A 66,097-nucleotide genomic window follows, 5' to 3' on the forward strand; every position below is an offset into this window, starting at 1 on the left:
AAAATGTTTTTATTTTTTTTAAATATTTTTAATTTTTTTAAATTTTTTTTAACTTTTTTTTTTAAATTTTACCCTAACCCTAACCCTAACCCTTATCTTAACCCTAACCCTAACCCTAATCTTAACCCTAATCCTAACCCTAACCCTAACCTTAACCCTAACCCTAACCCTAACCCTAACCCTCTAACCCTAACCCTAACCCTAACCCTAACCCTAACCCATATTTTACAGTCAAGCGAAACGTTACAAAAATGCAACAAACACAACAAAATATGAACGTGAAGGGTAAAAAAAAAACTCCACCTACAATCTGATACATCTGATGTATCACTAAGCTTTAGAACTATGTTCTGTCCCTGACACCCATGCTGGCCGCTCTGGAAACACTCTGTGGAAACGCTCCCTACCCACACTGCTTGGTACCTTGTCTGAGATGCTGTGACTTAGATGACCACAGTAACTAATGAGATGACCTTAGTAACTAATTAGATGACCATAGTAACTAATGAGATTACCATAGTAACTAGTATATCATGCACAAGCGCAGATTCCAACCATTGAAATACTTTGAACAGTTCAAGACTTATCAAACATGACTGCACATCATAATGGCAGCTACACTTTCCATCTTAAAGATCTAAAAAAAATGATTTGGGAATGTCAGATTGAAAAGCTTAATCTGCCCAGGTCTGCCATAAATGGTAGTGGTTTACCCAAAGAGCTTTGCGCGAGTCTGACATTTTGTCAAAAAGTTTCCTATTTTTCCTCTATCCTCGCACACATATCCCCATTGTTGCCATTTCTAATACAAATTAGCGTATAGGTTGAACTTAATATCTGTTAGTAGACTCTGTGTGGAAGCGCTAAAAACTACAACATGGCAGACGGAGAGAAGATGCAGTGGAAGTGGAAGCCCGCAGAGAATACCGCCCATAAAATGGCGCATCCTTAATGTTGTGGATCGGTGGAGGGAATACTTCGAAGACCTCCTCAATCCCACCAACACGTCTACGTATGAGGAAGCAGTTCCTGGGGAATCTGTGGTGGGCTCTCCTATTTCTGGGGCTGGGGTTGCTGAGGTAGTTAAAAAGCTCATCGTGGCAAGGCCCCGGTGGGTAGATGAGATCTGCCCGGAGTTCCTCAAGGCTCTGGACGCTGTGGGGCTGTCTTGGTTGACAAGACTCAGCAACATCGCGTGGACATCGGGGGCAGTACCTCTGGATTGGCAGACCGGGGTGGTGGTTCATCTCTTTAAGAAGGGGAACCGGAGGGTGTGTTCCAACTATCATGGGATCACACTCCTCAGCATTCCCGGTAAGGTCTATTCAGGTGTACTGGAGAGGAGGCTACGCCGGATAGTCCAACCTCGGATTCAGGAGGAACAGTGCGGTTTTGGGAAGAACCAGCTCTATACTCTGGGCAGGGTCCTTGAGGGTGCATGGGAGTTTGCCCAACCAATCCACATGTGCTTTGTGGACTTGGAGAAGGCATTGGACCGTGTCCCTCGGGAAGTCCTGTGGGGAGTGCTCAGAGAGTATGGGGTATCGGACTGTCTGATTGTGGCGGTCCGCTCCCTGTATGATCAGTGCCAGAGCTTGGTCCGCATTGCCGGCAGTAAGTTGGACCCGTTTCCAGTGAGGGTTGGACTCCGCCAAGGCTGCTCTTAGTCACCCATTCTGTTCATAACTTTTATGGACATAATTTCTAGGCGCAGTCAGGGCGTTGAGGGGATCCGGTTTGGTAAAGATGATATGTAAAACATGATTTATACAAAATTTTGACAAAGAAACACTATATGTTATGTAGACTGGAAGGAAGTATTTTAAATGTTGAAAAAAATCATGACCTTTTTAAAGGGATGCTGTCATTCCGCATGTGCCTGAATGTTATTGAGATTTGAATTCAGTGCACCAAATTTGGTACAATTTGGAGTTTTAACATTTTAACATCGTTTTGCATCAGCTTAGTCCAGAGTTGGGCAAATATTTTGACCCAGAGGCCACATTGAGAGAAAAAAATGTGTCTGGGGGCCAACGTGTGTGTGTTTTTAAATGATATGTACACATTTAGCTGTAAAAATCTTCTGTGTATTATGTATGTTTGGGTACCAATACCAAAAGTCACAATGTCCGATAGAACAATAAACAATATTATGGTCCACCGTATCAAATGCTGCTTTAGTAAAACTAAAATCACATGATCACCTAAATCTGTTGCTCGAAGGATGTCATTAAAAACCCTTAATAAAGCTGACTCGGTACTATGGAGGGGTTTAAACCCAGACTGAAAGACTTCTAAAACATTACAGTCCTCTAAAAAAGTGTTTAACTGGGTAAAAACAATCTTCTCCATTACCTTGAAAATCATTTTTTACCTTGAAATTTTTTTTTTACCTTGAAAATCATTTTTTACCTTGAAAATCATTTTTAACCTTGAAAGTCATTTTTAACCTTGAAAAAAAAAAATTACCTTGAAATTTTTTTTTTACCTTGAAAATAATTTTTTACTTTGAAAATCATGTTTTAACTTAAATTTTTCAAATTTTTGTAATTTTTTTAAAATTTTTGTAACATTTTTTAAATGTTTTTTTTTAATTTTTTATTAATTGTTTTATTTTTTTAAAATGTTTAAAAAAATTTTTAAATTTTTTTTAAATTTTTTTTAATTTTTTTTTAAATATTTTTTAATTTTTGTAAATTTTTTTAATTTTTTAATTTTTTAAATTTTTTTTTAATTTAATGTATTTATTTATTTTTTCTTTAATTTTTTTTTAATTTTTTTTTAATTTTTTAAATTTTTTTTAATTTTTTGAATATTTTTTAATTTTTAAATTTTTTTTTTTAATTTTTTGTAAATTTTTTTAAATGTTTTAATTTTTTTTAAATGTTTTAATTTTTTTTTAAATTTTTTTTAATTTTTTTAAATTTTTTTAAATTTTTTTAAATTTTTTTTAATTTTTTTTAATTTTTTTTTAAATTGTTTTAAATTGTTTTAAACATTTTTAAATTTTAAATTTTTTTTTAAAATTTTTTCATTTTTTTTTAAATTTTTTAATTTAAAAATTGTTTTTTTTTAATTTTTAAAATTTTGTTAAATATATATATATATATTTTTTTTTTAAAACTTTTTTAAACTTTTTAAAAAATGTTTTACCCTAACCCTAACCCTAATCTTAACCCTAACCCTAACCCTAACCCTAACCCTAACCCTAACCCTAACCCTAACCCTACCCTAACCCTAACCCTAACTTGGGGTGGCATGGCGAAGTGGGTAGAGCAACCGTGCCAGAAACCTGAGGGTTGCAGGTTCGCTCCCCGCCTCTTACCATCCAAAAAAATCGCTGCCGTTGTGTCCTTGGGCGGGACACTTCACCCTTTGCCCCCGGTGCCACTCACACCGGTGAATTGAATGATGAATGATAGGTGGTGGTCGGAGGGGCCGTTGGCGCAAATTGCAGCCACGCTTCCGTCAGTCTACCCCAGGGCAGCTGTGGCTATGAAAGTAGCTTACCACCACCAAGTGTGAATGATTGATGGGTTCTACATGTAAAGCGACTTTGGGTACTTAGAAAAGCGCTATATAAATCCCAGTTATTATTATTATTATTAACTCTAATCTTAACCCTATCCCTAACCCTAACCCTAACCCTAATCTTAACCCTAACCCTAACCCTAACCCTAACCCTAACCCTAATCTTAACCCTAACCCTAATCCTAACACTAACCCTAACCCTAATCTTAACCCTAACCCTAACCCTAACCCTAACCCTTATCTTAACCCTAACCCTAACCCTAATCATAATCGTAATCCTAAACCTAATCCTAACCCTAACCCTAATCTTAACCCTAACCCTAACCCTAACCCTAATCTTAACCCTAACCCTAACCTTAACCCTAAACCTAACCCTAACCCTAAACCTTATCTTAACCCTAACCCTAACCCTAATCATAATCATAACCCTAACCCTAACCCTAATCTTAACCCTAACCCTAACCCTAACCTTAACCCTAACCCTAACCCTAACCCTAACCCTTATCTTAACCCTAACCCTAACCCTAATCCTAATCATAATCCTAACCCTAACCCTAACCCTAACCCTAACCCTAACCCTAATCTTAACCCTAACCCTAACCCTAATCTTAACCCTAACCCTAACCCTAACCCTAACCCTAATCTTAACCCTAACCCTAACCCTAACCCTAATCTTAACCCTAACCCTAACCCTAACCCTTATTTTAACCCTAACCCTAATCATAGTCCTAATCCTAACCCTAACCCTAAAAAAAATGTTAATTGTTAAAATTGTTTAAAAAAAATTAAATTTTTTAAAATTGTTTTAAATTGTTTAAAAAAAATAAAAAATAAAGTTAAAACAAATTTTAAAAATTAAAAAAAATTTAAAAATTAAAAAATATTTTTAGAAAATTAAAACAATTTGAAAATCATTTTTTTACCCTGAAAATCATTTTTTACCTTGAAAACATTTTTTTACCTTGAAAATCATTTTTTTTACCTTGAAAATCATTTTTAACCTTGAAAAAAAAAATTTACCTTGAAAAATTTTTTTTACCTTGAAAATCATTTTTTACCTTAAAAATAATTTTTAACCTTGAACATTTTTTTTTACCTTGAAAATCATTTTTTACCTTGAAAATCATTTTTAACCTTGAAATTTTTTTTTTACCTTGAAACATTTTTTTAACCTTCTACATGTAAAGCGACTTTGGGTACTTAGAAAAGCGCTATATAAATCCCAGTTATTATTATTATTATTAACTCTAATCTTAACCCTATCCCTAACCCTAACCCTAACCCTAATCTTAACCCTAACCCTAACCCTAACCTTTTTTACCTTGAAAAAAATGTTTTACATTGAAAATTTTTTTTTACCTTGAAACATTTTTTTTTACCTTGAAACATTTTTTTTACCTTGAAAATCATTTTATACCTTGAAAATCATGTTTTAACTTAAATTTTTTTATTTATTTTTTAAATTTGTTAAACTTTTAAAAAAAATGTTTTAATTTTTGTAAATTTTTTACATTTTTGTACATTTTTGTAAATTTTTGTACATTTTTGTACATTTTTGTACATTTTTGTACATTTTTGTACATTTTTGTACATTTTCGTAAATTTTTTAAATTTTTTAAATTTTTTAAATTTAAAAATAATTTTTTTTTAATTTTTTTAAATTTTGTTAATTTTTTTTAAATTTGTTAATTTTTTTTTAAATTTTGAAAAAAATTTAAAATTGTTTTAAAATGTTTTTTAATTATTTTAAAAATTTTAATTTATTTTTAAAAATGTAATTTTTTTTTTTAATTTTTAATTTTTAAAATTTTTGTAAGTTTTTTAAAAATATTTTGAATTTTTTTTAAATATTTTTAAATTTTTTAAACTTTTTTTAAACTTTTAAAAAAATTTTTTACCCTAACCCTAACCCTAACCCTAACCCTTAACAATAACAATAAAACACTGAATATTAACAACATATGAACGTCGCTCCTCTTTGACGTCTCAGACCAGCGCCTCCATAGTTGTGTGTATTTTACAATCAGGCAAAAGACAACAAAAAAATATAAAAAAAACAGGAAATTATGAAGGCAAAGTGTAATAAACACCTACAATATTGTCATAATAATTGTATCTAAGTTATCACAAATCTTTGTGTTGCCATGAGTTCCTGGCGAGAGGGCAAAAGCTGTCTTTGATCTTACCATTCAAAAGGCTTGTAAAACTCCACTGTGTAGGATGGGAAGCGACTTGAAGGTGTCGGTTTCTTTGATCTATTGTAATCCACAGGAAGATTTTGTCTTGACCCGAGATCTACATGGCGGAGAGGAAGCAGGACCTGACGCAAGCTCCAGGCATCTTTTCTTTGAACCGTTTTGTGACTGAGGGCAATGGCTGTTTACGACCCCCTCTCCCCTTAGAAACAGCTGTTGCCATGTAATCAGGGAAAGTCCAAATAAAAGAGGAGGCGTGCAACCTTTCGTCAGAGCGTGGTGGAAGACTGTACAAGACTACAGCCCAGACGTTTCTCCTCAATGAGCTAAATTGAATTCTGTCTCTGTTTAATTCCTTACTTCTTGTCTGTTTAATAGATGTCATTGTTGTTTGAACCTGACAAATATGATATATTATCACGTGAAAATCTGATTCCACATCTGTTTCTGACACACGCGTTTCGGTCTTGGTTCCTGGTCTGAGCTGCTGTGACGTAGATTACCGTAATAACTCCTATAACACCCAAAAGTGCAGATTTCGACTGTCAGGTTCAAGCACCGAACTATCTTTTAAACAGAACAAGAAGCAAGGAATCAGGCAAAGACAGAGTTCAATTTTGCTCATGAGGAGAACGCATGGAGCTGCACACTCAGTTACAGTCTCACCCTACGCTCTGAGGAACAGTCTCCGTGCTCCTCTATTTATTCAGTTTAGGACGTTCCCCTAGTTACATCGCTATATCTTACGGTCTTTTAAAAACAGCACATCAAAATATGATGTAGAAAGTCCGGCAAACCAGATTGAAAATCATAACGGGCCGCATTTTACCCAAGTCTGGCTTAGTCCTATTCATTTAGGTCCCTTGATTGCATTACCTCTGCCCAATGGAGGTACAAAATGCATAACGAGCTTGTCCAGGTGTGACACGCATGTTTGCCGCTCGCTGGAAAAAAACGTCCTCACGTGTTTTATCAAATATTCATGCTCATCTGCTATTCATGCTCGCATTGAGCTGATTAAATATGAATAAAAGGCAACGTTCGCCCGTTTAGTTGTGTGGCAAACATTTATTCCCCCATTGGATGCTCTTGCATTTGATCTAGACCGTGCGGATGCAGGAATATCATGACAGGTCGCAGTGAAGGTATCAGTCTGTCTGTTTGATCACACTCACGGCCCGTGGGCCAAATTGAAAGACATCAGTCCGAGACCAGCTCAAAAAGGGGGAGTGATTAACATTTGTTCAGCACATTCTTAAAAAACAGCAGAGCAGTCTGATGATAGAGAGAATCTTTGACTAGTGCACATGTTTTATGTACAGTCAAGGTCAAAGGTTTACATGCACTTGTAAAGAACACAATGTCAGGGCTAGAGATGTCCGATAATGGCTTTTTTGCCGATATCCGATATTCCGATATTGTCCAACTCTTAATTACCGACTCCGATATTATGTTAGATCCACTATGGACTGGACTCTCACACTATTATGTTAGCTCCACTATGGACTGGACTCTCACACTTTTATGTTAGATCCACTATGGACTGGACTCTCACACTATTATGTTAGATCCACTATGGACTGGACTCTCACTATTATGTTAGATCCACTATGGACTGGACTCTCACTATTATGTTAGATCCACTATGGACGGGACTGTCACTATTATGTTAGATCCACTATGGACTGGACTCTCACACTATTATGTTAGATCCACTATGGACTGGACTCTCACTATTATGTTAGATCCACTATGGACTGGACTCTCACTATTATGTTAGATCCACTATGGACTGGACTCTCACACTATTATGTTAGATCCACTATGGACTGGACTCTCACTATTATGTTAGATCCACTATGGACTGGACTCTCACACTATTATGTTAAATCCACTATGGACTGAACTCTCACACTATTATGTTAGATCCACTATGGACTGGACTCTCACACTATTATGTTAGATCCACTATGGACTGGACTCTCACACTATTATGTTAGATCCACTATGGACTGGACTCTCACACTATTATGTCAGATCCACTATGGACTGGACTCTCACACTATTTTGTTAGATCCACTATGGACTGGACTCTCACTATTATGCTAGATCCACTATGGACTGGACTCTCACACTATTATGTTTACATCCACTATGGACTGGACTTTCACACTAGTTTGTTAGATCCACTATGGACTGGACTCTCACTATTATGTTAGATCCACTATGGACTGGACTCTCACTATTATGTTAGATCCACTATGGACTGAACTCTCACACTATTATGTTAGATCCACTATGGACTGGACTCTCACACTATTATGTTAGATCCACTATGGACTGAACTCTCACACTATTATGTTAGATCCACTATGGACTGGACTCTCACACTATTATGTTAGATCCACTATGGACTGGACTCTCACACTATTATGCTAGATCCACTATGGACTGTACTCTCACACTATTATGTTAGATCCACCATGGACTGGATTCTCACACTATTATGTTAGATCCACTATGGACTGGACTCTCACACTATTATGTTAGATCCACTATGGACTGGACTCTCACAATATTATGTTAGATCCACTATGGACTGGACTCTCACACTATTATGTTAGATCCACTATGAACTGGACTCTCACTATTATGTTAGATCCACTATGGACTGGATTCTCACTATTATGTTAGATCTACTATGGACTGGACTCTCACAATATTATGTTAGATCCACTATGGACTGGACTCTCACAATATTATGCTAGATCGACTATAGACTGGACTCTCACACTATTATGTTAGATCCACTAAGATCTGGACTATCACACTATTATGTTAGATCCACTATGGACTGGACTCTCACACTATTATGTTAGATCCACTATGGACTGGACTCTCACTATTATGTTAGATCCACTATGGACTGAATTCTCACTATTATGTTAGATCTACTATGGACTGGCCTCTCACAATATTATGTTAGATCCACTATGGACTGGACTCTCACAATATTATGCTAGATCGACTATAGACTGGACTCTCACACTATTATGTTAGATCCACTAAGATCTGGACTATCACACTATTATGTTAGATCCACTATGGACTGGACTCTCACTATTATGTTAGATCCACTATGGACTGGATTCTCACAATATTATGTTAGATCCACTATGGACTGGACTCTCACTATTATGTTAGATCCACTATGGACTCTCACACTATTATGTTAGATCCACTATGGACTGGACTCTCACTATTATGTTAGATCCACTATGGACTGGACTGTCACTATTATGTTAGATCCACTATGGACTGGACTCTCACACTATTATGTTAGATCCACTATGGACTGGACTCTCACAATATTATGTTAGATCCACTATGGACTGGACTCTCACACTATTATGTTAGCTCCACTATGGACTGGACTCTCACACTTTTATGTTAGATCCACTATGGACTGGACTCTCACACTATTATGTTAGATCCACTATGGACTGGACTCTCACAATATTATGTTAGATCCACTATGGACTGGACTCTCACACTATTATGTTAGATCCACTATGGACTGGACTCTCACACTATTTTGTTAGATCCACTATGGACTGGACTCTCACTATTATGCTAGATCCACTATGAACTGGACTCTCACTATTATGTTAGATCCACTATGGACTGGACTCTCACACTATTATGTTAGATCCACTATGGACTGGACTCTCACACTATTATGTTAGCTCCACTATGGACTGGACTCTCACACTATTATGTTAGATCCACTATGGACTGGACTCTCACACTATTATGTTAGATCCACTATGGACTGGACTCTCACACTATTATGTTAGATCCACTATGGACTGGAGTCTCACTATTATGTTAGATCCACTATGGACTGGACTCTCACACTATTATGTTAGATCCACTATGGACTGGACTCTCACACTATTATGTTAGATCCACTATGGACTGGACTCTCACACTATTATGTTAGATCCACTATGGACTTGACCCTCACTATTATATTAGATCCACTATGGACTGGATTCTCACACTATTATGTTAGATCCACTATGGACTGGACTCTCTCACTATTATGTTAGATCCACTATGGACTGGACTCTCACACTATTATGTTAGATCCACTATGGACTGGACTCTCACACTATTATGTTAGATCCACTAGGGACTGGACTCTCACTATTATGTTAGATCCACTATGGACTGGACTCTCGCACTTTTATGTTAGATCCACTATGGACTGGACTCTCACACTATTATGTTAGATCCACTATGGACTGGACTCTCACAATATTATGTTAGATCCACTATGGACTGGACTCTCACACTATTTTGTTAGATCCACTATGGACTGGACTCTCACTATTATGTTAGATCCACTATGGACTGGACTCTCACACTATTATGTTAGATCCACTATGGACTGGACTCTCACACTATTATGTTAGATCCACTACGGACTGGAATCTCACACTATTATGTTAGATCCACTATGGACTGGACTCTCACACTATTATGTTAGCTCCACTATGGACTGGACTCTCACACTTTTATGTTAGATCCACTATGGACTGGACTGTCACACTATGATGTTAGATCCACTCGACGTCTATTGCACCGGTCGCCCACATCTGCGGTCCCCTCCAAGGTTTCTCATCTTCATCCCATGATTTAGGGCTATGTAAGTAAACTTTGATTGATCGATTGATTGATTGAAGTGATCACCTTCAACTGCATGCAGTCTGTCAATTTATTTGACATTTTTTCAATGAAAATGACAGTGGAATTGATCAAAAACAATAAATAATATATTACACATACTATCTATACTTTATAGGTCAGTGTGTTTATATCCTCAAACATTGCATCTTCACTTACACTCAACGCATGATTACTCCCCATTAATGATTTCCAAATTACATCACAGACAAAACAAAGCAAACATCCCAGTTTTATAGACCAGAACGCAAATATCGGAGGAAATCATTCTTGTAGCTCCTCATATAAACTTGACACGCTTCAGCTGATCAGCACTAATGACATATGTGCTCATGGGCTTAGTTTGTTGTGTGTTTACCATTTGAGAGCAAATAAAGAAAACAATAATTGTCCATGTTGCCGGGATGCACTTGGAATCGGGAGTGTTTAAAGTTCATTTCAGTGGAACAATAAAACTTATCAGACCGGAAGTTACCTGCTGTCAAGGTAGAACCATATATAGTACCTGCTTTTATTTTGTTTGTTTTTCTCGGCCGTCTTCAGCCTTTCAATTATGATTCTTGATTTTTACTGAACATATAATTTTATATTCTGACATCCAAACAGATCATTGAAACACTTTGATCACTTCATCATTTTTTTTCTTCTACCCAAAGTATAAAATAGGTTTTGAAGAATTGAAGTCTACTGGACTTTTTCTGGTAAACATTTCATCTGGAAAGCTTCACTTTTTCCATATTTTGTTATGTTACAGCCTTGTTCCAAAACGGAATAAATTCATTTGTGTGTTTTAAAATTCTACAGTCAATGACAATGTAAAAAGTATACTTATTATTATTAAAAATACAAAAATCACATGCACTTAAGTATTCACAGCCTTTGCTCAATGCTTTGTTGATGCACCTTTAGCAGCAGTTACAGCCTCGAGTTTTTTTGAATGCGATGCCACAAGCTTGGCACACCTGTCTTTGGGCAGTTTTGCTCAGTCCTCTTTGCAACACCTCTCAAGCTCCATCAGGATAGATAGGAAGTGTTGGTTTTCATCCAGGATCTCTTTGTACACATCTTTGTCTTATGTTAGATCCACTATGGACTGGACTCTCACACTATTATGTTAGATCCACTATGGACTGGACTCTCACAATTATGTTAGATCCACTATGGACTGGACTCTCACTATTATGTTAGATCCACTATGGACTGGACTCTCACACTATTATGTTAGATCCACTATGGACTGGACTCTAACACTATTATGTTAGATCCACTATGGACTGGACTCTAACACTATTATGTTAGATCCACTATGGACTGGACTCTCACTATTATGTTAGATCCACTATGGACTGGACTCACAATATTATGTTAGATCCACTATGGACTGGACTCTCACTATTATGTTTGATCCACTATGGACTGGACTCTCACACTATTATGTTAGATCCACTATGGACTGGACTGTCACACTATTATGTTAGATCCACTATGGACTGGACTCTCACTATTATGTTAGATCCAGTATGGACTGGACTCTCACACTATTATGTTAGATCCACTATGGACTGGACTCTCACACTATTATGTTAGATCCACAATGGACTGGACTCTCACACTATTATGTTAGATCCACTATGGACTGGACTCTCACTATTATGTTAGATCCACTATGGACTGGACTCTCACACTATTATGTTAGATCCACAATGGACTGGACTCTCACACTATTATGTTAGATACACTATGGACTGGACACTCACTATTATGTTAGATCCAGTATGGACTGGACTCTCACACTATTATGTTAGATCCACTATGGACTGGACTCTCACACTATTATGTTAGATCCACTATGGACTGGACTGTCACACTATTATGTTAGATCCACTATGGACTGGACTGTCACACTATTATGTTAGATCCACTATGGACTGGTCTCTCACTATTATGTTAGATCCACTATGGACTGGACTGTCACACTATTATGTTAGATCCACTATGGACTGGACTCTCACTATTATGTTAGATCCACTATGGACTGGACTCTCACTATTATGTTAGATCCACTATGGACTGGACTGTCACACTATTATGTTAGATCCACTACGGACTGAACTCTCACTATTATGTTAGATCCACTATGGACTGGACTGTCACACTATTATGTTAGATCCACTACGGACTGAACTCTCACTATTATGTTAGATCCACTATGGACTGGACTCTCACTATTATGTTAGATCCACTATGGACTGGACTCTCACACTATTATGTTAGATCCACTATGGACGGAACTCTCACTATTATGTTAGATCCACTATGGACTGGACTGTCACACTATTATGTTAGATCCACTATGGACTGGACTCTCACTATTATGTTAGATCCACTATGGACTGGACTCTCACACTATTATGTTAGATCCACTATGGACTGGACTCTCACTATTATGTTAGATCCACTATGGACTGGACTCTCACACTATTATGTTAGATCCACTATGGACTGGACTCTCACTATTATGTTAGATCCACTATGGACTGGACTCTCACACTATTATGTTAGATCCACTATGGACTGGACTCTCACACTATTATGTTAGATCCACTATGGACTGGACTTTCACACTTTTATGTTAGATCCACTATGGACTGGACTCTCACTATTATGTTTGATCCACTATGGACTGGTCTCTCACTATTATGTTAGATCCACTATGGACTGGACTCTCACACTATTATGTTAGATCCACTATGGACTGGACTGTCACACTATTATGTTAGATCCACTATGGACTGGACTCTCACTATTATGTTAGATCCAGTATGGACTGGACTCTCACACTATTATGTTAGATCCACTATGGACTGGACTCTCACTATTATGTTAGATCCACTATGGACTGGACTCTCACTATTATGTTAGATCCACTATGGACTGGACTCTCACACTATTATGTTAGATCCACTATGGACTGGACTCTAACACTATTATGTTAGATCCACTATGGACTGGACTCTCACTATTATGTTAGATCCACAATGGACTGGACTCGCTCACTATTATGTTAGATCCACTATGGACTGGACTCTCACTATTATGTTAGATCCACTATGGACTGAACTCTCACACTATTATGTTAGATCCACTATGGACTGGACTCTCACACTATTATGTTAGATCCACTATGGACTGGTCTCTCACTATTATGTTAGATCCACTATGGACTGGACTGTCACTATTATGTTAGATCCACTATGGACTGAACTCTCACACTATTATGTTAGATCCACTATGGACTGGACTCTCACTATTATGTTAGATCCACTATGGACTGAACGCTCACACTATTATGTTAGATCCACTATGAACTGAACTCTCACTATTATGTTAGATCCACGATGGACTGGACTCGCTCACTATTATGTTAGATCCACTATGGACTGGACTCTCACTATTATGTTAGATCCACTATAGACTGGACTCTCACACTATTATATTAGATCCACTATGGACTGGACTCTCACACTATTATGTTAGATCCACAATGGACTGGACTTTCACACTATTATGTTAGATCCACTATGGACTGGACTCTCACTATTATGTTAGATCCACTATGGACTGGACTCTCACTATTATGTTAGATCCACTATGGACTGGACTGTCACACTATTATGTTAGATCCACTATGGACTGGTCTCTCACTATTATGTTAGATCCACTATTGACTGAACTCTCACACTATTATGTTAGATCCACTATGGACTGGACTCTCACTATTATGTTAGATCCACTATGGACTGGACTCTCACACTATTATGTTAGATCCACTATGGACTGGACTCTCACTATTATGTTAGATCCACTATGGACTGGACTCTCACACTATTATGTTAGATCCACTATGGACTGGACTGTCACACTATTATGTTAGATCCACTATGGACTGGACTCTCACTATTATGTTAGATCCACTATGGACTGGACTCTCACTATTATGTTAGATCCACTATGGACTGGACTGTCACACTATTATGTTAGATCCACTATGGACTGAACTCTCACTATTATGTTAGATCCACTATGGACTGGACTCTCACTATTATGTTAGATCCACTATGGACTGGACTCTCACACTATTATGTTAGATCCACTATGGACGGAACTCTCACTATTATGTTAGATCCACTATGGACTGGACTGTCACACTATTATGTTAGATCCACTATGGACTGGACTCTCACTATTATGTTAGATCCACTATGGACTGGACTCTCACACTATTATTTTAGATCCACTATGGACTGGACTCTCACTATTATGTTAGATCCACTATGGACTGGACTCTCACACTATTATGTTAGATCCACTATGGACTGGACTCTCACTATTATGTTAGATCCACTATGGACTGGACTCTCACACTATTATGTTAGATCCACTATGGACTGGACTCTCACACTATTATGTTAGATCCACTATGGACTGGACTTTCACACTTTTATGTTAGATCCACTATGGACTGGACTCTCACTATTATGTTTGATCCACTATGGACTGGTCTCCCACTATTATGTTAGATCCACTATGGACTGGACTCTCACACTATTATGTTAGATCCACTATGGACTGGACTGTCACACTATTATGTTAGATCCACTATGGACTGGACTCTCACTATTATGTTAGATCCAGTATGGACTGGACTCTCACACTATTATGTTAGATCCACTATGGACTGGACTCTCACTATTATGTTAGATCCACTATGGACTGGACTCTCACTATTATGTTAGATCCACTATGGACTGGACTCTCACACTATTATGTTAGATCCACTATGGACTGGACTCTAACACTATTATGTTAGATCCACTATGGACTGGACTCTCACTATTATGTTAGATCCACAATGGACTGGACTCGCTCACTATTATGTTAGATCCACTATGGACTGGTCTCTCACTATTATGTTAGATCCACTATGGACTGGACTGTCACTATTATGTTAGATCCACTATGGACTGAACTCTCACACTATTATGTTAGATCCACTATGGACTGGACTCTCACTATTATGTTAGATCCACTATGGACTGAACTCTCACACTATTATGTTAGATCCACTATGAACTGAACTCTCACTATTATGTTAGATCCACGATGGACTGGACTCGCTCACTATTATGTTAGATCCACTATGGACTGGACTCTCACTATTATGTTAGATCCACTATAGACTGGACTCTCACACTATTATATTAGATCCACTATGGACTGGACTCTCACTATTATGTTAGATCCACTATGGACTGGACTCTCACACTATTATGTTAGATCCACTATGGACTGGACTCTCACTATTATGTTAGATCCACTATGGACTGGACTCTCACACTATTATGTTAGATCCACTATGGACTGGACTCTCACACTATTATGTCAGATCCACTATGGACTGAACTCTCACTATTATGTTAGATCCACTATGGACTGGACTTTCACACTATTATGTTAGATCCACTATGGACTGGACTCTCACTATTATGTTTGATCCACTATGGACTGGTCTCTCACTATTATGTTAGATCCACAATGGACTGGACTCTCACACTATTATGTTAGATCCACTATGGACTGGACTGTCACACTATTATGTTAGATCCACTATGGACTGGACTCTCACTATTATGTTAGATTCAGTATGGACTGGACTCTCACACTATTATGTTAGATCCACTATGGACTGGACTCTCAAACTATTATGTTAGATCCACTATGGACTGGACACTCACACTATTATGTTAGATCCACTATGGACTGGACTGTCACACTATTATGTTAGATCCACTATGGACTGGACTCTCACTATTATGTTTGATCCACTATGGACTGGTCTCTCACTATTATGCTAGATCCACTATGGACTGGACTCTCACACTATTATGTTAGATCCACTATGGACTGGACTCTCACACTATTATGTTAGATCCACAATGGACTGGACTCTCACACTATTATGTTAGATCCACTATGGACTGGACTCTCACTATTATGTTAGATCCAGTATGGACTGGACTCTCACACTATTATGTTAGATCCACTATGGACTGGACTCTCACACTATTATGTTAGATCCACTATGGACTGAACTCTCACACTATTATGTTAGATCCACTATGGACTGGACTCTCACACTATTATGTTAGATCCACTATGGACTGGACTCTCACACTATTATGTCTACCAGTTTCTGCCGATGAAAAACAACCCCACATCATGATGCTGCCACCATCATGCTTCAATGTAAGGATGGCATTGATTTGGTGATGAGCGGTGCCTGGTTTACTCCAAACATCACACCAAAGAATTTAAACTTTGTTCAATCTGACCAGATACTTTTGTTTCTCATGGTCTCAGAGTCTTTAGGGCGCATTTTGGCAAACTTTTACCAATAAATGGCTTCTGTCTAGCCACTATGCCATACAGGCCTGATTGGTGGATTGCTGCAGAGACGGTTGACCTTCTGGAAGGTTCTCCGCTCTCCACGGAGGAATGCTGTATCCCTGACAGAGTGACCTTCGGGTTCTTGGTCACCTCCCTGACTAGACTAAGACGAATGCAGCAATGTACAGAGACATCCTGGATGGAAGCCAACGCTTTCCATCCAACCTGAGGTTGAGAGGTGCTGCAAAGATTGATGTGCCAAGCTTGTGGCATCGTATTCAAAAAAGACTTGAGGCTGTAATTGCGGCCAAAGGTGCATCACCAAAGTATTGAGCAAAGGCTGTGACATCACATGGACAAAGATAAGACTTTCTGGAGGAAAGTTCTGTGGTCAGATGTAACAAAAATGGAGCTGTTTGGCCACAATACCCAGCAACATGTTTGGAGGAGTAAAGGTGAGGCCGTTAATCCCAGGAACACCACTCCTACTGTCAAGCATGGTGGTGGTAGTATTATGCTATGGGCCTGTTTTGTTGCCAATGGAACTGCTGCTTTAAATGGGACAATAAATAAGGAGGATTACCTCCAAATTCTTCAGGACAAGCTAAAATCATCAGCCCAGACGTTGGGTCTTGGGCGGAGTTGGGTGTTCCAACAGGACAATGACGTCAAAAGTGGTAAAAGAATGGCTAAATCAGGCTAGACTGAAGGTTTTAGAATGGCCTTCCCAAAGTCCTGACATAAACGTGTGGACAATGCTGAAGAAACAAGTCCATGTCAGAAAAGCAACACATTTAGCTGAACTGCACCAATTTAGTCAATCTGCTCACATTTTCAGTAGACCCATAATAAATTCATAAAAGAAGCAAAGTTCATGAATGTTTTTTGTGAGCAACAAGTATGTGCTCCAATCACTACATCACAAAAAAACAAGAGTTTGTCATGATCGTTACCCAGATCATGGCATGAATTATGTTGGTTATGTTTCTGGTTTTAGTCGGTTTCCTGGGTGCACCCTCTTTCCCTGTTTACTGCTGGTTTCCATGGGCACTGATTCTCCTCACCTGTCTTAGTTTTGGCAATTAGTGTTTCCACCAGGTGTTTTGGCCAATCACTCCCCTTTATAGTTTCCTGTCACCCAGCAGTAAGTGCTGGGTCAAAGTTTGTTTTTATGCAACAGTTGACGACTTCTGGCTCTGTACCTGTTAGCTTCCACGCTAAACTCCTTTTTTACCTTCTAGCTCCCATGCTAGCTCTTTTAGTTTTTGCCTTATGTGCTATGAGCACCCTTTTCTTTGTTCCAGTATAATTTATTCCGGTAAATAAATCATTTATTTTACCTTCACGCTGTGTCCGAAGTCCGTTGCATCCTGGGAGAACGAAACCCCGCATCACCATGCGTCCCGGTCGTCACAGTACGAAGCAAGCAAAAGGTTCTTTCGCATCGGACATGACGGAGATGGATGAAGAAGGTGCGTGGATGGTCCTCCGAGCGATGGAGGCAGAGACGCTCCGCTGTTCTCCAGATGAGGAGATGATATGGGGACCTGGAGGTGTTCTGGTCCCGATCGACTCCATCTGGCCCGGGGAGGTCCGCTCTCAGCCCGCTCGCACGCGTCAGCGAAGGCGGAAGTCGCACAAAACACCTGGTGGAAACACTAATTGCCAAAACTAAGACAGGTGAGGAGAATCAGTGCCCATGGAAACCAGCAGTAAACAGGGAAAGAGGGTGCACCCAGGAAACCGACTAAAACCAGAAACATAACCAACATAATTCATGCCATGATCCGGGTAACGATCATGACAGAGTTGTAGAAATGATTGGAAACTCAAGACAGCCATGACATGATGTTCTTTATAAGTGTATGTAAACTTTTGACCACAATTATAGCTCTTGCACCCATTTACCATTAAATTCTTCATTTTCTTCTTTTATTTTTTTTTATTTTTTATTTTATTTATTTATTTTTTTAACACAGTTGCAAAATTATCGTTTACATTATGGAGTATTGCCTTTAGAATGTTAAGGACAAAATTAAATTGATTTTGGAATAAGTCTGTAACATAGGATGTGCAGGAAAAAGTGAAGCGCTATGAATACTTTCCGGACGGGCTGTAGATGTCGCTTATTTGCCTGCCTTGCAATCACATTAAAGCAGGAAATAATAAATACAAATAACATGAATACATTGTTTGAGGTTCTCAGCTTGCAAATCTTCATTTGTGTCAAACTTTACTTACATATATAAAAATATCTTTGCTACAAACAAAAGTGCATTAATTGTTACCTAAGCAGTATCGCTACGAATCTGTCACTTTTTAAAAACAACTCATTGGATGGCCAGGTAATGGAAAAGCACAAATTAAGTCAGATTACTCCTGTATTTGTAACCCCCAACCTTTGAGAAATATTCCATCGTCCGATCCGTTGTCCTCGATGTCTTTAGGCTGAGTCCCAGCAGAGTTTCTTATTTTGCAGTCCTGCAATGAAGGCAGCCCGTTCTGTGTGTAGCCTGACTGATGCACACCACTGGATGCTACCTTCTTGCTCGGTAAGAAACACAGCGGTGTTCTCCGAGGGTAAGACGAGTGTGCAGGGTGGCTGTATGGCAGGTCGGCCGTGTTTAAAGTACCATCTTCACAGCCAGAGTCTGTTGACTCTGAGCGCTGCAAGAACGTTGACAATGATCCGTCCGTGGAGACCAGGAGGTCAGACAAAAGGGGTTTTCTGTCAGGTTCAGGGTGTTCTGCTGTGTTGCTCTCCAACTGTAGCGCGAGCGAAGGCAACTGGAGTCGTCCGTTGGCGTCACGCACTGTTTGCAACAGCAGCGGCCCGTCTCCACGGTCATCGCAAACCTCCACGTCAGCTGGGCTTTGGAAGTCCCGGGGAAGCAATGGGTTTGCACCGTCCTCCAGGACCACGCTCGCTAGCTCCTTGTCTTCTGTCAGAACAGCCCGGGCCACTGAACTGTAGATGACCGAACACTGGGAGCTCAAGTCCTGACGATTTGGCCTCTCCGCTAAAGAGGTAACGCTGCTTGGCCAAGCTTGGCTCGGGACTTCCTGTGGGGAATAACCTCCAGGTCCGACGAAAGGCCCATCCGGCCCTGGCCTGATGCCAGCGCACTTATCCAAGTCTATTTGTTCAATTTGGGTGCAGACCATCGCTTTTGAAATGAAGTCATTCATCCCTGCAGGATGCCCGACGTTTGACAACGTGGTGGGAGTATATCTCTCCTGTATGAAGGACAAAGAAAACAGATGTTTATGACAATGATAACCTCATTCCCAAGTCCACAACACAGTCATGTGTTTTCCTGTCTCGACAGTTAAAACTGTATCGCGAAGCCATCAGTGCATACTTGCCAACCCTCCCGATTTTCCCGGGAGCGTCCCGAATTTCAGTGCCCCTCCAGAAAATCTCCCCGGAGGCCACCATTCTCACGAATTTCTCCCGATTTCCACCCGGACAACAATATTGCTACACCATCCTTCACTGGGCGACATTTCCGGCCGGACAATAATGACGGTTACACCTCAAAGTCAAGCGCGGCAATCAGAACAGAAGGAGAAGAAGACGAAGCAGAAGAAGAGACAAGGCGACGACGAGTAAGAAGAAGAAGTATGCTTGCAAGTTCCAAAATGTATCCATCCATTCATCTTCTTCCGCTTATTCGAGGTCGGGTCGTCGGGGCAGCAGCCTAAGCAGGGAAGCCCAGACTTCCCTCTCACCAACCACTTTGTCCAGCCGGGAGACATAGTCTTCCCAACGTGTCCTGGGTCTTCCCCGTGGCCCCCGACCGGTCGGACATGCCCGAAACACCTCCCTAGGGAGGCGTTCGGGTGGCATCCTGACCAGATGCCCGAACCACCTCATCTGGCTCCTCTCCATGTGGAGGAGCAGCGGCTTTACTTTGAGCTCCCCCCAGATGACAGAGCTTCTCACCCTATCTCTAAGGGAGAGACCCGCCACCCGGCCGGCGGAGGAAACTCATTTTGGCCGCTTGTACCCGTGATCTTGTCCTTTCGGTCATAACCCAAAGCTCATGACCATAGGTGAGGATGGGAACGTAGATCGACCGGTAAATTGAGAGCTTTGCCTTCCGGCTCAGCTCCTTCTTCACCACAACGGATCGATACAGCGTCCACATTACTGAAGATGCCGCACCGATCCGCCTGTGGATCTCACCATCCACTCTTCCCTCACTCGTGAACAAGACTCCGATGTACTTGAACTCCTCCACTTGGGGCAAGATCTCCTCCCCAACCCGGAGATGGCACTCTACCCTTTTCTGGCGAGAACCATGGACTCGGACTTGGAGGTGCGGATTCCCATCCCAGTCACTCCAAAATGAGAGAAGCACAAGAACAGTTTTATGGGCCACCTTGCTAAATGGAGACCCGAGGGCGTAACTTATGCCGAGACAAAGATGCCTATGCTGATATCTGCAAGCAACATCCCGTTCTCATTTGCGGATGTTTTCAACAAATCCGTGAAGGATATGTTCCCGGATTCAGAGATCGCTCGCCAGTACGCAAATGGCAGAACTGTGACGACTGGGGCGCATGGTGATGCGGGGTTTCGTTCTCCCAGGACGCAACGGACTTCGGACACAGCGTGAAGGTAAAAGAAATGATTTATTTACGGAATAACTCAGAAGAAACAAAGAAAAGGGTGCTCATAGCACATAAGGTAAAAACTAAGGAAGACTAGCGTGGGAGCTAGCGAGTAACAGAACCTAGCGTGGAAGCTAACAGGTACAGAGCCAGAACAAAAGTCGTCTACTGTTGCAAAAAGCAAACTACGAAGCAAGACAGAATGACAGGGAAGGCAGGCTTAAATAATAATGTCAGTGATGACAAACAGGTGTGCGTCGGGAACACACGCGGCAGGTGAAAATAATAAGCAGCCATGCCAACAAACTCAGGTGTACAAAACAGGCACTCAAGGAGTCCAAAACTAACAAAAAACACAAATATCTTGAAAATGTAAACAAAAAATATGAACATAACAAGAACAAAAGCTACTCAAATAGTGAATTGATTAACGTGGATCCCGACCTAAACAAGTTGAAAAACTTATTGGGGTGTTACCATTTAGTGGTCAATTGTACGGAATATGTACTGTACTGTGCAATCTACTAATAAAAGTCTCAATCAATCAATCAAAAGGTGAGTGTAAAGGGTTGCCACCCGTCCCTTATAATACGGAGTCGTCCCGTATTTTAAGATTAAATTGTTAAATATCCCTAATTCTGAGGTCTCAAGGTTGGCAAGTATGCATCAATGAGACCTGCTTTATGGCACCATGATGAAGTAACGCCATTTGTATGCATTGTGCAAAATAATAATAATAATGGACTGGATTTATATTGTGCTTTTTTTCTAGTGAATCAAAGCGTGTGAAACTGAGAACTAGGGTTGTCCCGATACCAATATTTTAGTACCGGTACCAAAATGTCATTATTGGCTTTATTTGAATAAAAAAATCTTCGGGTACATGAAACATATGTTTATTATTGTCATTTAGTCCTTAAATAAAATAGTGAACATACTAGACAACTTGTCTTTTAGTAGTAAGTAAACAAACACAAAGTTGTTTTTTGAACTGGAAAATGTCCTGGTTTTCCCGAAATTCCAGGAATTCCATAATACAAATTCTCAATTAAAAATCTTACTACTTCAACATTTCTCGACTGTTTTGAAAAAACCCAACACAAACTATTTAAACTCATTCAGAACATCCACATTTTTAGCATTTTCCCAAAAATTCCCGCTTTTTCCGAAATTCCCAATAAAATCAATGGGACATTTTTCTGAGTTTCACAATTCCCACATTTTTTTATCCGATTCAAACTGTTTCAACTTCAAAATATTTGGACTGTTCAGGAATTGTGTGCTCCCTTCCTACAATTATAAAAAAATTAGTCTGCAGTAACATATTGTGTCATTTATGCACCTATTATTTTGTACACATTATGAGGGACAAACTGTAAAAATGGATTATTAATCGACTTGTTCATTTACTGTTAATATCTGATTATTTTCTGTTTTAACATGTTCTATCTACACTTCTGTTAAAATGTAATAATCACTTATTCTTCTCTTCTTTGATACTTGACATTAGTTTTGGATGATACCACACATTTAGGTATCGATACCTAAGTTTATAAACAAATTATTAATTTTTTAATTTTTTATTGTGACAATAAAAAATATTGATGTAATCATAGTAGTATCGACTAGATACGCTATTGTACTTGGTATCATTACAGTGGATGTCAGGTGTAAATCCACCCATGGCATTTGTTTACATTGTGACGGCGGTGAGCTATTGTATCCTCCTACGGTGTGTAGTGAAGCATGGTTAGCTATTCCTCGTCCTGCAGTGATAATGGTACTTGTAAGAAACTCACTTTATTTGTCGCCATGGAGGCGAGGATTAGTGATTAAGGATGTTAGCTGCTAGCTAGCTAGCCATGTCTTAAAAACACCTCTTCCTGAGGGTGTTTCAGTGTTATAACTTCACCTTTATCTTTACTTTTTACACCAAAATGCGTCCATTCTCCCTTTTTTGTCTACACACTGTGTCTGCTTGTAAGAACTCTGTGTGTGTGCGCTGCCGAACATGCTCCTCTGGTCGAATTTTTTTTTTTTTTAATTAAAGAATTGGAAACTGGTACTTTTCAAACAGAGTATAGTACCTTTTTTGATTCATTAGTACCGCGATGCTATACTAGTACCGGTATACCGTACAACCTTAGTCTCAACAGTTAAAACTATTTTTTTCCTAGTGAATCAAAGCGTTTGAAACCGAGAAGCCATCTTTCATTCAGCGCACATTCACTGAGTGCTGCAAGTAAGCTATATTTGTAGCCACAGCTGCCCTGGGGATACGTCGCTGCCAGTTTCCGCCAACCGGACATTCACTAACATTTATACACCGGCGTGGTCTGCGCCGGAGGCAGGGTGGGTGAAGTGTCTTGCCCGAGGGCACAGTGACTAGGATGATGGCAACTGGATTTGCACCAATAAACCCTCAAGTTTTCTGGACGGCCGCTCTACCATCTGAGCCACGCCACCCAGTTTGACCTTGTTAGGACACTTATTCCAGAAAAATCTGCTTATATTGTGTATTTCAAACACTTAAAGTACAAAAAGGCAGGTTTTTTATTTGTAATTATTTTCTTTTGCTGCAGCTGTTACTAGGGATGATGTTCGAAACCGGTTCTCCCGGTTGTTGGATAAGAAAAGAACCGTTTGATATGAAAAGAACCGATTCCATGGACTCGAATCCCTTTTTGAGAACCGGTTCCCGTTATCGAGGCCACTATAGTAAAGAAAAAGAGTTGGTTCTTTATTCGAATCCCTGGGAACGAATCCCGTCCGACAGGAAATGCCCTGTGGCACGTCCCAGGAAATGACGTAGCTCAGTCATTAGGCGGCAGATCCAGAAGCAGCAACAACAATGGACCGGGAAAAAACGCCTCAAGGCATGGCTTCATTTTACAAAAAAATACGACGAGGAAACGGCTATCTGCAATTATTGCCAGGCTTCGCTCTCATGTAAGGGGGGGGGAAGTACAACAAGCATGATGAAACATGTTCAGGCCGCACATAACCTGAAGGTTAGAGAAAGGTGTCGTGGAGTCATTCCTGGAGGAGGCCACACTGATGGACCCCAGAAGGATGTTCCAATAGCAGCAGAAGTGCACTTTTTGGAGAGCTGTATTATTTTCAGTTTCGTGCCCAAGGGACTGATTTTATTTAACACTATATAATTATTTATACACCTATAGTCAGAGGTGGGTAGTAACGCGCTACATTTACTCCGTTACATCTACTTGAGTAACTTTTGGGATAAATTGTACTTCTAAGAGTAGTTTTAATGCAACATACTTTTACTTTTACTTAAGTATATTTATAGAGAAGGAACGCTACTTTTACTGCGCTACTTTTACTCCGCTACTTTTACTCCGCTACTTTTATCTACATTCAGCTCGCTACTCGCTACTAATTTTTATCGATCTGTTAATGCACGCTTTGTTTGTTTTGGTCTGTCAGACAGACCTTCATAGTGCCTGCCTTACTGGTGACGTTTCACTTCGTTCCACCAATCAGATGCAGTCACTGGTGACGTTAGACCAATCAAACAGAGCCAGGTGGTCACATGACCTGACTTAAACAAGTTGAAAAACTTATTGGGGTGTTACCATTTAGTGGTCAATTGTACGGAATATGTACTGTACTGTGCAATCTACTAATAAAAGTTTCAATCAATCAATCAAAAGTGTGAAGGAAAAAAGATACTTTTTTATTTCAACCGTACATCCCGTCAAAAGCCTAAAGACTGAACGCACATGAGGATGTTCCTGTCTTCACAATAAAAGTGCCGCTCCATCGCGCCTGCGCTTTCAAAACAAGAGTCTCCGAAAGCCAGCGCAAACAAGCTAGCAAGCTACGGAGTTTGCCGCCAATATATTTCTTGTAAAGTGTATAAAAACAAATATGGAAGCTGGACAAATAAGATGCCAAAAACCCAGCACTTTCATGTGGTATTAGACAGAAAGGAGGAACTTTTCTTCTCCTCCATTTGAAAACGTGGACGTTATCATCACTACTGTCTGATTACAATCAATGCAAGTCATCACAATCAGGTAATACACCAACTTATATTCTAGACTTCATGAAAGAAAGGAATCTATATGTTAAACATGCATGTATATTCATTAAAACACCTTTAACATGTAAACAAAAACAGCAAAATAAATAAATATAAATTATATACTGTATATATCAATGTATGTATATATATATATATATATATGTGTGTATTTATATATATATATATATATATATATATATATATATATATATATATATATATATATATATATATATATGATATGATATGAGTGTGTATGTTACTCATCAGTTACTCAGTACTTGAGTAGTTTTTTCACAACATACTTTTTACTTTTACTCAAGTAAATATTTGGGTGACTACTCCTTACTTTTACTTGAGTAATACATCTCTAAAGTAACAGTACTCTTACTTGAGTACAATTTCTGGCTACTCTACCCACCTCTGCCTATAGTGATCACAGAGACAGGTTGTTTTTGTGTTACTGTATATATTTGTTTTTTCTGAAAAATCCCACTTAATATACTTTGGGTAACAACAGTCAATATTTATTTATTTGATTTGATTTTTTTAGGGGGGTAACAACAATCAATATTTATTTATTTATTTTATTTTTTTCTTTTCTTATAAAATAAAAGTGAGCTTTTGTTAAACCAAATATTGTGGTTTTTTTTTTCTTCCATATACTACAACCTATCTGGATTCGATAAGAAAATCGATAAGGAATCGGTTCGATAAGAGGATTCGATAATGGGCTCGAACTCGATAATTTCTTATCAAACATCATCCCTAGCTGTTACGTATTCTGTAATAGGATAGGATAGGATAGGATAGGATAGCATAGGACTTTATTGTCATTGCACAAGTAAAACGAAACTATACTAAACTATTGTACATCGTAATCTGTATTTGTTATATATTATATATATTATATAATAATATGATATAATATATCAGTATGTATTTGTGGAGGGGGGCGTGGTCGGCGCGCCTCCTGCGGAAGGGAGTGTGTATGGCCTGGCTTCGAAAGCCCAGCTGAGAGGTGAGTAGATTGCCCAGCTGGGGCTGAATGGGTTATCTAATCACCTGTCTCGTTTATCAGCAGCGTCCGAGGCCATGAGGGGGAGAGCCGCGAGCGAGAATATATCAGTATGTATTGCTCAACATAAACAGAAAAAATAAAAGACTTGTTGAACCCTGGTTCTGTCGGTCCCAGGGGAACCCACACATTAGAGACTTCCACAATATTATATACTGTATATATAATAAGTAAATATTACATATGTTATATTTTATATTGCTACTATGGTACATTTTTAGTCTACTTTATACCTTTTCTTTTTGCCCTCTTTTTGTGCCCTTGTGTGGATTATCCTTTCCATCCTTTGTAACTTGGCACTACTGTGTGGAACAATTTCCCTTGTGGATCATTGAAGGTTGTCTAAGTCTAAGTCTTATGGCTGTGAAAAGGTAAATATGGTTTTCAATCAATCAATCAATCAATCAATCAAAGTTTATTTATACAGCCCTAAATCACGAGTGTCTCAAAGGGCTGCACAAGCCACACCGACATCCTGGGCTCAGATCCCACATCAGGGCAAGGAAAAAACTCAACCCAATGGGAGTTTTTAATGAATGATCTATAAGGAACCCTACATTTAATAGTGATGATATGCACATGTAAGGTAGAGGACTTGTTTGAATTTACAGGAATTTCTGGACTATAAGACAACCCTGAATACTAGACCACTATATGTGTGTGTGAGTGACACGAAGAAAAGCTCTGACCAGCTTAGAGGCGTTCAGGCTCGTTTGTTTTAATGTATACATTTTAAAAGCCCCAAAAGAAGATCATCTTTTCAAACTTTTTTCAAAGGGACACTTTCGTCTTATATTTGGGTGAATAATGTATTTTAAGCTGATGTCGGAGACAAAGTAGACACAACAAAAGTGGCCGTGAGTTCACCTCACAACTCAAAGTCATTTTTTGATCAGCGTAAGTTCGTTTTTTTAGACAGCAGCTTGGTGCAAAAACAACCTCATTGATTTCCACTTGACCCCAGCCAAAGAAAGAGCCTTTGAACTTTGGCACAGATTAAATATTTGACATTTTCCAGTGAATATAACATGAATCCATCATTTTACTTCACTTTAGAGTTCGACTATTTTCAGGCTTTTTTGACATTTTGACATACCGTATTTTCCGCACTATTAGCCGCACCTAAAAACCACAAATTTACTCAAAAGCTGACAGTGCGGCTTATAACCCGGTGCGCTTTATATATGGATTAATATTAAGATTCATTTTCATAAAGTTTCGGTCTCGCAACTACGGTAAACAGCCGCCATCTTTTTTCCCCGTAGAAGAGGAAGTGCTTCTTCTTCTACGCAAGCAACCGCCAAGGTAAGCACCCGCCCCCATAGAAGAGGAAGCGCTTCTTCTTCTACTGTAAGCAACCACCCGCCCGCGTAGAAGAAGAAGAAGCGCGCGGATATTACCGTACGTTTCATTTCCTTTGTGTGTTTACATCTGTAAAGACCACAAAATGGCTCCTACTAAGCGACAGGTTTCCGGTTCATGAAAAGACGCAATCTCTCCATCCGCACACGGACTACTATTTCACAGCAACTGCCTAAAGACTTTCAAGAAAAGCTGGCTACTTTCCGTGCATATTGTAAAAACAAGATAGCTGAAAAAAAGATCCGGCCAGAGAACATTATCAACATGGACGAGGTTCCACTGACTTTTGATATTCCTGTGAACCGCACTGTGGATACAACGGGAGCACGTACGGTGAATATTCGCACCACAGGGAATGAGAAGTCATCCTTCACTGTGGTTCTAGCTTGCCATGCTAATGGCCAGAAACTTCCACCCATGGTGATATTCAAAAGGAAGACCTTGCCAAAAGAGACCTTTCCAGCCGGCGTCATCATAAAAGCTAACTCGAAGGGATGGATGGATGAAGAAAAGATGAGCGAGTGGTTAAGGGAAGTTTACGCGAAGAGGCCGGGTGGCTTTTTTCACGCAGCTCCGTCCATGTTGATATACGACTCCATGCGCGCCCACATCACGCTGGTTTTTAATATATTATTAAAGTTTGACTGACCTATCTGACTGTTTTTTTGACATTCCTTTAGCGCAGTTAGATGCGGCTTATAACACGGGGCGGCTTATAGGTGGACAAAGTTTTGAAATATGCCGTTCATTGAAGGCGCGGCTTATAACCCAGGGCGGCTTATGGTGCGGAAAATACGGTATATCATATCGGCCTCTTTTGTTTTTTTACCAAACTCCATCAGCAGATAGAACATATACACATATAACATCAGTATTTAAAATAATTAGTCAAGTAGATGGTAATAAACACTTCTCAAGCACCAGTCTGTTAAATATGGATTATTAATCTACTTGTTCATTTACTGTTAATATCTGCTTATTTTCTGTTTTAACATGTTCTATCTACACTTCTGTTCAAATGTAATAATCACTTATTATTCTCTTCTTTGATACTTTTGTTATGTCTGTGTGATCATGTTTTGTTTGTCATGTTTTGTTTAGTTATTGGACTCTTTAGTTTCTGGCTTTTCCCTCCCTTGTCTTGTTTCCATGATTACCCCATTAGTTTCACCTGTTCCACGTTTGGACTCATTGTGCACTCTTGTTTGTCACCATAGCAACCCATTAGTTTTCACCTGTCACGTCACGCACCTGTTTCACGTTTTGAGTCACGCATCTGTTTTCGTTAATCATGTCTGTAGTATTTAAGTTCATTGTTTTTCAGTTTGTCTTTCTGGTGACATCCCCACATTTATGCTCTGCACATTTCTGACTCTTTTTTCATGTCCATCGTTCACGCTGCTCATTTTTGTCCATGCCAAGTAATTGTGTTTATTATTGCCACAGTTAGTGTTTTTTGTTGTTCATAGTTTTTGCCTTTGTGCAAGTGTTTGGTTTCATAGTTTGTTCTCCGCCATTGTGCGCGCCTTTTGTTTACTTCCTTGTTTTGTATTTATAGTGTTTAAATAAAAATGTACCTTCATTCCCGTCTCGCCCGAGCCAACTTTCCGTTGCCTTCGAGAAAAACTAAACCCCAGGACCAAGTCATGACAACTTTACATTAGTTTTGGATGATCCCACACATTTAGGTATCTATCCGATACCAAGTAGTTACAGGATCATGCACTGGTCATAATTTAAGTCCTCATGTGTCCTGGGACGTATTTACTGACTTTATAAACATAATATAAATAAATAAATAAAAAGATTTTGTGATGCGAAAACATATCGATGTAATCATAGTAGTATCAACTAGATACGCTCCTGTACTTGGTATCATTACAGTGGATGTCAGGTGTAGATCCACCCATGGCGTTTGTTTACGTTGTGACGCAGGTGAGCTATTGTATCCTCCTACGGTGTGTAGTGAAGCATGTTTAGCTATTCCTCGTCCTCCAGTGATAATGATACTTGTAGGCCATTTGTCGCCATGGAGGTGAGGATTAGTGATTTAAAAGTAGCTAAAACACGTTTCAGTGTTAGAACTTCACCTTTATCATTCTCCCTTTTCTGTCTACACACTGTGTCTGCTTGTAAGTACTCTGTGTGTGCGCGCTGCCGAACATGCCCCTCTGCTTGTAAAACCAACAATGTCATGACGTGGGACTGGTACTTTTTAGAGGCGGTATAGTACCGAATATGATTCATTAGTATCGCGGTACTATACTAGTGCAACCGTATTACTGACTATACTATTCATGTTTAAATAACTTTTACTGCAAATATCGGTATCGGCCCTGAAAAACATGTATCGGTCGATCTCCACTTCACTTATAATACTAAAAATGTTAGTATTGTGCGTAGACCTCTTTAGAAGAGCGTGTTTGTCGAAAAGAACAAGGTTTCTGTTGGAGAGAAATAAGCATCATGTGCTGGACAGGTTTCTTTCTCTGAATTTTTTCACAAGTACGACATTTAACAAAGGTAATCTAATCCTGTCAATGGCAAAAAAAAAAAAAAAAAAAAGCACTTTTAATGATCCTACTTAGTGTCTTTAGGCACAAGTATCCACACACTCAAAGGTAATAACAGTGTCATAACATAAAGACACAGAGTAACTAAAGTGTCGCAATTAATCAAACATAAACTGAACATACACTATATTGCCGAAAGTATTTGGCCACCCGTCCAAATGATGAGAATCAGGTGTCCTAATCACTTGGCCCGGTGTATCAAATCAAGCACTTAGGCATGGAGACTGTTTCTAGAAACATTTGTGAAAGAATGGGCCGCTTTCAGTGATTTCCAGCATGGAACTCTCATATGATGTCAACTGTGCAACAAATCCAGTCTTGAAATTTCCTCGCTCTTAAATATTCCAAAGTCAACTGTCAGCTTTATTATAAGAAAAGTGAAGAGTTTGGGAACAACAGCAACTCAGCCACCAAGTGGTAGGCCACGTAAACTGACAGAGATGATGCTGAAGCGCATAGTGCAAAGACTTTCTGCACAGTCAGTTGCTACAGAGCTCCAAACTTCATGTGACCTTCCAATTAGCCCATGTACAGTACACAGAGAGCTTAATGGAATGGGTTTCCATGGCCGAGCAGCTGCATCTAAGGCTCTAAGCCATACATCACCAGGTCTAATGCAAAGCGTGGGCCGCTCTCAGTGATTTCCAGCATGGAACTCTCATAGGATGCCACCTGTGCAACAAATCCAGTCTTGAAATTCCCTCGCTCCTAAATATTCCAAAGTCAACTGTCAGCTTTATTATAAGAAAAGTGAAGAGTTTGGGAACAACAGCAACTCAGCCACCAAGTGGTAGGCCACGTAAACTGACAGAGAGGTCAGCATAGTGCAAAGACTTTCTGCACAGTCAGTTGCTACAGAGCTCCAAACTTCATGTGACCTTCCAATTAGCCCACACACAGTACGCAGAGACCTTCATGGAATGGGTTTCCATGGCCGAGCAGCTGCATCTAAGCCATACATCACCAGGTCTAATGCAAAGCGTGGGCCGCTCTCAGTGATTTCCAGCATGGAACTCTCATAGGATGCCACCTGTGCAACAAATCCAGTCTTGAAATTTCCTCGCTCTTAAATATTCCAAAGTCAACTGTCAGCTTTATTATAAGAAAAGCGAAGAGTTTGGGAACAACAGCAACTCAGCCACGTAAACTGACAGAGAGGTCAGCATAGTGCAAAGACTTTCTGCACAGTCAGTTGCTACAGAGCTCCAAACTTCATGTGACCTTCCAATTAGCCCACACACAGTACGCAGAGACCTTCATGGAATGGGTTTCCATGGCCGAGCAGCTGCATCTAAGCCATACATCACCAGGTCCAATGCAAAGCGTGGGATGCAGTGGTGTAAAGCACGTCGCCACTGGACTCTAGAGCAGTGGAGACGCCTTCTCTGGACTGACGAATCACGCTTTTTCCATCCGGCCCCTTAGTTCCAGTGAAAGGAACTTTGAATGCTCCAGGATACCAAAGTATTTTGGACAATTCCATGCTCCCAATTTTGTGGGAACAGTTTGGAGCGGGGCCCCTTCCTCTTCCAACATGACTGTGCACCGGTGCACAAAGCAAGGTCCATAAAGACATGGATGACAGAGTCTGCTGTGGATGAACTTGACTGGCCTGCACAGAGTCCTGACCTGAACACCTTTGGCGATGAATTAGAACGGAGACTGAGAGCCAGGCCTTCTCCACCAACATCAGTGTGTGACCTCACCAATGCACTTTTGGAAGAATGCTGGAAAATTCCTATAAACATACTCGGCAACCTTGTGGACAGCCTTCCCAGAAGAGTTGAAGCTGTAATAGCTGCAAAAGGTCATATTGAACCCTATGGGTTAAGAATGGGATGGCACTTCAAGGTCATATGTGAGTCAAGGCAGGTGGCCAAATACTTTTGGCAATATAGTGTACTTTCATTATCAGTAACTTTGCGTGTAAATCCTGCGCTACGCGGCTCGATTTTCCAGTCCTGCAGCTTTTTCCCTCATTGTTACTTTTGACAGGGGGGAGGAAGAAGTTGCTCACCAGTGAGCGTGGCAACTTTCCTTTGTTGACAGCCCTCACGTAGAAGCACAGAGCCCCGACTGACGCGGCGGCAACGGCCGCCAGCAGAGCGCCAGTGGGGAGGAGCCACAGCAGAATGTGGCCCTGGTCATCTGAGGGAGAGAAAAGTGTCCGTTAGCATGCAGGTAGAAAGTTGTTACACACTTGTTACAGTCCTTGTTGTGTCCGTGCCACCATTGTATGCGTGCTGCACATTGCTGTATGACACTTTCCAGAAGTGCTTATACACGGCAAATACTGAAATCTAAGTAAAATGAAATATGTCAAATAAGGGTGATATTTGCTTATTTTTTGTCTGATAAGATCATTCTTCCATACTTGCCAACCCTCCCGGATTTTCCGGGAGACTCCCGAAATTCAGCGCCTCTCCCGAAAACCTCCCGGGACAAATTCTCTCCCGAAAATCTGCCGAAATTCAGGCGGAGCTGGAAGCCACGCCCCCTCCAGCTCCATGCGGACCTGAGTGACGTGTCAACAGCCTGTATTCACGTCCGCTTTCCCACAATATAAACAGCGTGCCTGCCCAAACACGTTATAACTGTAGAATGATCGAGGGCGAGTTCTAGGTTTCTTATGTGGGTTTATTGTTAGGCAGTTTCATTAACGTCCTCCCAGCGCGGCAACAACACACAACAACAGCAGTCATGTTTTATTCTACCGTAAAGCAGTTCGTCTGCCGTAAACAGCAATGTTGTTGTAATATATTGAGTTGGAGGCAATAACCAGGCGAGGTGATGAAGTACGTCTCTTTACTGTAGACTTCAGAACAGACTCACACACTTGACGTCAGGTGCGCAACACCACGTAAATCGTTGGCCAACCAAAAAGTAACCCCAGTACGCTATAGCCAACATTCACCAGGAGATGGCAACAGACAAACATAGATCACTCTATTACATTCCTACAAAACTGTACTTAAGCCCCATTCTTTTATTTTTTTTAGTACTGAACTCTTAACCCTCATTTGTAAACAATAACATGCTTATTATACAAACAGTATTTGTACACCTTTAACACAGATTTGTATACTGTCTTCAGAGATTCCGTTTTTTTGGTGGTACTCGAAACCTTTCTGGGTACCTGCGAAAGGGTGTTCAGCATGGTTAGAAAAATAGTGACAGAGAATAGAACAAGGATGGACAATTCAACCCTTAACTCAACAATGAGTAGATGAGTGTTATGTGTGTGTATATGTGTAAATAAATGAACACTGAAATTCAAGTATTTCTTTTATTTATATATATATATATATATATATATATATATATATATATATATATATATATATATATATATATGTATGTATATATATATATATATATATATATATATATATATATATATATATATATATATATATATATATATATATATATATATAATAAAATAAATATATATATAGGTAGAATTCACTGAAAGTCAAGTATTTCTTACATATATATATATATATATACATATATATATATATATTTATATATATATGAAATACTTGACTGGTGAATTCTAGCTGTAAATATACTCCTCCCCTCTTAGCCTCGCCCCCCAACCACGCCCCCTCCCCCGTCCAACCCCGACCACGCCCCCACCCCCACCTCCCGAAATCGGAGGTCTCAAGGTTGGCAAGTATGTTCTTCTCACTAAGCAGATTTTATGTTTTACTTGTTTGAAGTGTTTTGGTCCTAAATGATCTCAGTAAGATATTACAGCTTGTTGCTGAGATGTGATGACCTATATTGAGTAAAACATGCTTGAAACTAGAATATCAAGTATTACAAAGCTGTGTCATCAACACTCACAAGTATAAAACTACTTTTTTTAAAGTCATCATTGCTTATTTCAAGCATGAAAAAAAAAATCATGACTTTGACACAATTTTGTCTCATAATTAAAACAGATGACAGCCAAATGGACTTTGCTGTTTTATTTTCAATGAGACAATAGAACATAGGTACTCATCATTGACGCGCGGTGAGGCACTGACTTCATCACAGTCAGATTTACAAACATATGAACCCTAAAGAGTATCTTATTCACCATTTGATTGGCAGCAGTTAACGGGTTATGTTTAAAAGCTCATACCAGCATTCTTCCCTGCTTGGCACTCAGCATCAAGGCTTGGAATTGGGGGTTAAATCACCAAAAATTATTCCCGGGCGCGGCGCCGCTGCTGCTCACTGCTCCCCTCACCTCCCAGGGGGTGATCAAGGGGATGGGTCAAATGCAGAGGACAAATTTCACTACACCTAGTGTGTGTGTGACAATCATTGGTACTTTAACTTAACTTTAACTTTACACATACAAACTGTAGCACACAAAAAAGCACATTTAATAAAAAAAACGCTATTATGGTCTTACCTTTACTTATAAATAAAGTCCATTCGCCGCTGTTGTGCTGGATTAATGAACCCCCTGACAGGTGTGTTATATCAACTAAAGCCCTCACTTAAACTTTCCACGTGCAAGATTGAATCTATTTAAAAAAAGTGTAACCGAGGGTTTATAAATGTCGCCTATACTGTATGAAACTACAAAATAACAAACACGGAGGCTCCAGTTTACACGAGGACCACTTTATTTACCTTCTTTCAAAAACCTCCGCTCCACTACAACATGTCATCACTTCCGCTCTTGGCGCCTTCAAAATAAGAGCTCAAGGCAAATACTGTATAACAGCGCATAACAGGAACTTAACATCACAAATAGGAAAGCCCATAAAAATAGGTTACAAAAGTTATTTGATAAGAAGCCAAAAAGTGCAAAAACAATAATGTTCATGTTGGAGGAGTTGTGAATTAGGTACACCTGCAGACTGCAGGTGTACCTAATCTTGTGGCCCTGCAGTCATTCACAACTCCTCCAACACGAACATTATTGTTTTTGCACTTTTTGGCTTCTTATGAAATCACTTTTTTAAATAGATTCAATCTTGCACGTGGAAAGTTTAAGTGTGGGCTTTAGTTGATATAACAATTCTACGGCGGGGGTGCAGGAGGCGAGCCTCAGCCAGTGCGTCTTTTGCAGCCGTTTTATGATCGCTCAGCACAAGAAATACGTTACACACATACAGTTGTTGACAAACTACACTGTACATTATATACCTCAGCTAACTAAACTATGGAAATGTATAATATAGTTCATATAGCAATACAGTCTCACTGCACAGCAGGCCAGCAGTCAGCCGAGTCCGTCCATGTTGAGGCACTGAGTGACGTGCCTCAACTGGCTGCTGTTCACCGCACCGTCTCTTCTCAGTATTTGAACGGCAAATGTGAAAATTCAGCGATTTTGAATAAAAATAATCTAAAACTGGTGAAGTTAAATGGAAAATAACTTTATAGTATAATCACTGGATACATATAACAATTTAATTTTTTTTTTTTTTCTTTTTACATTTTTTTTCTTTCCATGATGTGAGGTGAGGCAGTCACTAGAGGCAGGTGAGGCCCCGCCTCACCTGCCTCTAGTGACTGCACGTCACTGGTACTCATATAGTAGTACAGTTGGCACAGTACAGTAAACTGACAGTTAATATTTAAACATTTGACATTTCTAACAATTTTGAACAGAAATAGTTCATGCACATTCAGATAAATTCTTCAAAATTACAATTAAAAAAATGTTGTCCGGGGGCCGGGCTGTATATTTGTGCACTAATTGACTGAAAGAGCACGCACTTGGCGCGATGATGTCATGTTATCCATGGAAAAATGCATTTTTAGACCATATGATTTGCCTGAGCGGCTAGGAGACCCCGAGAGTAACAAGCGCTTGCCTTGTTGCCTTTCCATTAAGAACAATAAATTAGTTTTTAGTATAAGTTTGCTGCTTTCAAGAAATGTAATGCCGAGCGCATATCATTATGTCAAGATAATGGCACGAGCATTTACTTCATTTAAGAATATTTTTCAACATATTGAGCAAAAAGGTCTCATTTTTTTTTCTACCAAGAAAAGTGCACTTGTTATTAGTGAGAATATACTTATTTTAAAATATTTTTGGGTTCATTGAGGTTAGCTAATTTGACTTGTTTTGGAAAGTCTTGACAAGCCAAATTTTCTTGTTCTATTGGCAGAGAATTTTGCTTAGTTCAAATAAAATACCAATCATTTTTGTATTTTTTTTTTCTCGTTTTTGAACGCTGACTTTTTGCAGTGTAGTTGTGCAAAGTATGGGTTTATCTCTGCTCAACAACCTCCTGTAGGGATTTGCAATGGAGCTTCTGTATTGGCAGGTGCACACTTCTCGCTGTAGTCATCACCTTTTGTTATTCTTAGAGTTAGCAGCACAACCTTTCAGGTCCAGGAGATTATCTTTCTGTTCGATTTATTCTTCTGGGGCAACAATGTGGCGAGAAAGGACTCGCACGTCATCAATAGTAGTTTCAAGTCCTCCTATTAGTTTTAATCACAGTCAGACAAAAGAAAAAAAAAACCATGTTAACTTCTTTGTAAGCCTTTTCTTCACTGGTTCAAACTGTAAGCCGAGGGTGTCAAACTCATTTTAGATGGAGAAATATCTACTCCCAAGTGGGTAAAATCACGGCACGATAACTTAAAAATAAAGACAACTTCAGATTGTTTTCTTTGTTTAAAAATAGAACAAGCACATTCTGAGTAGGTCCGCCCTGAGATGGGTAGGTTGTGAGTTCAAACCCCGGCCGAGTCATACCAAAGAATATAAAAATGGGAGCCATTACCTCCCCACACTGCAAAAAGTCAGTGTTCAAAAACAAGGAAATAAATACTAAAATTAGGGGTATTTTACTTGAACTAAGCAAAATTATCTGCCAGTTAAACAAGAAAATTTGGCTTGTCAAGACTTTCCAAAACAAGTCAAATTAGCTAACCTCAATGAACCCAAAAATAGCTTAAAATAAGTATATTCTCACTAATAACAAGTGCACTTTTCTTGGTAGAAAAAAAAGAGACAGTTTTTCTCAATATGTTGAAAAATATTCTTAAATGAAGTAAATGCTAGTGCCATTATCTTGACATAATGATATGCGCTCGCCATTACATTTCTTGAAAGCAGCAAACTTATACTAAAAACTAGTTTATTGTTCTTAATGGAAAGGCAACAAGGCAAGCGCTTGTTACTCTCGGGGTCTCCTAGCCGCTCAGGCAAATCATATGGTCTAAAAATGCATTTTTCCATGGATAACATGACATCATCGCGCCAAGTGCGTGCTCTTTCAGTCAATTAGTGTGCAAGGAATATATATATATATATATATATATATACATATTTACTGGCCAATTTTTTTTTATTGTAATTTTGAAGAATTTATCTGAATGTGCATGAACTATTTTTGTTCAAAATTGTTAGAAATGTTAAATGTTTAAATATTAACTGTCAGTTTACTGTACTGTGCCAACTGTACTACTATATGAGTACCTATTTTCTATTGTTTCATTGAAAATAAAACAGCAAAGTCCATTTGGCTGTCATCTGTTTTAATTATTGAGACACAATTGTGTCAAAATCATGATTTTTTTTATTTCATGCTTGAAATAAGAAATGATGACTTTAAAAAAGTAGTTTTATACTTGTGAGTGTTGATGACACAGCTTTGCAATTCTAGTTTCAAGCATGTTTTACTCAATATAGGTCATCAAATCTCAGCAACAAGCTGTAATATCTTACTGAGATCATTTAGGACCAAAACACTTAAAACAAGTAAAACACTCTAACATAAAATCTGCTTAGTGAGAAGAAATATCTTATCAGACAGAAAATAAGCAAATATCACCCTTATTTGACATATTTCATCTTACTTAGATTTCACTTTTTGCAGTGTGCTTGGCACTCAGCATCAAGGGTTGGAATTGGGGGTTAAATCACCAAAAATGATTCCCGGGCGCGGCCACCGCTGCTGCTCACTGCTCCCCTCGCCTCCCAGGGAGTGAACAAGGGTGATGGGTCAAACGCAGATCACAAATTTCACCACACCTAGTGTGTGTGTGTGACAATCATGGGTACTTTAACTTTTAAAATGTACAAACATTTTTTTACCATTAGGTTGAAGTACCAATGATTAGAAACAGAAATTTAAGATTAGAAACTGTAACAGTTAGCGCCATCTTTTGAAACTTCTTCCACGCCCGTCCTTGCACGCTACACCGCTACAACAAAGATGACGCTGTCGAAGTGGAGGCACGTAAATAAGACCGCCCACAAAACGGGCGCATCCTGAAGCGACTGTCAGAAAGTGACTTGAAGATGATGTGTAAAACATCATCTATGCAACATTTTGAGCAAAGAACCACCATTACATGTTATGTAGACCAGTGGTCCCCAACCACCGGTCCGTGACGCATTTGCAACATTAATTGATTTATAAACTACCACATTTTCTTCAAATTAACTTTCGCCCGTCCCACTAAACACACCAATAAGCTTGTTAATGGATGTAAATTACAACTATTTTGTTTTAGTACATGGGACAATGCACATTAATGGACATATAAAATGTTAATGTAGCCAAAAGCACATTTTTCATGCTAATTTTTTTTATCTGCCGTATGTAGAAAGCCGGTCCGTGAAAAAAATGCATACATTAAACCCGTCCCTGGTGGGGAAAAAAGGTTGGGCAACTCTGATGTCGACTACAAGGAAGTCTTTTACATTTACAAAAAAAATCATAATAATATGAAGCTGTGGAGGGGGGCGTGGTCCGCGGGCCTGCCGCGGAGCGGGGTGTGTAAGAACCGGCCTCGAAGACGGCGGCAGGTGAGTAGATTGCCCAGCTGGGGCTTGTTATCTAATCACCTGTCGCCTTTATTAGCAGCAGCCGGACCGAGACACGTTGTTGGAGTTGGAGTTGGAGCCAAGAGCAGAGACACGCCGGACTGAAAAGTCTTGAATATACATTGCTGGAAAGCAAACCATACTTGTGTATGACAAATAAAAGACTTGCTCCAAGAAGATCGGTCGGCATCAGAAGAACCCACCACACTCGGAGACTTCCACAGACCCCTTTAATGCGCCTTTTGTATGAAAATAGACCTGAATAGACCTGCTCATCGGCAGTGCGCCTTATAACCCGGTGCGCCTTATGGTCCGGAAAATACGGTACGTGTTTGTAAATACCCATATTTTCAATTGCAACTTTAAAGCATACTTGCCAACCCTCCCGGATTTTCCGGGAGACTCCCGAAATTCAGCACCTCTCCCGAAAACCTCCCGGGACAAATTTTCTCCCGAAAATCTCCCGAATTTCAGGCGGAGCTGGAAGCCACGCCTCCTCCAGCTCCATGCGGACCTGAGTGACGTCAGGTGCGCAACACCACGTAAATCGTTGGCCAACCAAAAAGTAACCCCAGTACGCTATAGCCAACATTCACCAGGAGATGGCAACAGACAAACATAGATAACTCTATTACATTCCTCCCCTTTTAGAAATGTGTAGAAGTTACTCAAAATAAATAAACAACCCAACCAAAAAATGCAGCAGCTCAATTAAAAAACTGTACTTAAGCCACATTCTTTTTTTTTTTTTTAGTACTGAACTCTTAACCCTCATTTGTAAAAAAAAAATAACATGCTTATTATACAAACAGTATTTGTACACCTTTAACACAGATTTGTATACTGTCTTCAGAGATTCAGTTTTTTTGGTGGTACTCGAAACCTTTCTGGGTACCTGCGAAAGGGTGTTCAGCATGGTTAGAAAAATAGCGACAGAGGATAGAACAAGGATGGACAAGTCAACCCTTAACTCAACAATGAGTAGATGAGTTATGTGTGTGTATATGTGTAAATAAATGAACACTGAAATTCAAGTATTTCTTTTATTTATATATATATATATATATATATATATATATATATATATATATATATATATATATATATATATATATATATATATATATATATATATAAATAAAAGAAATACTTGACTTTCAGTGAATTCTAGCTATATATATATATATATATATATATATATATATATATATGTAATAATATATATATATATATATATATATATATATATATGTATATATATATATATATATAGCTAGAATTCACTGAAAGTCAAGTATTTCTTATATCTATATATCTTAACCACGCCCCCAACCACGCCCCCGCCCCACCCCCGACCACGCCCCCACCCCCCACCTCCCGAAATCGGAGGTCTCAAGGTTGGCAAGTATGATATATATACATATATATATATATATATATATATAATAAAATAAATATATATACAGCTAGAATTCACTGAAAGTCAAGTATTTCTTATATATATATATATATATATATATATATATATATATGTATGAAATACTTGACTTGGTGAATTCTAGCTGTAAATATACTGCTCCCCTCTTAGCCCCGCCCCCAGTGACGCCCCCGCCCCACCCCAACCACGGTCCCCCACCCCCCACCCCCCACCTCCCGAAATCGGAGGTCTCAAGGTTGGCAAGTATGCTTTAAAGTGAATGTTCTGCACTCACATGCTAGCGTTTCACAGAAGTCGGCCATCTCACTCTCCGGGCGACCCAACTCACAGGACGGCTTGTAGACCACGTAGCCGCAGTACTTCTCAGTGCGGGATTTGCTATATAAATTGATGACAAAGTTGCCGGATTTGCTGTGAATCACCTGGTTAAGACACGAAGAAACACACTTAAAAACTAAACAAGCAAAAGTAAATATCCATCAGTCCAATGTTGACCTGTGCGGCCCACGCTGGGGACGTGAGGTTTAAGGTGTATTCAATCGCTGGTCTGACGGGCCCATTCTTACTGCCCTTAATGATGTCTCCGACGGAGGTTCCGTTGGGTCCAAGTGGAAGTGTGGCGCTGATGTTCAAAGACGACACGCTTGCGCACGGAGACAGGACGGGTTTACCCAATATGGCTGCAAAGAAAAACGACAAATGATGAGCTGCGTTCTGACGAAAGATTGTACGCTTCCTCTTTTATTTGGACTTTCCCTGATTACGTGGCAACAGCTGTTTCTAAGGGAGGGGGGTCGTAAACAGCCATCGCCTTTGTTATAAAACAGTTCAAAGAAAAGGTCGTACAGATGCGTGTCGCTTCTTACTGTGTGCGATGGGATTCAGCCGGGTGGTGCAGCCGTGAAGACGCCCGTTGGCGCTGACCTGAGCTTGGTACTGAACATGAGGGACCGAAGGGGTCTCCGCCGTCAGGTTGCAGTAGAGACAGCTGATGTTGTGACACTCGCTTTTTTTCTGGAAAGGGTGGTTATCCACGTATCTGTAACGGCAGCGGCACATTATTGCAGTCTTTTTCAACCTTTTTTGAGCCAAGGCACATCTTTTTGTCATTGAAATAATCCGGAGGCACACCACCAGCAGAAATTGTCAGGTTCAAACACTTATGACATCTATTAAACAAGACAATAAGCAAGGAATTAAACAGAGACAGAATTAAAGTTAAAGTTAAAGTTAAAGTACCAATGATTGTCTCACACACACACACTAGGTGTGGTGAAATTTGTCTTTGCATTTGACCCATCACCCTTGATTTTGGTTTGTATTATAAATCTGTCCCAAACTGATTGGTATCCAACCTCAGATTCCGACTACTTGTGTTGTCATGAACAGAAAGGCATTGACAGTAATAATTGTAATGGTTGAAGTTTATTCCCAACATGCGTACAGTTCCACCATTGTCTGCCTATGTGGGTAATGTGTCACATTCGCCATCTAAAAACCAAATAGGAACAATAAAAGATGTCCTTTTTTACAAAAACGTCAAGAAACCTGAGCACATCTTACTTATGCAAACATATCTTTTTAATATTGTTGTTTTATTTCCCCAGTCGACTTATTACTTATTTATGGTTGTGTGCATTCATGATAATATGGTACGTGGGGGAAAAAAAGACCAGTTAAAGCCGGGACATAAAGAAGGCGTTGATTTTGATAGGATCCGCTTCTTCGTAAACATGTGATACACAGAAGCTCATGCTGCTATGAACAGTATGTATATTTTTAATTTCTTTGTTTACCTCTGTGTAGATTATGATTATTTCTTCATCTAAAAGGGAATATATGAACACTCCATCAGTCAGCATTGTGGTGAGAGCAGACATTGCACAGTAAGTGATTGTTTTATTGTGTTCTTAGTGTGTATGTATCGTTCAGCACTTAGCAATACTGCTCCGTGATCCTTTAGTTTCACTAAAGCTGGATCTGTTTAGCACTTCTAAAACTTGTAAGTCATCCTCTTTATGTTCAGGCTCAAAAACCAAAGTTTTGTATCCTCATTTGTCCCAAAGTACACAGTGATGGCTCTCATTTAGTCTGCCATGATTGGTAGTGTTGGTGTTGGAGGGAAAAGTGAACGTTGTGAGGCGTCTGTGAAATTATTACGTCGCCATATGCTTGAAATGAGCAAAATACGTAAATATTACGTGTACTTAGAACATGTATAAAAAACGTTGATGGATGTGTTTGTAGGCCTGGGTCGATAACAAATTTGACATAAAGATGTATTAACTCTACAAATTATTTCAGATAAACTATATTATTGCCATTATTTTTATGAGACCAAATTAACCATTGATGTAATAATAACACACAATAATAATGCAGGTATATCTTATCAAATCCAAAAAACTTAACCTAATTTAACTTAATTTTTAAACACTGAATTTTTTTCTGCACGGATGTATTTCCACTTAATTTTTATTCAATACATTTTTCTGCCCTGAATTTTTTTTACACTTAATTTTTATTCGCTGAATTTTTCTCCGCTGATTTTTTTACACTTAATTTTTATACACTGAATTTTTCTGCATTGATTTTTTTTTTTACACTTAATTTCTATATGCTTAATTTTCTGCATTGATTTTTTTTCACTGAAATTTGTTACATTGAATTCTTTTACACTGATTTTTTTTACACCGTATTTTTACACACTGAATTAAAAGACTGAAACAATGGATCCTGTCTAAGAACCAGCCAATGAGGTGCTTATACTGATTTTTTCTGCACTGATATTTTTTACACTTAATTTTTAAACACTGATTTTTTTTGCACGGATTTATTTCCACTTAATTTTATTTTATACACTGAATTTTTCTGGCCTGAATTTTTTTCACACTGAATCTTTTCTGTCCTGATTTTTTTACACTTAATTTTTATTTGCTGAATTTTTCTCCACTGACTTTTTTACATTTAATTTTTATACAGATTTTTTCTGCAGTGATATTTTTTACACTTAATTTTTATACACTGAATTTTTCTGCATTGATTTTTTTTTTTTACACTTAATTTCTATGGATGGATGGATTTTTTTTCACTGAAATTTGCTGCATTGAATTCTTTTACACTGATTTTTTTTTACACTGTATTTTTACACACTGAATTAAAAGACTGAAGCAATGGATCCTGTCTAAGAACCAGCCAATGAGGTGCTTTAGTCTTGGTCTACAGAAAGTGGGTCTTGAGTTTTGAAGCAACAAATAATTCTGCACTGGATTTTTTTACACTTAATTTTTATACAGATTTTTTCTGCACTGATATTTTTTACACTTAATTTTTAAACACTGAATTTTTTTGCACAGATTTATTTCCACTTAATTTTATTTTATACACTGAATTTTTCTGGCCTGAATTTTTTTCGCACTGAATCTTTTCTGTCCTGATTTTGTTACACTTAATTTTTATTTGCTGAATTTTTCTCCGCTGATTTTTTTTACATTTAATTTTTATACAGATTTTTTCTGCACTGATATTTTTTACACTTATTTTTTAAACACTGATTTTTTTACACCAAATTTTTCTGCCCTGATTTTTTTTACACTTAATTTTTAAACACTGAATTTTTTTGCACGGATTTATTTCCACTTAATTTTTAAACACTGAAGTTTTTTGCACGGATTTATTTCCACTTAATTTTATTTTATACACTGAATTTTTCTGGCCTGAATTTTTTTCACACTGAATCTTTTCTGTCCTGATTTTTTTACACTTAATTTTTATTTGCTGAATTTTTCTCCGCTGATTTTTTTTACATTTAATTTTTATACAGATTTTTTCTGCACTGATATTTTTTACACTTATTTTTTAAACACTGATTTTTTTACACCAAATTTTTCTGCCCTGATTTTTTTTACACTTAATTTTAAACACTGAATTTTTTTGCACAGATTTATTTCCACTTATTTTTTAAACACTGATTTTTTTACACCACATTTTTCTGCCCTAATTTTTTTTACACTTAATTTCTAAACACTGAATTTTTTTGCACAGATTTATTTCCACTTAATTTTATTTTATACACTGAATTTTTGTGGCCTGAATTTTTTTTACACTGAATTTTTTCTGCATTGATTTTTTTTTTACACTTAATTTTTATACGCTTAGTTTTCTGCATTGATTTTTTTTTTACACTTAATTTGTATACGCTGAGTTTTCTGTACCAATAAAATATATTTTGTCTGTTTGTGAAGTTTTGCACTTGAATAAAAATCACAGCCAAAATCAGTGAAATAATTTGGAACTAGAACAGAAAAAAAAGATGGCTAAATAAAGTGTTGACAAAGTTCCACTTCAATATTGAACATGTAGGCACAGGTAGAGTTCTACATACAGTCGTGGTCAAAAGTTTACATACACGGGCCTTAATCTGTCCAGGTCTGGTCTACAGTGTACCCACATCCCTGTGTAAAAAAGCAACTTCCAGGCGTCCCTCTGCTTGGTACCTTCTATACAAGACGCTGTAGAGGATCTTTTCTCCGGGGAAGGAGGGCTGGGCGGGCTCCCATCGGAGGATGTTGTAAAAGTTCTTGGAGCTAAAGCGCACTTTGCCGTCGCCGCTGGAGAGACGAGCTGCAGGGACAAAAAGGGCAAAGTGAGCAAAGTCTAGTTGAGTCATTTTGTTGGCCATCGAGATACTCAAAGTTTGCTCTGCTTCTGACCTGCTTCAATGAAACATGTTTAATCAGTAACATGCATGGAAGACTTCTTTTCTTTCAGTCCTAAAAACTAAAAACATGACAACGTCTTCATTCCTTTGCCCGTCACGCACTGCAAAAAGTCAGTGTTCAAAAACAAGAAAAAAAAAATACAAAAATGAGGGGTATTTTATTTAAACTAAGCAAAATTATCTGCCAATAGAACAAGAAAATTTGGCTTGTCAAGACTTTCCAAAACAAGTCAAATTAGCTAACTTCAATGAACCCAAAAATACCTTAAAATAAGTATATTCTCATATAATAAGTGCACTTCTGTTGGTAGAAAAAAAAAGAGACCTTTTTTGCTCAATATGTTGAAAAATATTCTTAAATTAAGTTAATGCTAGTATACACACACACACACACACACACATATATATATATATATATATATATATATATATATATATATATATATATAGGCCCTGCGATGAGGTGGCGACTTGTCCAGGGTGTACCCCGCCTTCTGCCCGATTGTAGCTGAGATAGGCTCCAGCGCCCCCCGCGACCCCGAAGGGAATAAGCGGTAGAAAATGGATGGATGGATGGATGGATATATATATATATATATATATATACATATATATATATATATATATATATATATATATATATATATATATATATATATATATATATATATATATATATATATATATATATATATATATGTATGTGTGGGGAAAAAAAATCACAAGACTATTTCATCTCTACAGGCCTGTTTCATGAGGGGGGGTTCCCTCAATCATCAGGAGATTTTAATGGGAGCATTCACATACCATGGTTTATATAGGGCACAGAGTGGGTGGGTACAGGCTGGCGTAGGGGCGTGGTGATTGGCTCATGTGTTACCTAGGAGGTGTTTCCGTCTGGAGATCATCAGGAGATTTTAAAATCTCCTGATGATTGAGGGAACCCCTCATGAAACAGGCCTGTAGAGATGAAGTAGTCTTGTGATTTTTTTTCCCACACATACATATATTGCGCTCTACTACGGTATCGAGCACTATTTTTTGGATAACCTTATTAAGACATATATATATATATATATATATATATATATATATATATATATATATATACACACTGCAAAAACTGAAATGTAAGTAAGATGAAATATGTCAAATAAGGGTGATATTTGCTTATTTTATGTCTAATAAGATAATTCTTCTCACTAAGCAGATTTTATCAATCAATCAATCAATCAATGTTTATTTATATAGCCCTAAATCACAAGTGTCTCAAAGGGCTGCACAAGCCACAACGACATCCTCGGTACAGAGCCCACATAAGGGCAAGGAAAAACTCACCCCAGTGGGACGTCGATGTGAATGACTATGAGAAACCTTGGAGAGGACCGCATATGTGGGTAACCCCCCCCCTCTAGGGGAGACCGAATGCAATGGATGTCGAGTGGGTCTAACATAATATTGTGAGAGTCCAGTCCATAGTGGATCCAGCATAACAGTAAGAGTCCAGTCCACAGTGGGGGCAGCAGGAAACCATCCCGAGCGGAGACGGGTCAGCAGCGCAGTTTTGTTAGAGTGTTTTACTTGTTTTAAGTGTTTTGGTCCTAAATGATCTCAGTAAGATATTACAGCTTGTTGCTGAGATTTGATGACCTATATTGAGTAAAACATGCTTGAAACTAGAATATCAAGTGTTGCAAAGCTGTGTCATCAACACTCACAAGTATAAAACTACTTTTTTAAAGTCATCATTTCTTATTTCAAGCATGAAAAAAAAATTCATGATTTTGACACAATTGTGTCTCATAATTAAAACAGATGACAGACAAATGGACTTTGCTGTTTTATTTTCAATGAAACAATAGAAAATAGGTACTCATATAGTAGTACAGTTGGCACAGTACAGTAAACTGACAGTTAATATTTAAACATTTGACATTTCTAACTATTTTGAACAGAAATAGTTCATGCACATTCAGATAAATTCTTCAAAATTACAATTAAAAAAAAGTTGTCCGGGGGCCGGGCTGTATATATGCGCACTAATTGACTGAAAGAGCACGCACTTGGCGCGATGATGTCATGTTATCCATGGAAAAATGCATTTTTAGACCATATGATTTGCCTGAGCGGCTAGGAGACCCCGAGAGTAACAAGCGCTTGCCTTGTTGCCTTTCCATTAAGAACAATAAATTAGTTTTTAGTATAAGTTTGCTGCTTTCAAGAAATGTAATGCCGAGCGCATATCATTATGTCAAGATAATGGCACTAGCATTTACTTCATTTGAGAATATTTTTCAACATATTGAGCAAAAAGGTCTCTTTTTTTTTCTACCAAGAAAAGTGCACTTGTTATTAGAGAGAATATACTTATTTTAAGCTATTTTTGGGTTCATTGAGGTTAGCTAATTTGACTTGTTTCGGAAAGTCTTGACAAGACAAATTTTCTTGTTCTATTGGCAGATAATTTTGCTTAGTTCAAATAAAATACCCCTCATTTTTGTATTTTTTTTTCTTGTTTTTGAACACTGACTTTTTGCAGTGTATGTATATATATATATATATATATATATATATATATATATATATATATATATATATATATATATATATATATATATATATATATATATATATATATATATATATATATATAGTACATATATATATATATATATATATATATATATATATATATATATATATACTGTACATATATATATATATATATATATATATATATATATATATATATATATATATATATATATATATATATATATATATATATATATATATATATATATATATATATATATATATATATATATATATATATACATATATATATATATATATACATATATATATATATATATATATATATATACTACAGATAGATGGATAGTACTTTATTGTACTGTATTTAACGTAGCCCGAGATGACAAAACAGCCTGCATGTTAGAGGTGACAAGGAGTTATTATTACTCTTATTAGTACCATATTTTTCGGACTATAAGGTGCACTCAAAATCCTTTTCATATATATATATATATATATATATATATATATATATATATATATATATATATATATATACTGTACATATATATATATATATATATATATATATATATATATATATATATATATATATATATATATATATATATATACTGTACATATATATATATATATATATATATATATATATATATATATATATATATATATATATATATATATATATATATATATATATACAGCCCGGCCCCCAGCCCAAATTTTTTTTATTGTAATTTTGAAGAATTTATCTGAATGTGCATGAACTACTTCTGTTCAAAATAGTTGGAAATTTCAAATGTTTAAATATTAACTGTCAGTTTACTGTACTGTGCCAACTGTACTACTATATGAGTACCTATTTTCTATTGTTTCATTGGAAATAAAACAGCAAAGTCCATTTGGCTGTCATCTGTTTTAATTATGAGACACAATTGTGTCAAAATCATGATTTTTTTTTTTTCATGCTTGAAATAAGAAATGATGACTTTAAAAAAGTAGTTTTATACTTGTGAGTGTTGATGACACAGCTTTGCAACACTTGATATTCTAGTTTCAAGCATGTTTTACTCAATATAGGTCATCAAATCTCAGCAACAAGCTGTAATATCTTACTGAGATCATTTAGGACCAAAACACTTAAAACAAGTAAAACACTCTAACATAAAATCTGCTTAGTGAGAAGAATTATCTTATCAGACAGAAAATAAGCAAATATCACCCTTATTTGACATACTTCATCTTACTTAGATTTCACTTTTTGAAGTGCGTCTCGGCTAAAATGATAATGTTTGTCACACTCTGTTTTATATCTGCAGCATTTAATAAAAGAGCCACATATTCACGATGCTAAGTTGTTAAAAAGGAGCCCGGGGGCGTGTTACCGTTAAATGTTATCGCCTTTCGCAGTTCATTGGCGACGGGGAGAGACACAAGACTGGAAGACGACACACCTCGTCCCCGAGAGATTAGCTCTTTTATTAGCTGTGTGATGACTTAGTCAATATCACATCAGGCCAACTCTCTTTTCTATTGATCACTATCATGAGAAACATCCAAAGCTCGTCAAGAGTCGTCCTGATCAAATAAATGACTCGTCTTTTCGGGTTTATGCTTCATTTAAGCCAAGGTTGTCCAAACTTTGAGCTTCATACTGAAAAATCTAAAGTTTCTAGGAACATTTTCAATATTTTATCATTTTTAAACCAATATACAGGTAAAAGCCAGTAAATTAGAATATTTTGAAAAACTTGATTTATTTCAGTAATTGCATTCAAAAGGTGTAACTTGTACATTATATTTATTCATTGCACACAGACTGATGCATTCAAATGTTTATTTCATTTAATTTGGATGATTTGAAGTGGCAACAAATGAAAATCCAAAATTCCGTGTGTCACAAAATTAGAATATTGTGTAAGGCTAATACAAAAAAGGGATTTTTAGAAATGTTGGCCAACTGAAAAGTATGAAAATGAAAAATATGAGCATGTACAATACTCAATACTTGGTTGGAGCTCCTTTTGCCTCAATTACTGCGTTAATGCGGCGTGGCATGGAGTCGATGAGTTTCTGGCACTGCTCAGGTGTTATGAGAGCCCAGGTTGCTCTGATAGTGGCCTTCAACTCTTCTGCGTTTTTGGGTCTGGCATTCTGCATCTTCCTTTTCACAATACCCCACAGATTTTCTATGGGGCTAAGGTCAGGGGAGTTGGCGGGCCAATTTAGAACAGAAATACCATGATCCGTAAACCAGGCACGGGTAGATTTTGCGCTGTGTGCAGGCGCCAAGTCCTGTTGGAACTTGAAATCTCCATCTCAATAGAGCAGGTCAGCAGCAGGAAGCATGAAGTGCTCTAAAACTTGCTGGTAGACGGCTGCGTTGACCCTGGATCTCAGGAAACAGAGTGGACCGACACCAGCAGATGACATGGCACCCCAAACCATCACTGATGGTTTGGGTTGGTTTGGTTTGCATTTCCTTTGGAAATCGAGGTCCCAGAGTCTTGAGGAAGACAGGAGAGGCACAGGATCCACGTTGCCTGAAGTGTAGTGTAAAGTTTCCACCATCAGTGATGGTTTGGGGTGCCATGTCATCTGCTGGTGTCGGTCCACTCTGTTTCCTGAGATCCAGGGTCAACGCAGCCGTCTACCAGCAAGTTTTAGAGCACTTCATGCTTCCTGCTGCTGACCTGCTCTATTGAGATGGAGATTTCAAGTTCCAACAGGACTTGGCGCCTGCACACAGCGCAAAATCTACCCGTGCCTGGTTTACGGACCATGGTATTTCTGTTCTAAATTGGCCCGCCAACTCCCCTGACCCTAGCCCCATAGAAAATCTGTGGGGTATTGTGAAAAGGAAGATGCAGAATGCCAGACCCAAAAACGCAGAAGAGTTGAAGGCCACTATCAGAGCAACCTGGGCTCTCATAACACCTGAGCAGTGCCAGAAACTCATCGACTCCATGCCACGCCGCATTAACGCAGTAATTGAGGCAAAAGGAGCTCCAACCAAGTATTGAGTATTGTACATGCTCATATTTTTCATTTTCATACTTTTCAGTTGGCCAACATTTCTAAAAATCCCTTTTTTGTATTAGCCTTAAGTAATATTCTAATTTTGTGACACACGGAATTTTGGATTTTCATTTGTTGCCACTTCAAATCATCAAAATTAAATGAAATAAACATTTGAATGCATCAGTCTGTGTGCAATGAATAAATATAATGTACAAGTTACACCTTTTGAATGCAATTACTGAAATAAATCAAGTTTTTCAAAATATTCTAATTTACTGGCTTTTACCTTTATATTAGTATGCAGCAGGGTTTTATGTTTAGTGATACCTTGTTCTTTGTTTCTACAGGTGGAACTAGGGCAATATTTTGGAACCGGTACCAAAATGTATTTCGATACTTTTCTAAATAAAGGGGACCACAAAAAACTGCATTATTGGCTATTCACTGTATTGCATACATGTTCAAAAAATAAACTTAAACTGAATTGAAACTGAGTATTGAGACTGTCCGCATGCGGGTCAGATTGCATTCACATTGGAAATCCCTTTTTTTTTTTTCTTCAAAAGATCGGATTTGACAAAAAAAAAAATCCTAATTGAACATACAACGCTGCAGTGTGAACAGATAGATGGATAGTACTTTATTGTACTGTATTTAACGTAGCCCGAGATGACAAAACAGCCTGTATGTTAGAGGTGACAAAGAGTTATTATTACTGTTATTAGTACCATATTTATCAGATTATAAGGCGCACTCAAAATACTTTTCATTTTCTCAAAAATCGACAGTGCGCCTTATAACCCGGTGCGCCTAATGTACGGCATAGTTCTGGTCGTGCTTACCGACCTCAAAGCAATTTCATTTGGTACATGGTGTAATGACATGTGGGCTTTGTACCGAGGATGTCGTTGTGGCTTGTGCAGCCCTTTGAGACACTTGTGATTTAGGGCTATATAAATAAAGATTGATTGATTGATTGAAGTGTGACCAGTAGATGGCAGTCACACATGAGAGCAGTGCTTCTCAAATATTTTCCGTTATGTCCCTCACTCTTTACCATGACTATAAATAGTATAGTTTGTCTATACCAGGGGTCGGCAACCCGCGGCTCCGGAGCCGCATGCGGCTCTTTGACCACTCTGATGCGGCTCAGCAGCTTACTTGCTGAACCCCCCAATTGTCTCGTGAGACTTCCGGATTTTAGTGCCTCTCGCAGAAATCTCCCGGGATTAATATTCACTGTTTTTCACCCTTAAAACTATATTAAGGGCGTGCGGTGATAGTACAACATTTGGCGCCCTCTACAATCTGTGTTGACAGTGTGCCAGCCCAACTCTTGTTATACAATATACATCTTCTGCTTGCACACGTACGTGACAGCAAGGCATACTTGGTCAACAGCCACACAGGTTACACTGACGGTGATCATATAAAACAACTTTAACACTCTTACTAATAATGCGCCACACTTTGAGCCAAAAGCAAACAAGAATGACAAACACATTTCGGGAGAACATCTGCACCTTAACACAACATAAACAACAGCACAAATACCCAGAATCCCATGCAGCCCTGACTCTTCCGGGCTACATTATACACCCCTGCTACCACCAAACCCCGCCCCCACCCCAAGCCTGCTCCCTCACACATCCCCCCCCCCCCCCCCCTCTGTGCGTCGGTTGAGGTGGGCGGGGTTTGGTAGCAGGGGTGTATACTGTATCCCGGAAGAGTTAGGGCTTCATGGGATTCTGGGTATTTGTCCTGTTGTGTTTATGTTGTGTTACGGTGCAGATGTTCTCCCGAAATGTGTTTGTCATTCTTGTTTGGTGTGGGTTCACAGTGTGGCGCATTATTAGTAAGAGTGTTCAAGTTTTTTTTTATACCGCCACCGTCAGTGTAACCTGTGTGGTTGTTGAGCAAGTATGCCTTGCTGTCACCTACATGAGCAAGCGGAAGCCTCATACAGCATGTGGCTGATCAGGCACGCTGGTTGTAATGGGCGCAGTAGGCTGAACCATCACGGCACGCATAAAGCTTACAAGCGCTATTCTATCAAAACCCGCGTGCCGCACCAGCTTAAAAATTCCATATAAAGGTGTGGGCAGCGTGTCTGAGACCCCTGGTTTACACATAGCACAAAGCAAAAAAAAAAATTATATATACAGTGTTATTTCATTTACTATATCAAAAATTTGTGCGGCTCCCATTGTTTTCTATAATTTGTGAAACTGGTCAAAATGGCTCTTTGACTGGTAAAGGTTGCCGACCCCTGGTTTATACAATTGTTCTAAATATACCTCTGCATATAATTGTAAGATTTTTAAAATGAAGTAAACAACTTTCCTTCCAGTCAAGCCAAGTGCTGCATTTGCTTCATCATATTCTGGTAAGGCAAAAAAAACAAAAAAAAACATGTTCTCCGGGGTCACACAACCCTGGCATCGCACCGTGTCCCCCCAGGGGGGGCCAGCCCCACCATTTGAGAAGGACTGCATAAGAGCTACGTGCAGACTGCAATACGACGCCAGTAAACAACACCAAAACGTTAAATGTTCCGTTGAAAATAAAGAACATTACACATGGCGCTCAAAAATCTGTCAAAATCTGTGTAAATTTCTTACTTATATCTCGCTATGGAGTCGCTAAAACATACCGGTGTAGTGAGTTTACATTATTCACCCAAGGAACTTTAGTTATTAGAGAGTTGGGGTCGGACGTTTTTTTCACGGGACACATTTCGGGCGTTGTTGTTGTTGCACTAGTGAGCCACGAATGAGGAGATGCTGCTCTGAATGTCATTAAAACAATTAGCGCCATCTGCTTACCGACCTCGAAGCAATTTCATTTGGTACATGGTGTATTTATGAGTGTGACCAGTAGATGGCAGTCACACATAAGAGATGCATGTAGACTGCAATATGATGGCGGTAAACAACACCTAAACTTTAAATGTTCCATTGAGAATATAGAGCATTACACACGGCACTCAGAAAAATGTCAAAATGTTTTAGTAGGACTTTGGTAAGCTATGAAGCCACACTGCTTGATGGATTGTACTGTGCTTCAACATAGGAGTATTATTAAGGTGTGTGTATAAGGTAAGACATATTATCCGGCGTTTTGTTTCGCAATATTATGCAAACCCAACTTTTCTTACCGTCTGGTAGCTGCTGATCTGTATTTGGGATCTGCATAAGTCCTGAAAATATGCGCGGCCCTCCGCCTTTGTAGTCCATAGTCGATAAGGTTTTTCTTTTTCTCTATCTTCTTGTTATGTGACATTCATCCTCCACTGTTGCCATTTCTAATATAAAGTAGTGTAAAGTTCTTACTTATATCTGACAGTAAACTCACCATGAAAGCACTAAAACATACCGGTGTAGTGAGTCTACATTATTCACCCAAGGAACTTTAGTTATTAGAGAGTTCCGGTCGGACGGTTTTTCTCACGGGACACATTTCGGGTGTTGTTGTTGCACTAGTGAGCCACGGATGAGGAGATGCTGCTCCGTTATTGATTGAAGTAAAGTCTGAATGTCATTAAAACAGTTAGCGCCGTCTTTTGACACTTCTTCCACTCCCGTCCTTGCACGCTACACCGCTACAACAAAGATGACGGGGAGAAGACGCTGTCGAAGGTGAGCCACGTAAATAAGAAATCAGAAAGTGACTTGAAGATGATGTTTAAAACATCATCTACGTCAGTGTTTTTCAACCTTTTTTGAGCCAGGGCACATTTTTTGCGTTAAAAAAATGCGGAGGCACACCACCAGCAGAAATCATTAAAAAACAAACCTCAGTTGACAGTAGAAAGTCGTTGTGGCAATTGTTGGATATGACTTTAAAGCATAACCAAGCATGCATCACTATAGCTCTTGTCTCAAAGTAGGTGTACTGTCACCACCTGTCACATCACACCCTGATTTATTTGGACTTTTTTGCTGTTTTCCTGTGTGTAGTGTTTTACTTCTTGTCTTGTGCTCCTATTTTGGTGGCTTTTTCTCTTTTTTTGGTATTTTCCTGTAGCAGTTTCATGTTTTTCTTTGAGCGATATTTCCTGCATCTACTTTGTTTTAGCGATCAAGAATATTTCAGTTGTTGCTATCTTTTTTTGTGTGGACATTGTTGTATCAAAGAAGAGAAGAATAAGTGATTATTACATTTTAACAGAAGTGTAGATAGAACATGTTAAAAGAGAAAATAAGCAGATATTAACAGTAAATGAACAAGTAGATTAATAATCCATTTGTTAGGGGTGTAACGGTACACAAAAATGTCGGTTCGGTACGTACCTCGGTTTAGAGGTCACGGTTCGGTTCATTTTCGGTACAGTAAGAAAACAACAAAATGTAAATTTTGGGGTTATTTATTTACCAAATTTGCAAAGTCTTCCACCAAAAATATATTTTTTTGTGGAATATTTGATGTGAAGTAATGGGAACCTTGGATAGGTCAATAATATTTCCCGCATCTACTTTGTTTTAGCAATCAAGAATATTTCAGTTGTTTTTTATCCTTCTTTGCGGTTGACATTGTTGATTGTCATGTCATGTTCGGATGTATTTTGTGGACGCCGTCTTTGCTCCACAGTAAGTCTTTGCTGTCGTCCAGCATTCTGTTTTTGTTTACTTTATAGCCGGTTCAGTTTTAGTTTCGTTCTGCATAGCCTTCCCTAAGCTTCAATGCCTTTTCTTAGGGGCCCTCACCTTTTTGTTTTTTTTTGGTTTAAGCATTTGACACCTTTTTACCTGCACGCTGCCTCCCGCTGTTTCCCACATCTACAAAGCAATTATACCTATACAACAACAACACATAATTTGCAGACTATAATTACTGGTTTGCAAATTTTTTTTAAACCCAAATAGGTGAAATTAGATAATCTCCCACGGCACACCAGACTGTACCGTAATTTTCAAACTATAAGTGGCAGTTTTTTTCATAGTTTGGCCGGGGGTGCGACTTATACTCAGGAGCGACCAGAGGTGGGTAGAGTAGCCAGAAATTGTACTCAAGTAAGAGTACTGTTACTTTAGAGATTTATTACTCAAGTAAAAGTAAGGAGTAGTCACCCAAATATTTACTTGAGTAAAAGTAAAAAGTATGTTGTGAAAAAACTACTCAAGTACTGAGTAACTGATGAGTAACATACACACACATATCTCATATATATATATATATATATATATATATATATATATATATATATATATATATATATATATATATATATATACACACACACATATATGTATACACACACACACATATATATATACACACACACATACATATATATATATATATATACACACACACATATATATATACACACACACACACACTATATATATATATATATATATATATATACACACATTTATATATATATATACACACACACACTATATATATATACACACATTTATATATATATACACACACACTATATATATATATATACATACACACATTTATATACATATATATATATATACATATATATAAACAGTATATAATTTATATTTATTTATTTTGCCGTTTTTGTTTACATGTTAAAGGTGTTTTAATGAATATATATGCATGTTTAACACATATAGATTCCTTTCTTTCATGAAGACAAGAATATAAGTTGGTGTATTACCTGATTCTGATGACTTGCATTGATTGGAATCAGACAGTAGTGCTGATAGCGTCCACGTTTTCAAATGGAGGAGAAAAAAAGTTCCTCCTTTCTGTCTAATACCACATGAAAGTGGTTGCTTTTTGGCATCTTATTTGTCCAGCTTCCATATTTTTTATACACTTTACAAGAAATACATTGGCGGCAAACTCCGTAGCTTGCTAGCTTGTTTGCGCTGGCTTTCGTAGACTCTTGTTTTGAAAGCGCAGGTCCGATGGAGCGGCACTTTTATTGTGAAGACAGGAACTGTGCAGTCAGTCTTTAGGCTTTTGACGGGATGTACGGTTGAAATAAAAAAGTGTCTTTTTTCCTTCACACTTTTGATTGATTGATTGAAACTTTTATTAGTTGATTGCACAGTACAGTACATATTCCGTACAATTGACCACTAAATGGTAACACCCCAATAAGTTTTTCAACTTGTTTAAGTCAGGTCATGTGACCGCCTGGCTCTGTTTGATTGGTCCAACGTCACCAGTGACTGCATCTGATTGGTGAAACGGAGTGAACGTCACCAGTGACTGTATTTGGTGAAACGCAGGCACTTTGAAGGTCTGTCTGACAGACCAAAACAAACAAAGCGTGCATTAACAGATCGATAAAAATTAGTAGCGAGTAGCGAGCTGAATGTAGATAAAAGTAGCGGAGTAAAAGTAATGTTTCTTCTCTATAAATATACTCAAGTAAAAGTAAAAGCATGTTGCATTAAAACTACTCTTAGAAGTACAATTTATCCCAAAAGTTACTCAAGTAGATGTAACGGAGTAAATGTAGCGCGTTACTACCCACCTCTGGGAGCGACTTATGTGTGAAATGATTAACACATCATAATATTATTGATCTCATTCACGTAAGAGACAAGACGTATAAGATTTCATGGGATTTAGCGATTAGGAGTGACAGATTGTTTGGTAAACGTATAGCATGTTCTATATGTTATAGTTATTTGCATGACTCTTACCATAATATGTTACGTTAACATACCAGTTGGTTATTTATGCCTCATATAACGTACACTTATTCAGCCTGTTGTTCACTATTCTTGATTTATTTTAAATTGCCTTTCAAATGTCTATTCTTGCTGTTGGCTTTTATCAAATAAATTTCCCCCAAAAATGCGACTTATATATATATTTTTTCTTCTTTATTATGCATTCTCGGCCGGTGCGATTTATACTCCGGAGCGACTTATAGTCTGAAAAATACGGTATCTCACGGTTGAAAAACACTGATCTATGCAACATTTTGACCAAAGAACTACCATCACATGTTATGTAGACCACAAGGAAGTCTTTTACATTTAGAAAACATTTATAATATGACCCCTTTATTGCACCTTTTGTATGAAAATAAACTTATAAATAGCCTTATAATCCGGTGCGCCCTATGGTCCAGAAAATAAGGTATTCACTTTTAAACGTTGTTCTCCTTACATTCTGCCTTTTTAGCTCTTTTTTAAACTTTGAATTTTTTTGTTTCGTTTTCTCGTTTTGGTATTTTTGGGCCAATAAAAACCAAGCTGTAAGGCGTAAAATGCCCAGAGTCCGCACTTTGGACTCACTGATGACGAGGTTCTCCTGCTAAATAGAAGGTTGACTGCAGTGCACTCACCGTAGCAGAAGAGCAGGAGAATAATGATGTTTAAAGACCACATCTTCTGTGGGTACGATGGACACCCAAGTCCAAAGATCAGATCCTGCAGTGGTTTTGTTTCATAATCTTTCCGGGTTTCTTCTTGGCGCCTCGAACCTCACTGTTGTGCTCTCCAAAAAGGAGTGGTCTCTCTCAGGTGTGAAGGCGCACCTTTATCACCTTCCTTCCTGCCGTTCTGTTTACTTAACGCCCCGCCCACTTTTATTGCTGTACACCTTTTCTTCCCACGAGTCTGGTTGTTCTTCTTCCTCTTTTTCTCTGCTCACCTTTCAGGTTGTTTTCACTTATTGCCGACCATCTCTGCTGAATAAGGAAGCGAAAGAATACAATCTTATAGATGAGGTATGGCCGAGGCGTGTTCTTTCTCTTCCACACACACACACACACACACACACACACACACACGCACACACACACACACACACACACACACACACTTTTGTGTATTTGTTACATTCTTGAGACCTCCGAAAAATATATTAAAAAAAGCTTGTTGCGAAAAATTTGTTGGAATTTCACAAGAAAAAGGTCACGATTTCACAAGAAAAACTTTGAATTTTGGCAGTATTATAATTAAAATCGTAATTTTCACCCAACGCGAGTCAAAATTTTACAAGAAAAACTGAACATTTGAGCAATAGTATGATAAAAGTTGGTATTTTACTCTAACACATACTTGCCAACCCTCCCGAATTTTCCGGGAGACTCCCGAAATTCAGCGCCTCTCCCGAAAACCTCCCGGGACAAATATTCTCCCGAAAATCTCCCGATTTTCAGCAGGACCTGGAGGCCACGCCCACTCCAGCTCCATGCGGACCTGAGTAAGGACAGCCTTTTTTCAACTAGGTGACAAGAACTAAATCATCCAGACTAGAGACAAATTGTAATATTATGTTTATCTTACCTAAAAATAAATATATTTATTAATTAAAAAAAAAAGAAAAATAAATACTTTTTTTTTTTTTTTTACTATATTTTGCTAAAAACATAAAAATTAATTGTATTTTTTTTGTATTTTTTCTGACTCCTTATTACATCCAGCCATAGAATTAAAATAAACATATTTGAAATAATTAATTTTATATTATCATAATAATTCATTTAAAATGACCATATTTAATTATTAAAATAATTGCTTGTTTATCAACAACTTCAGCATTTTATTCATTACATTTTGAAGCTCTCAGAAGCCAAGTTATGTTATATTACTTTAGATTTATTTATGCAAGTTTGAAGTATCAATTATCCAAACACAGTTTTGTTTGCATATTTTCAGGATGTAGATATATATATATATATATATATATATATATATATATATATATATATATATGTATGAAATACTTGACTTGGAGAATTCGAGCTGTCAATATACTCCCCCCTCTTAACCACGCCCCCAACCACGCCCCAACCCACCCCGACCACGCCCCTCACCCTCCACCCCCCACCTACCGAAATCGGAGCTCTCAAGGTTGGCAAGTATGCTCTAACAGTCGCAATTTTATGAGAAAACTTTAAAATGTTGGCAATATTATAATAATAATTTGGTATTTTTATTTGGCAAAATTATGGCAAAAGTCATAATTTTACTCAAAAAAATTTTCACTATTTTACAAGAACAAAACAATTGGATATATTGTGATAAAAGTCAAAATTGTATACGACAAATGTCGCCATTTTGCATTAAAAAGCAATAATTTTTACATTTTACGAGAAAACATAGCAATATTAAAGAAACAGAAAGATAATGAGAAATTGTTCCCAATTTTATTTTTAAAAAGTTGACACATTGTGAGAAAAAGACTGTTTTTATTTTTATTTATTTTTTTGTAATTGGTTTTTAATCTTCATTATTTACTTTATTACAAATGAGACATTGTCTATTAGATGCAATGTTATTGATTTATGTCATCACTTGTTCACACCTCCTCATATGGAAGATACTTTTTCTTCTTCATGTCTCAAGAAGGATAGAAAGACGAGAACACACACACACACACACACACACACACACACACGCACACGCACACATTCTTGTATTTGTTACCTTCTTGAGACCTCCGAAAAATATATAAACAAAGCTTGTTGCGACAAATTAGTTGGAATTTCACAAGAAAAAGGTCACAATTTCACAAGAAAAACGTAGAATTTTGGCAGTATTATAATAAAAGTCGTAATTTTCACCCAACGCGAGTCAAAATTTTACAAGAAAAACTGAACATTTGAGCAATATTATGATAAAAGTTGGTATTTTACTCCAACAGTCGAATTTTTTGAGAAAACTTTGAAATGTTGGCAATATTATAATAATAATTTGGTATTTTTATTTGGCAAAATTATGGCAAAAGTCATAATTTTACTCAAAAAAATTTCACTATTTTACAAGAACAAAACAATTGGCAATATTGTGATAAAAGTCAAAATTGTATACGACAAATGTCGCCATTTTGCATTAAAAAGCAATAATTTTTGCATTTTACGAGAAAACATAGCAATATTAAAGAAACAGAAAGATAATGAGAAATTGTTCCCAATTTTATTTTAAAAAAGTTGACACATTGTGAGAAAAAGACTGTTTTTATTTTTATTTTATTTTTTTTGTAATTGGTTTTTAATCTTCATTATTTACTTTGTTATTACAGTATGTCTCTATATACATATTCATTTTTTTTTTTTTTAATCAATTTTGGCCAATGGGGGTGCATTTCCATTTCTTACACACACTTCAAATGTGTACACACACTTGTTGTTTCATATGTTGACCAGAGGGGGAGCACTTTTAAACCCGACACAGTCAATTTGAAAAATCCCTCCTTTTTGGGACCACCCTCATTTTGACCAGCAGGGGTGCAAATGAGACATTGTCTATTAGATGCAATGTTATTGATTTATGTCATCACTTGTTCACACCTCCTCATATGGAAGATACTTTTTCTTCTTCATGTCTCAAGAAGGATAGAAAGACGAGAACACACACACACACGCACACATTCTTGTATTTGTTACCTTCTTGAGACCTCCGAAAAATATATATAAAAAAAGCTTGTTGCGAAAAATTAGTTTGGAATTTCACAAGAAAAAGGTCACAATTTCACAAGAAAAACTTAGAATTTTGGCAGTATTATAATAAAAGTCGACATTTGACCCAATGCGAGTCAAAATTTTACAAGAAAAACTGAACATTTGAGCAATAGTATGATAAAAGTTGGTATTTTACTCTAACAGTCGCAATTTTATGAGAAAACTTTGAAATGTTGGCAATATTATAATAATAATTTGGTATTTTTATTTGGCAAAATTATGGCAAAAGTCATAATTTTACTCAAAAAAATGTCATTATTTTACAAGAACAAAACAATTGGCAATATTGTGATAAAAGTCAAAATTGTATACGACAAATGTCGCCATTTTGCATTAAAAAGCAATAATTTTTTTACATTTTACTAGAAAACATAGCAATATTAAAGAAACAGAAAGATAATGAGAAATTGTTCCCAATTTTATTAAAAAAAAAGTTGACACATTGTGAGAAAAATACTGTTTTTTTTTTGTTTTGTTTTTTTGTAATTGGTTTTTAATCTTCATTATTCATTTCGTTATTACAGTATGTCTCTATATACATATTCATTTTATTTTTTTTAATTAATTTTGGCCAATGGGGGTGCATTTCCATTTCTTACACACACTTCAAATGTTTACACACACTTGTTGTTTCATATGTTGACCAGAGGGGGAGCACTTTTAAAACCGACACAGTCAATTTGAAAAATCCCTCCTTTTTGGGACCACCCTCATTTTGACCAGCAGGGGTGCAAATGAGACATTGTCTATTAGATGCAATGTTATTGATTTATGTCATCACTTGTTCACACCTCCTCATATGGAAGATACTTTTTCTTCTTCATGTCTCAAGAAGGATAGAAAGACGAGAACACACACACACACGCACACATTCTTGTATTTGTTACCTTCTTGAGACCTCCGAAAAATATATAAAAAAAGCTTGTTGCGAAAAATTAGTTGGAATTTCACAAGAAAAAGGTCACAATTTCACAAGAAAAACTTAGAATTTTGGCAGTATTATAATAAAAGTCGTAATTTTCACCCAACGCGAGTCAAAATTTTACAAGAAAAACTGAACATTTGAGCAATAGTATGATAAAAGTTGGTATTTTACTCTAACAGTCGCAATTTTATGAGAAAACTTTGAAATGTTGGCAATATTATAATAATAATTAGGTATTTTTATTTGGCAAAATTATGGCAAAAGTCATAATTTTACTCAAAAAAATGTCACTATTTTACAAGAACAAAACAATTGGCAATATTGTGATAAAAGTCAAAATTGTATATGAAAAATGTCGCCATTTTGCATTAAAAAGCAATAATTTTTACATTTTACGAGAAAACATAGCAATATTAAAGAAACAGAAAGATAATGAGAAATTGTTCCCAATTTTATTTAAAAAAAAGTTGACACATTGTGAGAAAAAGACTGTTTTTTTGTTTGTTTTGTTTTTGTAATTGGTTTTTAATCTTCATTATTTATTTCGTTATTACAGTATGTCTCTATATACATATTCATTTTATTTTTTTAAATTAATTTTGGCCAATGGGGGTGCATTTCCATTTCTTACACACACTTCAAATGTTTACACACACTTGTTGTTTCATATGTTGACCAGAGGGGGAGCACTTTTAAAACCGACACAGTCAATTTGAAAAATCCCTCCTTTTTGGGACCACCCTCATTTTGACCAGCAGGGGTGCAAATGAGACATTGTCTATTAGATGCAATGTTATTGATTTATGTCATCACTTGTTCACACCTCCTCATATGGAAGATACTTTTTCTTCTTCATGTCTCAAGAAGGATAGAAAGACGAGAACACACACACATTCTTGTATTTGTTACCTTCTTGAGACCTCCGAAAAATATATAAAAAAAGCTTGTTGCAAAAAATTAGTTGGAATTTCACAAGAAAAAGGTCACAATTTCACAAGAAAAACTTTGAATTTTGGCAGTATTATAATAAAAGTCGTCATTTTCACCCAACGCGAGTCAAAATTTTACAAGAAAAACTGAACATTTGAGCAATAGTATGATAAAAGTTGGTATTTTACTCTGACAGTCGCAATTTTATGAAAAAACTTTGAAATGTTGGCAATATTATAATAATAATTTGGTATTTTTATTTGGCAAAATTATGGCAAAAGTCATAATTTTACTCAAAAAAATGTCACTATTTTACAAGAACAAAACAATTGGATATATTGTGATAAAAGTCAAAATTGTATACGACAAATGTCGCCATTTTGCATTAAAATGCAATCATTTTTACATTTTACGAGAAAACATAACAATATTAAAGAAACAGAAAGATAATGAGAAATTGTTCCTAATTTTATTTTAAAAAAGTTGACACATTGTGAGAAAAAGACTGTTTTTATTTTTTATTTTTTTTGTAATTGGTTTTTAATCTTCATTATTTACTTTGTTATTACAGTATGTCTCTATATACATATTCATTTTATTTTTTTAATTAATTTTGGCCAATGGGGGTACATTTCCATTTCTTACACACACTTCAAATGTTTACACACACTTGTTGTTTCATATGTTGACCAGAGGGGGAGCACTTTTAAACCCGACACAGTCAATTTGAAAAATCCCTCCTTTTTGGGACCACCCTCATTTTGACCAGCAGGGGTGCAAATGAGACAATGTCTATTAGATGCAATGTTATTGATTTATGTCATCACTTGTTCACACCTCCTCATATGGAAGATACTTTTTCTTCTTCATGTCTCAAGAAGGATAGAAAGACGAGAACACACACACACGCACACGCACACATTCTTGTATTTGTTACCTTCTTGAGACCTCCGAAAAATATACAAAAAAAGCTTGTTGTGAAAAATGAGTTGGAATTTCACAAAAAAAAGGTCACAATTTCACAAGAAAAACTTAGAATTTTGGCAGTATTAAAATAAAAGTCGTAATTTTCACCCAACGCGAGTCAAAATTTTACAAGAAAAACTGAACATTTGAGCAATATTATGATAAAAGTTGGTATTTTACACTAACAGTCGCAATTTTATAAGAAAACTTTAAAATGTTGTGATAAAAGTCTGAATTTTACATTAAAAAAGTAATAATTTTACGAGAAAATATTGCAAAATTACAGAAACAGAAAAAATATGAGAAATTGTTCTCATTTTAGAAAAGTAATTTTGGGGGTAATTTTTTGTTTGTAAATGATTTTTAATCTTCTTCATTTACTTCAGGTTATTACAGTATGTCTCTATATACATATTTATTTATTTTAAAAATATATATATTTTTGGCCAAAGGGGGCGCATTTCAATTCCTCACCTCCTCATATGGAAGATACTTTGCCTTCTTCATGTCTCAAGACGGGTGGAAAGACAAGAACACAAATACACACGCACGCACACACACACACACACACACACACACACACACACACACACACACACACACACACACACACACACACACATATTCTTGTATTTGTTACCTTCCTGAGACCTCGGAAAAATATATTAAAAAAACTTGTTGCGAAAAATGAGAAAAAATTCACAAGAAAAACTTTAAATTTTGGCAGTACTATAATAAGAGTCTTCATTTTACTCGACGCGAGTCAAAATTTTACAAGAAAAACTGAACATTTGGGCAATTTTATGATAAAAGTTGAAATTTTACTAAATAACAGTCGCAATTTTATGAGAAAACTGTAAAATGTTGGCAATATTATAATAATAATCGATATTTTTACTTGGCAAAATATCTCATCACTTGTTCACACCTCCTCATATGGAAGATACTTTTCCTTCTTCATGTCTCAAGAAGGGTAAAAAAGACAAGAACAAACGCACACACACACACACACACACACATTTGTGTATTTGTTACCTTCTTGAGACCTCCGAAAAAGATATAAAAAAAGCTTGTTGCGAAAAATGAGTTGGAATTTCACAAAAAAAAGGTCACAATTTCACAAGAAAAACTTAGAATTTTGGCAGTATTATAATAAAAGTCATAATTTTTACCCAACGCGCATCAAAATTTTACAAGAAAAACTGAACGTTTGTGCAATGTTATGATAAAAGTTGTAATTTTACATCTAACAGTCGCAATTTTATAAGAAAACTTTAAAATGTTGTGATAAAAGTCTGAATTTTACATGAAAAATGTCGCCATTTTGCATTAAAAAGCAATCATTTTACATTAAAAAAGTAATAATTTTACGAGAAAATATTGCAATATTACAGAAACAGAAAAAAATATGAGAAATTGTTCTCAATTTAAAAAAGTAATTTTTGGGGGAATTTTTTTGCTTGTAAATGATTTTTAATCTTCATTATTTACTTTAAGTTATTACAGTATGTCTCTATATACATATTTATTTATTTTAAAAAAATACATATTTTTGGCCAAAGGGGGCGCATTTCAATTCCTCACCTCCTCATGTGGAAGATACTTTTCCTTCTTCATGTCTCAAGAAGGACAGAAGGAAAAGAACACATACACACACACACACACACACACACACACACACACACAAACACACACACTCCATACTTGCCAACCTTGAGACC

General features: G+C 37.4%; 1 protein-coding gene across 1 annotated transcript; it reads right to left on the reverse strand.

Annotated features, from left to right (window-relative positions):
- Positions 1–18,015: 18,015 nt before the first annotated feature.
- On the reverse strand, positions 18,016–58,582 carry LOC133605410 (uncharacterized). The gene is made up of 7 exons (XM_061958720.2): positions 58,433–58,582; positions 45,338–45,464; positions 41,708–41,880; positions 41,337–41,521; positions 41,116–41,263; positions 32,618–32,748; positions 18,016–20,159 (listed from the first exon to the last, which is right to left on the reverse strand). The coding sequence occupies exons 1-7, from the start codon at positions 58,473–58,475 to the stop codon at positions 19,296–19,298; spliced, it is 1,671 nt and encodes a 556-aa protein (XP_061814704.2). The 5' UTR covers positions 58,476–58,582; the 3' UTR covers positions 18,016–19,295.
- Positions 58,583–66,097: the final 7,515 nt, after the last annotated feature.

The sequence above is a fragment of the Nerophis lumbriciformis genome, linkage group LG04 (genome assembly GCF_033978685.3).
Source record: "Nerophis lumbriciformis linkage group LG04, RoL_Nlum_v2.1, whole genome shotgun sequence".
NCBI classification, from domain to species: Eukaryota; Metazoa; Chordata; class Actinopteri; order Syngnathiformes; family Syngnathidae; genus Nerophis; species Nerophis lumbriciformis.

Bases quoted from the DNA above. Each gene is read 5' to 3' on its own strand.
- LOC133605410 (XM_061958720.2), bottom strand. From the start codon at position 58,475: ATGTGGTCTTTAAACATCATTATTCTCCTGCTCTTCTGCTACG. The intron at 41,881-45,337 runs GTACCAAGCAGA...CTGCCGTTACAG, and splicing joins TACAGCGTCTTGTATAGAAG to ATACGTGGATAACCACCCTT. The intron at 41,264-41,336 runs GTCAACATTGGA...TGTCTTAACCAG, and splicing joins CCCCAGCGTGGGCCGCACAG to GTGATTCACAGCAAATCCGG.